We start from the raw sequence: 72,089 nt of genomic DNA, 5'->3' as shown, positions 1-72,089 counted from the left end.
AGTATCGGCTGTTGGCTTATTTGACTTTTATTACATTAAATCGTAATAAATGTCGTCGTAAAATTTTCTCTTACTTATGTACTAAATATATAATATATACAATGCAGACAATAATATTATGTTATGTATTTATATTTAACAACGTAATGCATTTAAAAGAAGAATTTTGAAACTTTTTAGTTTCAATATAATGTATTCATTTCACAACATGAAAACTACGATTTTTAGCTAGAAAAGGAGGGTGTTTTAACCGTAATTATTTTTGAATAAACAGAGTATGAGCAATGAATATTACTTGTATTTAACGCCAATATGCTTCTGTTTTATGCTTCGACGCTCCGCGTCTCCTTGATCGTATTTTCATGAAATTGTCAGTTATAGAATAGAAGATTGGAAAATCCGGGACACAAAAAAGGTTAAAAATAAAAAACAATAATAACAATAAAATGAAATATTAAAATTGCACGACTCATGATACAAAGCATCAGAGAGTGCTTCACGATCGAAAAAAAATATTTTTTTTTATTATTATAGCCCTGTCAGTTCACGGAATGAAGATATTTTGCATACTATTGTTAAGATAATTTAATGGAGATTAATTTGACACTTTTCAAAAATTGATTTAGTGCAATAAAAACGGAAAAAAATATCAAAATAGGTCAAAAAATTTTCCTGTCCGTTACGTACAAAACTCCGAATACAATGTAACTTGCGAAAAAATGCATTAATTCAGTTAAATTTTTAACTTCCCGCTAAGAAAATCGAAGATTTTCAAAAATCGGGAAGTTATTGTTTTCACCCCGTTTTGCAAAAATCGAGTTTTCATCAGATCTTGACGTTTGAAGGTCACAGGAAGCTTCCCTGACTACTCCCACGAGGTTGTCACTGTGTCTGTGTCTGTGTGTGTGTGTGTGTGTGTGTGTGTGTGTGTGTGTGTGTGTGTGTGTGTGTGTGTGTGTGTGTGTGAAAGTGTGTGAACCGCTTATAACTTTTGAACGGCTCATCCGATTTTATCGCGGTTGGTGCCATTTGAAAGGGCTTGGCAAAACTTAGATTTTGAGTATAATTTGGACCGATTCGGATCAGTAGATTTTGCAAAATCTTAAAAAAACTAAGAAAAAAAATTTTTTCAAATGTGGTTTTTTTTTAATAACTTTTAAACGGCTCCACCGATCGATTCCAAAAACTAATTAGCTCTAGATAATAAAAAACCACGTCGATCGCCACCAAGCTGGTCGAAATCAGTATCTTCGTTCGAGAAATATCGTGAACGAAAGAAAAGCGAAAAAAGTGTTTTTTCGAAATTACTCCAAAATTTTCAGTTCGATCAATGAAAACCTGACAATTATTCATAAGGCTGATAAAACTGCGTCGAATGCCGCTAATCGCGTGAAAATCGGTTGATCCATTCAAAAGTTATTGCGGTTTGAAAATTCCAAAAGTAGTGTTCTATGAAACTTCTATCAGACTTTTGAGTTTCTGTATAATTAATAAAATAAAACAAAATCCAGAAGAATGTATATCTATATATTAGGGTGTGCTAAAATGTAACTTCCGTGAAGAACCTTTTAAAATTGGAATTTTGAGTTCCACTTTTAAGAGCAGCTGTGTTTCTTCAAGGTTCTTCACGGAAGTTACATTTTGGCACACCCTACTGTATATATTGTGTATATTTATCCCACTAGATGCGCTTACGCCTGAACTTTTGAATGGCTTGACGAATTAGAACCAAATTAGGGGCGTTTTAAAGAGTTTCATCCAACTTAAATTTCTTTTGAGTTTGAACTGGTTTGGATCAGTAGATTCCGAGAAATACCAAAAAAACTAAAAAAAAAAATTAGGACCACGGTTGACCCTAAAGGCCATCCCTACAACTTCCCGCTCATTTTGTACTTAAGCGCTCAAAATCACACATTACTTTTTTGAGCTCTTCAAGCTCAAAATATGATTTTATGAAATTTTGAGCTTTTTGAGCTCAAAACTCTAATAGTAGTTTAATAAAACACAACTTTTTGAATTTTCAAACCGCAATAACTTTTGAATGAATGAACCGATTTTCACGTGGTTGGCAGCATTCGACGAAGTTTTTGAAGCCTTATGAAGAATCTTTAAATATGAATTGATCAAACTAAGAATTTTGGATTGATTCCGAAAAAAAACTTTTTTCAGTTTTCTTTCGACAACGATAACTCACGAACGAATCAACCGATTTCGACCAGGATGGTGGCGATCGACGTGGTTTTTTGATGTTCAAATCGGTCCAAAGTATATTTAAAATCTAAGTTTAATCAAGCCCTTTCGAATGGCACCGACCGCGAAGAAATCGGTCAAGCCGTTCAAAAGTTATAAGAGGATCACATACATACATACATACACACACACACACACACACACACACACACACACACACACACACACACACGGCATCGATGATCAAGATTGTAGCCCTGGAATACTCAGATATACTACTGAACGCTTACAACGCATGCCTAGCAACCGGCACGTTTCCAACGGCTTGGGAGTGGCAGAGATTGGTTCTGTTAGACAAAGGTAAAAGTAGCCCTGTAACACCTTTGTCGTTCAGACCACTCTGCATCCTCGAAATTGTTGGGAAACTGCTCGAAAATCTCATACAGGGAAGACTACGCAACGACATCGATCGTGCTGGAGGCTTTGCCACAAACCAACATGGCTTTCGGAAAGGACGATCGACAGTCGGCGCGATCTAGAAAGTCGTAGGGACAGCGAGAGAAGCATGGTCTTGTAGCCTCAAAGCCCGTAAGGTGTGTCTTGTCCTCACACTAGACATAAAAAACGCCTTCAACAGCGCGAATTCGGGTGACATCCTAGATGCCTTGGAGCACAAATTCGACGTGAAGCCAGGAAATCTGGCAATAGTTGGACTATCTCGACAAAAGAACGCTGATAGCGGAAACGATAGAAGGCCCACAAGAACATGACATAACGGCTGGCGTGCCGCAAGATTCAATCATGGGGCCCGACCTCTGGAACGCGGACTATGACGAACTCCTGGAAATCCTGCACAGTAAAAAATATTGTGTGAAATCAAAACAATTTCTGTGTTAAATACGGTCAACACAAAATTAGTGTTAAAATTCAACACACTTTGTGTTGTTTTAACACAAAGTTTGAGTCATTTTAACGCAAAGTTTGTGTCTTTTTAACACAAAAGTGTGTTGAATTTTAATTCTAATTTTGTGTTGACCGTATTTCACACAATATTTTTTACTGTGTGCTGCCAAAACAAGTGCAACTCACGGGCTTTGCGGACGACGTCGCAGCTACGATAGTAGTAGACAGTGCTGAGGAGGCAGAACTACTGGTTCGGGAAACCATTGACGCCGTCGAAAATTGGCTTAAGAAGTATCATCTAAAACTAGCCAAGCAGAAAACCGAGATGGTCGTTTTAACACGTCAAAAGTGATTCCCAAAACCCTTCGTCATCGACATGGGCGGGACAACACTGACATCTACAAGGGCACTGCGTTATTTAGGAGTAATGATCGACGAAAAGCTGTCTTTTTGAGAACACCTCGAAAACGCTTGCGCGAAAGCTACCAAGACAGTATCAAACCTGTCGAGACGAATCATGACCAACATGGTAGGACCACGAACCAGGAAAAGAAGGGTGCTTCTAGAAGTAGTTCACTCGATATTACTCTACGGAGCGGAGATATGGGCAGATATCCTTAAACAGAAGACCTACCGGCGCAAAATAGCAGCAGTGCAACGACGAGGAGCGCTCAGAGTCACCTGTGCCTACCACACGGTCTCAGAAGCAGCCGTATTAGTCATAGCAGGAGCCGCGCCAATCGACTTACTAGCGTTCGAGAGAGCGAAAATCTACGACGCCAAATTAAATGGTGACAACTCTAAGGAGACAAGAGCAAAGATAAAGACGGAAACGCTACATGAGTGGCAGGACCGATGGACAACCGGGGAAACAGGCAGATGGACGGCACGCCTGATTCCGAACATAAACGTCTGGCTTTCTCGGAAGCACGGAGAAACGGACTTCTTCCTGACCCACCTATTGACGAGGCATGGGCAGTTCAATGCCTATCTTTTTAAGATGGATTTGCACAGCACACCAACGTGCCAATACTGCCCAGACAAAATTGACAACGCCGAGCACACGTTCTTCGAGTGTGATCGGTGGAAGGACTACAGAAGCAGCACCGGAGAAATGATAGGCACCACACTCTTCCCCGAGAGCTTGATAGCCTGCATGCTTAGAAAAGAAGATAATTGGTCAGCTGTTGCATCCTACGCGCAGCACCTTCTAAAAGCAAAAACCGCAGAAAGGGACCAGTAACCAGGAGTAGGCGTAGTGAGACGCAACATGGGCTGGATTGAAGTAATGCTAACGTGGTTCCGATCCAGTCATCTCCGTACCATCCACGGGGGAAGAGAGAGGAGTTTTTTTTAGTGGGTAAAAGTCCCACACTACCGACCATCATCTTTCAATGATAGCGGTGTCTTTGGAAGATTTTTTTCGCTTCTCTATAAAAAAAACACACACACACACACACACACACACACACACACACACACACACACACACACACATATACACACACACATACACATACATACATACAGACATACGGACATCATCGCGGAAACATTCGGGGAAGCTTCCTAGGACCTCAAAACGTCGAGATATTATGAGAACTCGATTTTCGAAAAACGGGGTAAAACCAACAACATCCCGATTTTTGAAAATTTTCAATTTTATTAGCGGAAAGTTAAAAATTTTTTTTTTCTTTTATAAAAAGATATAAAATAAAAAAAAATCCTATCAACCGATATGATTGTATATGATTTTTGGAAATTTTAATAATTTTGTTGTAAATTTAAAAATTAAAAAAAACAATTTTGGAACGTACTTGGTGTGCATGGTTGCAGAATATTTTACTTTTTATGAAAATCGTGAAATTTATCTCTGAGGACTTGAAAAAATTTGAAGTACACAATGACGCACACCAAGTTGCTATAGTTTATGTTGATAAAGCTGCATATTTATTATCGAAAATTTCATAAAGAATTCGTAATAAAATCAGTTGTTAGCGATTGATTAACAAATAATGAGAGGCCTTAAAATAATGTCGAAAGAAATATAAGAAAAATTATTTTTGAAAATTTTCAATTTTCTTAGCGGGAAGTTAATAAAATATTATATCACTATAGACAAAGTTGAGGATTATAAAGTATAAGTATATACAACTACTACAATTCAAACTTTATCAATTAATTAAAAAATTGAAATATTATTAAACAATTTGTCATCAGCCGAAAAAAAAGTTTACATGTCTAAAGATAAAAAAATCTCAATTTTTCAAAATTTATTAATTGGAATGATTTCAAATTTTAATCATGTCTGAGTTCAATATATTAGAATTTAATTTTAAGAGCATGAAGCATTTTTCCAATTTTTTCGATTTTTTAAGTCGAGTGGTTCAATTGCCCCGTGGTTTAATTGACCCCCTTCTCCCCTATAGTTATATCATTACATCAAAAACGATCCGAAAAGAAATGTCGGGTTATAAAAAGGAAAATTTTCTGCAACCATGCAAATGAAAGGTCTCGATGAAAAAAAAACTCCGGATTCACTTCGAACGCGGAGTTTCGAATTAATTTACTCCGGTAAGAGTGGTGGAAGTGAATGCGGAGTAAAATTTACTCCCGATTTTTACAGTGTATTTAGAAAGATATCAATGATTTTTTTTTTCATTTTTACAAATTATTGAAACAATCGAAACGTTTCAATCAGCCTGCTTCAAAGTAAACAAATTTTTTTTGGAAAAATAAGAAAACAATATATTTTTTTTCATTTCTTTGTTTTTACTTGTAGAATGCGGAAATATAACACACTGATAGAAGGATTTATTTGTACCAAAAAATATTTGTTAATAGTTAACAAATCATTTATTAGAGACCACTTTTAATATTAAACAAATATTTTTTAGTATTTAAAATGATTTGTTTGTATTCAATAAATCTGATATTGATTTATTAAATATTAATAAATCTTTTTAAATACTAAGAAATATTTATTAAGGACTAAAAAGTGGTCTCTAATAAATGATTTGTTAAATATTAACAAATATTTTTAACTATAAACAAATCCTTCTATCAGTGCACCAGCTATTGATAGACTCATGTAAGTATATTTAATTAACGAATTTCGGTTCACAATATTCTTGTTAACACTAAAAGCTTCAACACAAATAGAATGATAGAAATATTTGACTTCACAAATTTTTATGATTATTATTGAAAATCCGTCATGAAATAGAATAATTTGAAAAAAAATTTTTAGACTTTCCATTCTATGCCAAAAAATTCAGGTGAATTTAAAACTAAACAAATGGTGAATTTAAACATTAACCAAAAGCAAGGTAAAAGCCCCAATTATTGGCAGGGCTTCTAATATTGAAATATTTTTAACTTCCCGCTAAGAAAATCGAAGATTTTCGAAAAATCGGGAAGTTATTGGTTTTACCCCGTTTTGCAAAAATCGAGGTTTCAACCGATCTTGACGTTTTTAAGTCCTAAGAAGCTTTCCTGACTATTTTCACGATGATGTCCGTACGTCTGTGTGTGTGTGTGTGTGTGTGTGTGTGTGTGTGTGTGTGTGTGTGTGTGTGTGTGTAAACCTCTTATAACTTTTGAACGGCTTAACCGATTTGATCGCAGTTAGTGTCATTCAAAATGTCTTCGCCAAACTTAGATTTCCCGTAAGTTGGAACCGATTCGGACCAGTAGATTTCGAGAAATTGCAAGAAAAGTGAAAAAAAAAAGTTTTTTTTTCATTTTTTTTAAATATCTCCGAATTGGCTGAACCTATCGACCTCAAAAACTAGTCAGCTTTTAACCTTAAAAACCCGCATCGATCGCCACCTAGAACGTCAGAATCGGTTGATGCGTTCGTGAGATATCGTTGTCGAAAAAAATCGAAAAAAGTGTTTTTTTGTAATAACTTCAAAATTTTTCATCAGATCAATTTTTTCTGTTTCAAATTTTTATAGAGCTCAAAAAATTACATCCATCGCCGTCAACCGCGTAAAAATCGGTTGATTTATTCAAAAGTTACAGCAGTTTGAAAATTAAAAAAATCGTGTTTCATCGAATTTTGATAAGACTTTTGAGCTCAAAGAGCTCTAAATAACACATAAATTGTATTTTTGAGCTCGAAGAGCTCAAAAACGTCATAAGTGAAATTTTAAGCGCCTAGGTATGGAATTAACGGGAAGTTGCAGGGATGGCCTTCTAGGTCAACCGTTTTTCTAATTTTTTTTATCTTATTAATTCTTTCATTAACTGTATAAATAATATATTTTTAATTGAAAAAATAGTTAAATTTTATTTCGGTGTTCACTGTCAAAAAATTTTGTATTTTCGACTTGACCACTTTCTCTAATATGTTTATTTTGGATATTTACTACTTTTATAGGCCTTTTTACGATGTAACATGGTAAATTTTTAAATGTAAAATTATATAAAAGTAAATATAATGAAAGTCTGGTTTTAGATTATGATGTGACACTTGTTATTTTTACCACATTTTTAACTTCCCGCTAAAAAAATTGAAAATTTTCAAAAATCGGGAAGTTATTGGTTTTACCCCGTTTTGCAAAAATCGAGTTTTCATCAGATCTCGACGTTTTAAAGCCACAGAAACTTCCTTGACTATCCCCGCGATGTTGTCACTATGTCTAAATGTATTGTGTGTGTGTGTGTGTGTGTGTTTTTTTTTTTTTTTTTTTTTTTTAAGGGGGGGGGAATCCTTTTGCCGGCGCATCCAGGTGCCCAGTATTTAAAGAGGCACTCCAGAAGATAACAAACAAACAGACATGAAGATATTGCAGCTAAACCTAAACCATTGCGAAGCTGCACATGATCTGCTTATGCAAACAGCAAGAGAACTAGAGTTAGACTTAGTAATGATAGCAGAGCCATACAGATACCTGAATACGCAGCCTTGGGAATCTGACAGCACCACCAAGGCTGTCATCTGGTCTTGTGGTAAGCATCCCTTCCAGAGTGTAGTTAACAATGATAATGCCGGCTTTGTAGCAGCAACAGTTAACGGCATCCGTTTCTACAGCTGTTATGCACCACCTAGCCTATCCATTGTTGAATTCATTGAATTCTTGGACAAACTGACCGAGAACGCCAAGCAGCATTATCCGGTCGCGATTGCCGGTGACTTCAACTCCTGGGCAGTAGACTGGGGCAGCAAGCAGACAAATGCGCGAAGAAAAGCACTCCTAGAAGCTTTCTCTACACTAGATGTAGTCCAGCTCAACAGTGGTGATACGCCAACCTATACTAAAGGAGAAGCAAGCTCTATCGTAGATCTCACTTTCGTCAGCAGCAGCCTCATCAGTGGGAAATACGACTGGAAGGTGATGGATATCTACACAGCCAGTGACCACAAGGCAATTCTCTGGGAAATATCACATGACCGGAATACAAGAAGACCAATCAAGTCATTCAATACCATTGGATGGAAAGTGAAGCCTTTTGACACAAGCAAATTGGTAATAGCCCTTAATAGTGAACCGATTACTACTGGATCCGCAGAAGAAATGACCAAGGACCTGATGAAAAGAGTTGTCCAGGCCTGTGACGCCAGTATGGTCCGGAAACACAGCATAAGCCAACGCCCGGCAGTGCACTGGTGGAACGACCACATCAGTGTTCTTCGGAAAGAGTGTCTAAAGAAAAGAAGAATATTCCAGCGTGGCTATCGACGACCTAACTCTGCGGAGCTGGTCGCAGAATACAAAAAAGCCCGTCGATCATTGAACAAAGCTATCAAGGATAGTAAGAGACAATGCTGGAAAGAGCTCATCAACGAGGTGGATAAAGACATGTGGGGTAGGCCTTATAAGGTGGTTATGACCCACCTAAAAAAACAACAAATGCCATCACCTACGTGTCCTCAACTTCTCCAGAAAATCGTCACTGCACTATTCCCACAGCAACGCAACTTCGATTACCAGTTCGCGCCAGGCGAACTGGATGACACTCCACCTGTCACTGAAGAAGAACTGCTGGAGGCCTGTAACCGTGTAGGGAATAATAAAGCGCCGGGATTGGACGGAATCCCTAATATAGCCTTGAAAACCATCATAAAGGCAGCTCCAACATTATTCCTAGACGTTTATAATTCATGCCTTAAGGAGGGGACTTTCCCGCATAAGTGGAAACAGCAACGATTGGTACTGTTACCTAAAGGGAAGAAACCACCGGATGAACCGTCATCTTACCGCCCACTTTGCATGCTAGATACAGCGGGTAAGATATTTGAACGCATAATTCACCAGAGAATTGAAGCAGTAGTCGACCCACTCCTGGCAGACAATCAGTATGGATTCCGGAAAGGACGATCAACCCTGGACGCAATCAAACTGGTTGTTGATACGGCCAAGGAAGCAATCGCAGGAACCATATGGAAGGGTGGAACGAAAGAGTATTGCCTGGTGGCGACCCTAGACATCAGAAACGCATTCAACTCCGCCAATTGGGAATGCATCATGCAGGCCCTCCAAGAGAAGAATGTACCAGAATACCTTCTTAAGATCGTAACAAGCTACTTTGAAAATAGGGTCTTGAAGTATGACACGAAGAACGGTCCGAGGGAGTATGATATTACTGGAGGTGTACCACAAGGTTCAGTCCTAGGCCCGCTCATGTGGAATATTATGTATGACGGTCTATTAAGACTAACTTTGCCAAGAAACGTCAAACTCGTAGCATATGCAGATGACGTAGCCGTAGTGATTGTTGCCAAACACCTTGACGAGATAAACCATTTGTTCGATCTCACTTTTGAGCGCGTTGACCGGTGGATGGACGCAGTGAACCTGCAACTGGCGCAACACAAGACTGAGGCAGTGCTTATTACCAGCAGAAAAGTGGTAGAGACCATTAAGCTGAAAGTCGGCGAACAAGAAATCACATCACAACCTTATATCCGATATTTGGGAGCGATGCTTGATGCCCGACTCAACTTCAAGCAGCAAGTGGAACATGTCAGTGCCAAAGCGTCAGTAGTGAGGGCTAGTCTCGCACGACTGATGCCGAACGTCGGAGGCCCAAAACAGAGCAGGAGGCTATTATTGTCATCAGTAGTCATATCGGTGCTCACTTACGGAATATCCATTTGGGCCGACGCATTAAAGACGCAAGAATCATGGAGAAAGGCTGGACCAGTATATCGACTGAGTGCCCTACGAGTAGCTAGTGCCTTCCGCACTATATCAGAAGAAGCAGTGTGCGTCATTGCTGGAAACCTACCTCTTAGAGTTCTAGCAGAGGAAAGGCGGGCCCTTTACCAACGAAAAAGGTCAACTGCACTGAGCCTTGAAGAACTTAGAATTGAAGAACGGCAGAAGAGCATAGGCCGATGGCAACTACAATGGGATGCTGCAGAGAAGGGTAGGTGGACGCACCGTCTCATACCTCGGATCGACATTTGGCTTAACCGGAATCACGGTGAGGTCAATTACTATCTTACGCAGATGTTGTCGGGACATGGGTGTTTTCGAGAGTATCTACACCGCTTTAAGCACGATGACTCTTCGGAGTGCCCGTCCTGCCCAGGAGCTGCTGAAGACGCGGAGCACGTCTTCTTTGTATGTCCTCGTTTCGATCCACAGCGTGAAGAACTGGAGAGGATCCTGAACCAGAGAATGCAACCAGATTCACTAGTAGAAGCAATGTTGTCATCAGAAGCTGCCTGGAACGCTACCAACACGTTTGCAACAGAAGTCCTTAAAGACTTGCGTGCCACCGAAAGAAAAAGAGCAAATAGCAGAAGACAGAAGGAAGGTAGTTAACACCTTGGCCACCAGAAGGAAGAGCAGTAGCTAGATCCTCCCTTCACGAAGAAATGCCTGACGGCGGTTTCCATGAGGGATTAGAGGAAAGACACACACACACACACACACACACACACACACACATACAGACATACGGACATCATCACGAAAACATTCAGGGAAGCTTCCTAGGACCTTAAAACGTCAAGATCTGACGAGAACTCGATTTTCGAAAAATGGGGTAAAACCAATAACTTCCCGATTTTTGAAAATTTTCAATTTTCTAAGCGGGAAGTTAAAAATTAAGAAAAAAATTTGTTTGTGTATTTTTTCAAATAATTATTTGTTCAATAATGAATTTATTTATTTAAGAATATCTATCAGAATAAAAAATATTTAATTATTAAAATAAAATTTTTCTCTATAATTAACTTAGTTTCAACCTAAAATCATTGACACATAATAAGATAGATACATTCGTAACAATCACAAGTAAGGTTAGGCTTATAAACATAAGTAATACACTGAAAAAAAAGTATGTCTCACACTTATAAATTTCAGTGATATTACAATACTTGGTATTGCGAATATACTTAAACAATATTTGAGTCTCAACGCAATATTTTTAAGCGCTACACTGAAACTCGTTTAAGTCATACACTTAACCGACTTTGAGCGCCATCGCAAAACTCATAACCACAATACGCTCAAATATGTTAATTGTTTTTTATTTTTTATTAATTTATATATTTAATTTTTGAATTTTTTAAATTTTATTTATTAAAAAATAATGATTAAAACACTAATATTAGGATGTTACAATTATTGTAATAAAAGTCAACCTCGGTTGACAATGTGTTTAAATTTTACAATATTATAAAATGACATATGTGATATTTTATGTTATACCTTACATATATGTAAGGTAATACATTTAAACACTTGATGATAGGTGGATTAATTCCACTCAATTAATTTATTTTTCACCCACGGATCCATAAATAATTATTTTTAATGTCAATTATATGAATATTTTTTTTTATGCTCTTAAAAACGATGTTTAGGTTAAAGGTATAAACACGGTATATAAACACGGAGAAAAAAGAAGCGAAGTACGCGCTGAGTTTTACGCGGAAATTTTTTTTACTTTACTCTCTGAACTTGCAATAGTATCGTACGGAAAATATAAGTCACTCACTTACACAAAGTATTGCTATAATACTTAAACTTTTTTATATTATATTCGCAGTACCAATTAATTAAAAAAGAGTATACCCATAGGACTTAAACTTTTTTTCCCCTCCGGGCGGAAAGCGTCAATTTTCCGCCCGCTGCGCTAAATGAAAATGCCGCTTTCCCCCTCCGTCAAGGAGAAAAATAGTATTCTCACCTCGGGCAGGAAATAAGAAAGCCTCAGATCACATGTTTGTCGACCTCGGCTTCGCCTCGGTCAATAATTACATGTAATCTGAGACATTTCTTATTTTCCTGCCCTAGGTACGAAAAATACTATTTCAGTGTAGAGTGAGCGCGACTACCGACTTTCGGACTTACTGCTGCCTCGTATCTCGTTGTCAGTGCATGAATACTATTTTCGGCTCCCCGTCGTAGAGTGCATGCGCGACTCCATCACGGCATAAAAGTGAGGCTTTCTGCCGTGAAATCGCAGCGGGAACCCCGTACTTTCGACCGGCGTAGTAAGAAAAATTGTTTTTTCGAAATTACTCCGATATCCCTAGCCTAATCAATTCAAACTTAAAGATTCTTTATGAGGCTAAAAAACTGCGTCGAATGCCGCAAACCGCATGAAAATCGGTTCATTCATTCAAAAGTTATTGCGGTTTGAAAATTCAAAAAATAGTGTTTTATCAAACCGCTATCAGACTTTTGAGCTCTTCGAGCTCAAAAGCGTAGAAAAGCCATCTCCTTGAGCTTAAAGAGCTCAAAATAACACATAAATTGTTTTTTTGAGCTCGAAGAGCTCAAAAACGTCATAAGTGCAATTTTAAGCGCCGAGGTATGGAACTAGTGGGAAGTTGCAGGGATGGCCTTCAGGGTCAACCGTTTTCTTTATTTTTTTTCCGTGTCGCGACAGGCCATAATTTAAAGTAACTTAACCTTTTTAACATACACATTAACGAAACTAATTATTTTTTTTCTATCGACATTTGATAAAAAATTGAAAATAGTATTCAAGTCATTGATGAAAACATTTTGGATATTTAAATTTAACTTTAATTAATTTACGTATGACACAAGCGCTTAAGGCATCCACATTTTGATTTACTACCTTTTTTTTTGTAATTATAATAACACAAATAATCGCCTTAATACTATTATAATTAAAAACAAATTATAAAGGTGTAAGCCCCTCGTAAAAAATGATTGCCGTTTAGTAAACAAATAAGTAAAATAAAACAGAAAATAAAATGTGGTTTTCATGTACAGATAGAAGCTGTTATTGTGGTCGTTGATGCAGATCATTTGATTCTGTTCATTGAATTCTAAGGTCGCCGTCGGATGGGTTCGCTCTTTCTCCCTCTTGAACAACAAAATGGCATCATTCTCTCCCTTTCTTTCTCTCGTTCGTGACATTATAGAGACACCACACCGAAATGTATATACGTATAAGACGAGAGAGAGTTATATTACGGGTACGGCAACAAGCATTACGTAGGGTTGCCATCAGGGGGATAGGGTAAATTTAACCCCCGGAGGCCTGTGTACCTAATGGAAACAAGAAATTGCTGCAAACACTATTATTTACAGTTCGTCGCCTCGTAAATATCATGGCGTCCGTCGTTTACTATAAACTCCTGTCTAAACTCTCTAAAGAGTAAAGAGATTGTCAATTCAAAAGCCATTTGCCACCCAGTTTTCTTACTCATTATTATTATTTTAATAATAATTCCTTTTTATTAACAAAAATATTTATTTATCGTTGTGTAAATAAATATTTTTAGTTCTTTTTTTTTTTTTCACTTAGCCGAGTGACTTTCTATACTCCGGTGAAATAAATTAAAAGAAAGCATTGACAAGTGTTTCGATTGTATCATTGTTGGATTAACTCTTCAATAAATAAAACGGGAATTATAACTTCAGCTGATGATTGTTATTTCTTTGAGTCGGTCAGTTACAGAAGTATACTTAAAATAAGTCTTGATGATTCAAGGAAAATATTATTTTATGAATTTTATGATTGTTTAGAGATATTCTATTATAATTAATTTGAAACATTTACTCGAGAAAAAATTTGTTATTTTGAAATTTAAGGAATTCAATAGAGCACTATAATTATTTTCAAACAAGATACAAATGTGTTTTACTCAATAATTTTTAAGAAAAAAAAAAAATATAAGATTTTGGAATAAAAAATGTAACGAATACATAGAAGATACGAAAAATTTATGAGAAACCTTTTTAGTAGATTTCATAAAAATCTAACTATTGCAGCCGTCCTCATGGTGCAACTTTTAAAAAATTTAGTCATTTTCTGATTCAGTTCGTCGAGCTGAGTCAGAAAATGTAGTTCGTTCAAAAGTTTATAGATGCATGTATTTATTTCGAGCTCAAAAATATGATTATTGTGTCATTTTGAGCTCTCCGAGCTCAAAACTCTACACTGAGAAAAAAGTATTTTGATAATCACAATACTTGGTATTTTGATAATCAAAATACCACGTATTGTGATTATCAGAATATAAGTCAGTTCAAGACCTATACTCTGCGCAGTAAACTATAATATATGCGCTGTCACTGCCATCGACGTTTTAACACTAACAGTTAGTTTATTTGATTTATGCACTGGTAAAAATAGAATTCAACTAATATTTATTATATTAGCTTGAAAAAAATTTATTATTACACTTTTAATTTTAATTTTAATTTGTTTTGTTAGCTTTATAAGTCAATTGATTTGTGCCAGTAAAGTGAGGTTATAAACATCTAATAGTCTGTTACATTGGTATACTGATAATCAGTATACCTAGGTATTGTGAAAATCAGTATACTTATTGTGATAATCAAAATACCACGTATTCTTAGTAGCACAATACCAAGTATTATGATTATCAAAAAAAATATCCTTAGTAGCAAAATACTTTTTTCTCAGTGTAATAGCAGTTTAATAAAACACAATTTTTTGAATGTTTAAACCGCAATAACTTTTGAATGAATGAACCGATTTTCACTCGATTGGCGGCATTCGACGCAGTTTTTGAAGCCTCATAAAGAATTTTCGAGTATGAATTGATCGAACTAGGAATTTCGGAGTGATTCCGAAAAAACACTTTTTTCGGTTTTCTTTCGACAACGATAACTCACGAATGAATCAACCGATTTTGACCGGACTGAAAGCGATCGCCGTGGCTTTTTGATGTTAAGAGCTGATTAGTTTTTGGAATCGATCGGTAGAGCCGTTTAAAAGTTATTCCAAAAAAACCACTTTTGAAAAAATTTTTTTTTTTGTTTTTTTGGGATTTCTCAAAATCTACCGGTCCGAATCGTTCCAAAGTATATTCAAAATCTAAGTTTGGTCAAGCCCTTTCGAATGGCGCCAACCGCGAAGAAATCGGTCGAGCCGTTCAAAAGTTGTAAGAAGGTCACATACACTGATAGAAAATTTATGTTGACTCAAGAGATATTTTCTTGATCTAAGAATTTATTTTGGAAGACAAATGATTATTGTGCTTTAAGAATTTCTTGTCTTGATTTAGGTTTTCTTGGCTTAAGAGCTATATTATGTTCAATCGATACATTTAAGTTTTTCAATCAAAATAACATTATGGTTTAAAAAACTTAAAATAATTCATCAAAGTATATTTCAAAAACTAAATAGTCTTTAATTATTATACCAAATAAAAATTATTTCTTGGAAATAAGTAAATTAATGAATGACTCAAAAAAAAAGCCATTCTTAACACAAGTCGGTAACATCTTGAATTCTTGAATCAATGTTATCGCCTATCTTGAACCAAGAGACAAAAATTCTTGAAAGAAATATATCTATATCTAGTTTCAAGAGTTCAAGTTTTGAAGAAAAAAAGTTTCTTGAATCAAGATTTTTTTTCTATCAGTGTACACACACACACACACACACACACACACACACACACACACACACACACACACACACACACACACACATAGACAGACAGACATACGGGCATCATCGCGGAAACATTCGGGGAAGCTTCCTAGGACCTCAAAACGTCGAGATATGATGAAAACTCGATTTTCAAAAAACGGGGTAAAACCAATAACTTCCCGATTTTTGAAAATTTTCAATTTTCTTAGCGGGAATTTAAAAATTCTTAACAATTTTCTAGTATCTCTAATATATAGTTTACTTAAAATTTCGATTTTAATTCTTTCCAAATAATTTTACCGTAGAGCGACGTCAAGTCGATTTTTCTTATCAAGATCCATTGTAAAAATTTGAAATTGTTATTACTAGTAAAATATATTGAAAATAAAAAAGTAGAAAATTAAATTTTTTACAAAAACGTATTTTGACTAAAATTCTTCACAAATAATTTTTTCTTATCTCTCCATACACTGAAAAAAACAAACTTGAAAAAAAACAATAATTTTAAAAACTTTATCGTATTGATTTGGGTAGAAAAATCCTTAAACTAAAAAATTTTTCTTGGTTTAAGTAAATTCCACTTAATTCCAGAAAATGAAACTTTTTAAAATTATTTTTGTGGTTCAATAATTTTTCTCTTGACTCAAGTTAATTTCTTCTGTGTCTTTCCACTTATCTTTAATTTTCCTCTAATTATTAACTTTTCTTTAAGTTAATGAATTCGCAGAAGAAAGCTAAGTTCACATGCATTGATTTAAATGTATTAATATTCGAAAATTTAACAAAGGTTGCGTAGTAACAATTACATATTGTAATTATAGCCTATAGTAATGTGCAAATTCTACTTCACCCTTGAAATTTCTTTCACCAATTACAACTGAAACAACCAAACTACAATTCTCCTCCTCCCCCCCCCACTCCAGTTTTTATTTCTTTTCTACAGTTTCAAACGATTCATAATATCACTACGATAGCTCATAAGTACTAATAGCTCAGTTGAGCTCGATACCTTGAAGTAAACGTACGTTTTGAATTCTCCAAAAGCTTAAGAGTTCGTTCTTCAAAACAACATGATAGTGACTAAAGTAAAGCTCTTGAGCAGCGACGGCCAGATCTTTGAAGTAGATATTGAAACCGTTAAAATGTCCACCTATGTCATGAACAGACTGCAGAAAGTCCGTTACGAAGAAGTTGTGATGGTGCATCCACCTAAGCCCATCGCTGGAGCTATCCTGGAGAAGGTCATCCAGTGGATGGAATATCATAAGAACGATCCAGTTCCTCCAAAAAAAGACGACTTCGAAGCGCCGTCCATGGATGTTCCTGATTGGGACCTTGAGTTCTTCGACGTCGACCCGGTCACCTTCCTTGGCATTATTCGCATCGCCACTTGCCTAGAAATCAAAGCCCTCGAAGATGTCGCCGCTAAAATCATGGCCACAAAGCTTACCGAAAAAACTGGTTTCCAAATGTTCAACGAATTCTTCTTTGATCTAAATGAAAAAAACTCGATAAAACTTGGAATGTCTTAATTTAATATTTTTATTATTTCTTTTTTATTTTTAATTTTTTAGGTGGAGTGTAGAATATTTTCATGCATTTTTTTTTCAATTATAGCTTTTAAAGTTTGTAACTGGTTTAATGTCTGCTGTCTATGAAAACAATTGTAACCTTCATAAGTTTTAATAAATTATAGCTTCCATTTTAATGACATGTTTTTTTTTATTATAAGAATTTAAGTTTTTTTTTTTTTTTTTTTTTTATATAAATCTTATATAGTCTAAAAAATTTATGATTAATTTAGAGAAGAGGAATATTTTTTGTGATCGAGTAGATTAATTTATAGTTAACTAAATTTAATAGTATGCACGTAGGTGATTTTAGATTAAATTTTTTATTTAAGATGATAATTCGGTTAAGTTGATTTTATATTAATTTATTATTTTAATAATTGTAACTACGGTTATTATAAAAATGGTAGATATTTTATCTTAGATTTCGATTTTGGTAGAGATGTTTAGGCACTGATGAAAATGACTTGATTTGAAAGTAAAATTCTTGAATCAAGAATATCATTTTGAAGAATTTGATCATTTTGTATCAAGTAAGATTTATTTAAATCAAAAACAATTTATTGGTTCAAGAATTTTTTCACTTGATTCAAGATGATCAAACTCTTCAAAATGGTATTCTTGGTTCAAGAATTTTGTTCGAGTTAATTTTTTTTTTTATTAGTGCGGTAAAGATTGTTGTAGTATACCTTTTACATGGCTGAGTTTTAAGCGGGTAAAATTATCTTGTGATAGACTTTAATTCGATAAAAACTCTGATTGGTTAATGTTGATGTTGGTTAACAATTTAAATTATGTGAGATTCTCAGCAAAATTGGAAAACCTCATTAAAATATTAGAAAAATCCAAATACTTAATTCAAAGACAATTAACTGACAAACTTATTGCAATGTAATGGTCACTTAGTATATAATAGCAATAGTTTTGAAATCCAGTTACGAAAATAGACATATTGTTTATAAATATCTATTGTTATAATATCTTAAGAAGCTTATCTTCTAAAACGTCTGGGAGACAAAAACGGATTAATTTCGAGTAACCTCGAGCAGGTCAAAAGGACGGGACAACTTTGACTTAGAAATACCGCAGGAGTAACAAATTTACTCTGAAGAAAAATACTTTTTCATATATCCCGCATTGAAACTGTGAGTTTCAATGACTGTTGAGCCACCCGAAACTAGTCAATTTCAGACAGATGCGACTGTTTCTTCCCGTGGGTAGAAACCGATGGTTTTCTGCCCGCATAATGAAGTTGTAACCCTGTTTTCGACCCTGTCAAAGTATCTTTTGTTTATTTCAAACCTGTATTAGCTATTAGTCTGAAATTCTCTAGTTTTGGTTGGCTTTAGACTTTAAAACTCACATTTTTAATGCAGATTATATGAAAAGTATAATGTGTGACGCGGGATAAAACACGATTTCAGATTTTGGGTGGTTGCCAGCCTTCGGTTCGCTCAAGCAGACGACTACACCTTCCGTCTGAAATCCTCTTGTTTCATTTCTAGTCACACAATATACTATTTTATTTCAGTGTGTATATTATTAACATTTCGAGTTATGGTTAGGCTAATTTTTTAACTTTTCTCCTAAAAGTTTCAAAAATATATTTTTCTACTAATTAAACTCAAAAGAACCAAGCTACAATTCCTTACCACCCCACTCCAATTTCTATATCTTCTCTATAGTTTGAAAAAATTTAAAGCATTACTATGTCAATTCATTGAAATTCTTGGCTTAGTTAAGCTCGATACCTTGAAGTGAACGTACGTTTTGAATTCTCCAAAAGCTTAAGAGTTCGTTCTTCAAAACTCAACATGATAGTGACCAAAGTGAAGCTCTTGAGCAGCGATGGCCAGATCTTTGAACTGGATATTGAAACTGTTAAGATGTCAACTTACATCATGAAGAGGCTGCTGAGAGTCCGTTTCGAGGAAGTTGTGATGGTGCCTTTACCTGAGCCCATCGCCGGAGCTATCCTGCAGAAGGTCATCCAGTGGATGGAATATCACAAGAACGATCCAACTCCTCTAAGAAGAAAGTTCAAGGTGCCGTCTATGATGAATGTTTCTGACTGGGACCTTCAGTTTCTCGATGTTGATTTTCACACGTACATTCACATTTTTCGAATCGCCGTTTGTCTGGAGATCAAAGCCCTTGAAGACGTCGCCAAAAAAATCATCAACAAGAAGTACGCCGAAAGTACTAGAAAGGAAGTGATTGATGGAATTCGCCTCAAGTCAGTTAGAAAAAGCTTGGCAGAAGTCGGAGAATATTAATTTACGATTATTAATTATTTTTTAATTTTAATTTATTACGTGGTACTCAAAAGTTTTGTCTTTTTTTGTAAATTATAGTATGTAAGAATTGTAATTTTAAAAAAAAAAATTGTGATGTTTCGTCATTATGTTGACAAGTTTTAATAAATTCTTCCTGTTATTTTATAAACGTTTTTTTTTTTTTTTTCTATTTTAATTAATTTGAGTTTTCTTCTTTTTATGTAAAACCTGAATTATTTATTATTACTCTAGAAAATAAAAATGTTTTTTGTGATTGAATAGATTTATTTAGAGTTAATCGAATATCATAGTATGCATGCAAGTGATTTTAAAATACTTTTATTATGTATGTAAGCTGATAATTAGGATAGTTGTTTTTGTTGATATTTATAAAATTTTACAATTTGTCAATGATTTTTGAATTTTCAGAAATTATTTTTTTTAGAAATTATAAAGATAAAATTTGTAGTATTGTAAATTTAAAATTTTTCAAGGAAAATTCATGACAAGTTATACAAAGTTTAGAAGTAAGTTCATATTATTGTAGTTTAATATTTCAATTAGTTTTAACGATCTCCAATATTTATTCTCAATGAGATTTATGATCATGAGAAATCAAAAATGACTCATCGACTATAAATTTGATATTTACAAAATTTTACATTGCATGAAAATTTTTTATAAAATAATATATTTGATATTACATAAACATGTATTTAATAAAAAAGATTGCATAGAAATATAAGATTGTTATTAATATTCTAAATAATTAAATTTTAAAATAAAATAATATTGATTATATTGTTTGTAATGAGAGGATTATTGATGATAGTAAGAGTATTGCTGATAATTTTGTTGAATTTTTTAGTAATGTTGGAGTTGAGTTAGCTAATAAGATCAATATTAAACTAATTAATGCCGATAATTTTGTCAAACATAACAGCAAGAGTCTCTTTTTATTGCCCACAGACTCATTTGAAATTGAGAAAACTATATTAAACTTGAAAGATAAATCTGGTGGCGTTGATGGTATCAGTAGCAAAATCTTAAAGATTTTAGTCAACGAAATTTCCCTTCCACTAGCAAATATTTTCAATAAAGGTATGTTTGGCTCTATGGCCAGATTTATTAAAAAAAGCTGATATAATTCGTTTACTTAAAAATGGAAATAAACACCTAAAAACTAAATACAGACCAATCTCACTGATATCTAATCTTGCCAAAATCTTTGAAAAAATAATTTACACTAGATTGTATGAATTTTGTACTAGAAATCATTTAATATCGGAAAATCAATTTGGTTTTATGAAGGTTAGGGGTACTAGTGATGCACTTGCTCTAACATCTAATTACATTTATAATAATATTGACTCAAATAAACCTACAGTATTAGCTTTCTTAGATCTTGCTAAAGCTTTTGACACTGTTGATCATGAACTATTGCTTGAAAAACTATGGAGGAAAGGCATTAAAGGTTTACCTCATGAGCTAATTAAAAATTATCTTGCGGATAGACAACAATGTGTCAAAGTAAATGATTTTTCAAGTGATTATAAGTTTGTAAAGATAGGGGTACCTCAGGGTACAATTCTTGGTCCACTTTTCTTTATTTTATATATTGATGATATATTTAATGTAATACCGCACAATAATCTTATTTCATATGCTGATGACACGGCTATTTTATGTAGTGGTACAAACTGGGATGATACTAAATTGATCCTTTCGAATTGGCTTGAAAAGATCGATTTGTGGCTTAGGGGTAATCAGCTTTCTTTGAATGTTGATAAGACTACTTATATAACTTTTGGTAGCTATGCTGATAGTATTCCTTCTAATTATAAATTGTTTATTAATCAAAAAGAGCTAGAAAGAGTTAAATATTGTAAATATCTGGGTCTTTACTTCGACAGCCATATGAAGTGGAATAAATATACTCTTGAACTAGGTAAAAAAATTAAATATTTCACATATCTATATTATAAACTTTGCCACTGTCTTCAGCCTACAACTATGAAAACAATCTATCATGGTCTTTTTGAGAGCTTAATTAATTATGGAATTATATAGCCTGGGGTGGGGCATATGAAAACGCAGTAAAACATATAACTACTATACAATATAAAATAATTAAAAAAATCTTTAGTAATAATCACCTTGCTACGCCTCTAAACTTTAGGGAAACTTGTATTGTATATGCTTTAACTAAATATTATGAACATTGTAAATCTCTGTATGCTGAAAGACCACTAAATACTCGTGCAAAACTTATACCTTTACCTAAAATTAATGTCTATCAGCACAAAAAATGCTCTGTATGTAGCAATTAAATATTACAATTTACTTCCTAATGAAATGAAAATTTTAAATTGCTCTATGTCAACACTACGTAAAAAACTTGGGGCCTGGTTAAAATCTAATAATGTTTAGGAATATAAATAATTGAAAAACCTAAATTATTGAAATTGTTAAAATTTGATATAATAATGTATTTATTACTTTGTACTCAAATAATTTATTATTATATTTAATATGTTGTAATTATGTTTAAATATGTATTCCTTCTGGTTCTATGTACAACTGTGTACCACCTCTATAGAATCACTACCAGAAGTAAAATAATAAATAAATAAGTAAATAAATAAATAAATAAATAGGGAGTCAATAATGAGTGCTTCTGCTTTATATTTTAAACTAGCTGACCCGGTGAACTTCGTATCATCTACAATATATTTTATTACACCTTTCGAACAGCGGTTATCAATCTTTAAGCTCTAATCTACTTCGATAAAGAATAAATACTGGCTGCATGAAGTGCGGTTAGAATTTTGTCAAGTTATTGAATGAAACTCGTTTCTCATTATCGCCTGAAAATCAAGATCCCAAAAAATGAATACTGAATTTATGAAATTCTTTTTAACTTCCCACTAAGAAAATCAAAGATTTTCAAAAATCGGGAAGTTATTGTTTTCACCCCGTTTTGCAAAAATCGAGTTTTCATCAGATCTCGACGTTTGAAGGTCACAGGAAGCTTCCCTGACTATCCCCGCGAGGTTGTCACTATGTGTGTGTGTGTGTGTGTGTGTGTGTGTGTGTGTGTGTGTGTGTGTGTGTGTGTGTGTGTGTGTGTGTGTGTGTGTGTGTGTGTGTGTGACTCGCTTATAACTTTTGAACGACTGAACCGATCGGAACGTACCAAACGGCGTTCTAAAGAGTTCCCTCAAACTTAGATTTCCTGAGAATTTGAACCGATTCGGACTGATAGATTTTGAGAAATTTTGAAAAATTTCAAAAAAAATAAAAAAAAAAATCATTTTTGATGAGGCAAGGCCTCGTGACGTTGTCAAAATTATTTGGCAACGCAGGTAAGCTCAAAGATTTGGGGACTAGACTAGACAGACGAACGAACGAGACTCTTGTAAGGGGGGAGAAGTGTTGTGGCTCAAACAGGTCTTACCGCTGCACCTCCCCGCATGGGCCCCGCTGGTAACTGGTCGGGTTGTCATTATATTACCGATCAGGCTAACGCAGTCGTTGAATGGGTTGATACAGTTAACTGAGTACGAGGACAGATTGACATTAAATTCAACTCAATTCACATCTGTCCTATGATAGCGTAAATGCTTGAGGGCAGGGTTTTTCCTTGCCGGCAAACTTGGCTGTGTATTTCCTATGTGAGGGTAGGATAGATATACGTGCGTGTATAGCTCTTTTGAGCCCAGGAAACGGCCTCTTCGGAGGTAGGCGAAAGCCTCGCCATATATTCTTCGTTCGAGAGATATCGTGAACGAAAGAAAACCGAAAAAAGTGTATTTTTGACATAACTTCGTCATTTCTTCTCGGATCGTTTTTGATGATATAGAATAATTTCAGAGCTTAAAAACCGCGTCGATCGCCGCCAAAAACGTGGAAATCGGTTGATTGGTTCGAAAGATATCCTCGATAAAATATTTGGAAACAAGTGTTTTTTTTTAACATAACTCCGACATTTTTTGGAATAACTTTTAAACGGCTGCACTGATCGATTTTAAAAACTAATCAGTTATTAGCATGAAAAAATTACGTCGATCGTCGTCAAGCCGGTCAAAATTGGTCAATTCGTTCAAGAAATATCATGAACGAAAGAAAACCAAAAAAAGTGTTTTTTTGGAATTTCCAAATTTCCAAATTTCCTAGTTTTATCAATTCAAAATTGAAGATTCTTCATGAAACTAAAAAAATTGCGTCAAATACTGCCAACCACGTGAAAATCGGTTGATTCGTTTAAAAGTTAGTGCGGTTTGAAAATTTAAAAAATATTGTTTTATGATACTTCTATCAGACTTTTGAGCTCAAAGAGCTCAAAATAACACATCAATTGTATTTTTGAGCTTGAAGAGCTCAAAAACGTCATTAGTGCAGTTTTATGCACTTAGGTATGGAATTAGCGGGAAGTTGCACGGATGGCCTTCAGGGTCTACCTTTTTTTTAATTTTTTTTTTCAAATATATTTGAATTGTATATATACATAAGATAGACGATTAACAATTTTAGATCTGTCGATTTCCTTAGCTGAACTTTCGCCTTTTTTAAAAATTTTATTCATCCGAAAACATCCCTGAACTATAGCGAACTAAAACAAAAAGAAAATTGTTGAAATCGATCCAGTCGTTTTTGAGTTTTAGCGAGACTAACGCACAGCTATTCATTTTTATATATATATAGATAGACTTATATAGGTGACAAATGAAATACTGCTGTAAAGCAGGAAACAATTGATGTTACTTGATATTTTTGATTTTTTAATATTTAGGATTTTTTTTTCAACTTTTTTTTTTTTCTAAACCATCCTTGAACTATAACGTACAAAACAAAAAAAAATGATCAAAATCGGTCCAGTCGTTTTTGCCCGACTAGAAATTTCAGTGAGGCAGTGATTTGGCGCAAGTAAGGCATGCCGAATTCCAAACTTGCAGTAAGTGAGGCATCCAAACCAGGCCGAAGTTTGGGATGTAACTCAGTTGCGAGGCTCAGCCTAACTTAGCTTCCTGATTAGGTTGCAGTTTGGAAACCAAATTCGCAACGAAGAATCCAAATCTAATTCTTTCTTGATTTTTAACTTTTTTATTATCAAGCGAAAATTAATAATAACAAATGCTTATTTATTTATCTTCTTTTACTATTTTAAGTATAAATATTAAATTTAGGACTAAATTTTTTAAATATTTCATGAATAAAAAAAAAAAACAAATTCTTTGTTGCTTTTATTTAACATTATTTTTATTATTTAATTTTATTTTTTCTGTAATTTTTTTTTTGTTTTTTGGAGCGTTTTTTAATGTGAAGAGGTTTTTTTGATTGGTAGATTTGACAAGTCAAGGGGGAAGGAGATGATGGAGGAGTTAGATACACTAATCACACATAACACTTAACTTTACTTCACACTCGCCTTAATAGTAATTATAATTAGAAATTATTAATTATTAAAAATCGTACATGTCGAACGCGAGACTCGAACACGGTACCCGACGCACGAGGGCCCTATACCATACCGCGACGCTACGCCGATGATGAGCGACCTCTTACTTCAAGATACTTATAAGCACAACCAATGTTCGGCTTGCCTAATTTAAAACAAATAAGATTCGGATTGGGCTAGCCTAAGTTCGAAAAGCCAAGTTCGCTCCAAACTAGCAAAACTCAGGTTATCGTTACTTGAAACCAGTTCGGCGTTCCCATGATATATCAGACTTAAGGAATCCATGAAACTCCTAGTTACGTTCAAATATGGCAAGCCAAACATTTCGTTCTACCTACCTTAGTTTTTATGAGGTACAACCTAGGCAAGCCTAAGTTAGACAAGCCAAACTTGCCCCGAATTGGTTCTTCGGCATATGCCTCACTGAAATTTCTAGTCGGGTACATGATACACCATGTTTATATGTACAATACACAAATACTCTCATAAATACACACTTTTATATGTATAGAACTAAAAGACATAACCTTGGAAAGACTTGAAGCCAAATATCTTCTCCCACTCCGTTTTAGAGTACTTTGGCAAGAAACGCCGAAGTTCGTCAAACGTTTGGAATGCCTAACTTGCAGGAAATTATAAAATTCAAAGGTCTACGGAAGTTCGGTTTGCCAAACTTAAAAGTAATTGGGGACATTTATGGCAAGCCAAACTTCGGCAAATCTTTGGTTATCGTTACTTCCAGCTAGTCAGGCATTCCAAAGGTTCGCCGAAGTTCGGCTTGCCATAGATGTCCCAAATTACATGCAAATTTGGCATGCCAATCTTCGTTTTGCCTAATGTGGATTTAAGAAGGCGCAAATTAGGCTTGCCTAAGTTGTTAGGCAAGCCAAACTTGCCCCTCACTAATTCTTCGGCATTCCTCACTACAATTTCTAGTCGGGTGAGTTTCAGCGAGACTAACGAAGAAAATTTTACAATTTTTTTTTTCAATTAAATAAAAAAAATATAAAAAAAATCGACCCTGTCCGGGATGAGCGGGAATAGTTCTCAAATTGATTGAACTTTTTTTTGAGAAAAAAAAAAATTAAGAAAAAAGTGACGAACTTCGAAAAAATAACGATTTTGCTCAAAAAAAACCGATTATTTTATAGAATTGATCATATTTAATTTTTTTTGTGTATTTTTTCGAAAAGTTAATTCAAAAACAAAAATTAAAAAAAAAAAGGTACCCAAAGGTCAATGTCTAAAAAAGTTACGGCTATTTGAAAATAAAAAAGCCACTTTTTTTAAAAATTCATAACTTTTTTGGGTTGAATAAAAAAATTTTTAAAAATTCTCAAAAATGTCTTTCAAAGGATGGAAAAGAATAGAAAAGTTTCAGCTAAATCTAAAGGGATCGAGTTCAAAAGTGGTCGATTTAGCATGGAATACCCCATATAGATAGACATAAACAATATGAAAATAAACACGAACAAAACAAAAGTAATGACAAACATTCTTCTCGAGTTTCTTCTTGAGATTGGTGGTTATTTCCTACAAACTGAGTATAGGTAAATAGTATAACTCTGCAGTATACTTGTACGTATCTTCCTACATATTGAACAATTTTGGTACACTCTTGCAACCTTGAGGCTCAAGCGTAACAATAGCGATTCCGATACAAAATTAACAATTTTTGATTTTTTTAGCTGAACTTTCGGGTTTTCCAAAAAAATTTTTTTTCTAAACCATCCCTGAACTATAGCGAACAAAACAAAAAAAAATTTTTGAAAATCGGTCCAGCCGTTTTTGAGTTTTAGCGAGACTAACGCACAGCAATTTATTTTTATATATATAGATTACGCTCGCTTACCACCGCGTCATCTACTTACTTATAAGTAAATGTATACATTTTACATTGATAACATTAAAACATAGAAAAATAGATGATATTATTTTGTATCAAATTATAGCCAAATAATTTTATGAACTAATAAAATGACAAAAAATTAATTATAAATTATAATTTAAATGATATTCACTGTAATTAACATCATTAGTACAACATAAAAATTATTTGAATTCGTCAGTTTGTAATTGTACTAAAAAAAAAGTAAAATACTACGAAAATGTTTTGATTACTGTTCAGTCAATATCAGATGAAGATGAATGATTTTTTTGTTAGGTACCACAACATTAACGAAAATACTAATAAATAATTATAATAAACATGATAGTTATTGGGAAAATTTTTATTAATGTTTAATATTTGAAAATAATATAATTTTGTAATTAAAAACGATTTTATAATTTTTTACCAATAAAAAACTAAATTTAAACGACGAATACAAATATAAACAAAAATTAGTAGACATTCAGCCGAGGAGATGAGTGCGAAGAAAATCATGGGAATATTGTCATGATAAATTGTAAACTCGTTGTGTCAGAAAGCATCTTAAATATCTACTTCATCTTCCCATTCTCTCATTCATCTTCGCCTAGATTCAACCTTCTTGTCCTTGCATAAAAATGGTAAAAAGTAACACCCAAGAATAAGAACACAAATGTTTACATTTATATACGTAAAACGAAACTTATAAAAGTTTGAATTTGTATTTATATATATATACAGCATAACTTGACTCGGTAATAAAATTAACTTTCTCAAGAAACAGTAATCAGAGATAAAAATGCGGGAACTGTTGGTATTTGCTAACTAATCCCTTTCAGCTTAATAACAAACTTTACTTTTTTTTATGAATAATGAATATATTATCATTTATTAAGCAGTCGTGATTTAGATGAGAGGTAAAGTGGACACAAAAAAATTATTTATTTCAAAAATTTTATTTGTTTTTATCAAATTTTAATCTTTTTGATCTTTATTTCAAATGAATAATTAAAATAAACATAAAGTTTGATAAAATGTACAATAAGTTATTATTATTATTATTATTATTATTATTATTATTATTATTATTATTATTATTATTATTATTATTATTATTATTATTATTATTATTATTATTATTATTATTAATTAATACCATTTAAAATTTTTTAATAATTTTATATCAAACGAAAATAAATCCATTACAAGAAATTAATTTTATTTACAATTCAATTTTAAAGCTCGCTTAGATTTTTCTGCGGATAGCATTTGTGCCATACGAATTGAACGCTATCTTTCTTTCCGATGCTTGAATCATAAAAAAACAACCGATTAAAAACTCGCTATTATTTTTGGTCCGCCAATGCAACAATTGAGTATAGTTATCAGCTGTCTTTTAGCTGTATTTAGAAATAAATTTTTATAAATGACTGCTCAAAGGATAGAAAATTTCTTAAGCAGAAAACTGCCAGCGGAAAAAAATTAATTATAATTTAACAACACAATACTAAGCTGCGATTTTTATTCCACAACTTCCCAAAAGTCAGATGAGTCGATTAACACATCAATTGAATTGAAAAATTGACTTTTTCAAAAGTTATTGTGTTTACTCCTCCATAGAGAAAAAATTACTATTGAGAAAAAAAAGCACTCTTGCTAAAAAAGTTTAAGTTATTAGAAAATTTCAACATTTTTCTTTATTACCTGAAGATACACTGAGAGACAATTTTATTCACAGTGAATAAAAACGCGTATTTTGATTCTTTTACTTTAGTACTACTTGTCAATAAATATTAATTACATATAAATATAATTTTTTATGCAGTGAATAAAATTTTATTAGTATTTAATAAAACTTTATTAGATACTAATATGTGTTTATTAAAACCACCGCCAGTCTCGCTTTAACGGCAGCCATCTTTAATCCTAAAGTCAAGGCGTAAAATTCGGAGTTATTGTTTATTAATAGTGAATAAAAATTAAAATAATTATTAAACAATGAAGAGTGTCTATTAAACAATGAATGTTTTGTTAAAAGAAAGGGATTTGGATGCATTGTGGCCAATTTTTTAACGCAAATAAAAATAAAAATTTCTTTAAGTAATTCAATGTATATATGTGTATATTTATAACCTGCTTGTAGTTAGCCTTATTTGATTTTTACTTTTAATGTCATCACAAGTGCGAATGGTACCATTGTTATATCATGTAGTGATTTGCAATAAAAGAAAAGTTAGTTAAATATAATAAATTCTAATTATTTTTTTATAAATATTCATAATCATAACACTGAAGTTAGCCGTCAGCTGTAAATTTAAAAAATTTTTTTTTAACAAAAATCAATCACAATAAAAAAATGCTTCTAAAAATTTTCACTTGTAATTTTTATTAATTTTCACGTGTGGAACTTTTTGATCATATTTTTTTATAATAATTTAATTGCTATAAAATAAAAAAAAAAATTTTTTTTAATTTATCTGTCAACTTCAGTGTCATAAATATTTACCTTTAAAAATTAAAAAAAAGTTTGGAAAATCCAAAAGTGCACGACTCATAATGCTCATTTAATTATGAAATATAAAAAACTTAAGTCGTTCAAAATTAATTGCCGAAAAAACAGCTGTAGTAGGAAGGTACTGCACAAGCGCCCCTGGTGGAATAAAATGTACATAATATCTATAGATATAGATATATCACCATCCATGTTAATTTTACATGGATATATATATAGATATACAGTCTTGTAGTTTTCGTTTTTTATTAATTGTAATTAAACGACACTGAATTAATGAACCATTCGCATTCAGTGACCTACAATCGTCGATTAGAATTAAAAAAAAAAAATTTAACTCAAATAATTGATTTTTTCACAAGTTACAGTGTTTCCGGGGTTTCATACATGACGGACAGGAAAATTTTTTGACCTATTTTGATGTTTTTTTCCGTTTCTATTGCAGTAAATCAATTTTTAGAAAGTATGGAATTAATCTCCATTAAATTATCGCGACAATAGTATGCAAAATATCTTGATTCCGTGAACTAACAAGGCTATAATACTAAAAAAAATAGTTGCTAAAATGAGGCGAAAAAAATTTTTCGATCGTAAAGCACTCTCTGATGCTTCGCATCATGAGTCGTGCAAAAAGTTCTATGTATTTTCATTATAAAATTCAATTTCTTGATTTACATATTTTAATTTGAAACTATGGATAATCGTCAATAGTTTAACATTATTTGGTGATAATAGATAGATTTATTATAAAATTTGTTGACAACCATTTATTAACAAAACAAAACTGATTATGACGTTTTTATCTTATTATTCATTGACTACTAAAAAACTAAGTTATTTTGTGTATAAATAAAAACGTATTATAAACTAATAAACGCGTATTAAATACTAATAAACGTTTATTAAATATTAATAAATACGTATTAAATACCAATAAAATCTCAAAACTGGTCCAAATAAAAATTTTATTTGTATTTAATAAATTTCTTATTTGCGCATGAGCCAAAAACGTGTTTTACTAAATACAAATAAGCGTTTATTAGTATTTAATAAAACTGTCTCTCAGTGTATCACATTTTTCTTGTCGTATTTTTTTTGGAAAATCAAATTTTTTTCAAACAGAAAAAACAATTTTAAAGAAAATTAACAAATATTTCAATTAAATCTTCAGGTTTTTGATAACTGAAATTTATTCCTCTTGTGGTATATTAAATACATCATACTAATAGAATCGTTTAAATATATTAAAACAAACCTAATTTTTTATCTTAAAAATTTTGAAGTCTTGGATAAAATACTTGTTAATTTCCTTTCGAATTGTTTCTGCATAAAAAATAGCTTTATTTAAAAAAGAAAATACTACGAGAAAAATGTGATTTCTTCAGCTGAAAAAAAGTGTTGAAAATTTCCTACAATTTAAATTCTTGTAACAAGAATACTCTTTTTTTTCTTAGTGCATAGACTTCAAAAATCCACACCATAAGATAGTTATTCAACTATTTTTTTTTCTTTTAAATTTAAAAATAGCGGCGATAAATTCGATTTCGACTAGACAAATAAATGCATGTTGTGCCTATAATTCAACTAATTTTCCATATTCACTTGAATAAACGTACACTACAAAACAGCATGTCATCATATCAAAATAGAATACGCTACAATAAGTTATTGGTGAGTGAACAGAAAATGGGGGGGTAGTATTTTATACAGTTCCGTTGGGTTACACACTGTGAATACATCAACAGTCACGAAGTGTGTGCTCGGAATATCATTCTCTCCGATCAAAAAATCTTTTATTTATAATTTTCTTTTTTTTCTTACTCCGTTCCGCTTGTGATACTTTCAATCAGGACACATACCCGTCTAATTACGCTAATTAGATGTGCAACTACAAATTGATTGGGCTTTTTTATTCCATCGATGTCGCGCATTGATAATGAATATACAATAAAAAAAAAACATCGGCATTGGCATACGAAAAAAATAAAAATTTTTTAATTAAAAATTTACCATTTAAAAATTTTGGGGATGTAAGATTTAAGGACTACGAAATTGTATATATTGACTGTTGAGAATAGTAAAGAGTTTATTGAAGTAGTGTTGAGTGGAAGCATTTTGTTACAGAGAACGGGGTGTCGGACGTTTATGACCCGCTCCCCTTTTCGTCTGTTCGTCGATGAATGGTATAATCAGTGGTCGCGTGGCGTCTCATCCCCATGTGATATATACATTCACGCCCCTACTATCATCATATAATTTTCGAGGGTGAAAAACGATAAATAGAAATGATAAAAAAACTCACTCAACAAAATACTTTTTTGTAGTCGAGGATCATGAATACTAATTATTCTAGTTTGGTATATTCATAAAAAAAAAAATCTGAAAAACGGTTGACCCTGTAGGCCATCGCTGGATTTTCCCGCTATGCACAAGTTAAAAATTCTCGAGAAAATGTCTATTTCAAAGTTTTGAGCTCGTCAAGTTCAAAAATACAACTTGTTTACTATTTCGAGCTATTCGAGCTCCATAATCTAGCGGTTGTAAAAACATACTTTTTTGAAATTGCAATATCTGCCGATCAAATCAATTGTTTTTTAAGGGGCTTGCAGCATTCGAAGAAGTTTTTGAGAGATAGAAGGCAAATAATGACATATTCCAATTTTATGAAGTTTTACAACAGCAAAAAAACTTAATTTTATATTAATTATCTTTTTATTAATATTTATTTGTAACGTGGTTGTTATTTTATTAACATTAGGTCCGCTTCGTTATAAACTGCCAGCAGAGAAATAATTACCCGAGTCGAAATTTAGAGCCTATATAGATCCCTCTAACCCAGAATAGATCCGACTGAGTGCCCTCTAGTCCTTTAACTCCGACTTTGAACCCAGGGGTCCAAACATTCACCGAGAGGTCCGATCCGATTTTGAACCCTCAAATCCGACAATATCTGTCTTTTAATATTAATAAAATTCTACTAATTATTTTTAAAATATTTATGATGATAAAAAAAATTAAAGATTAAAAAAATTTTTTTTTGCTAATGTAGGAATGGCCATTCGTTTGTTTGAAAGGGGACACTTGGGGCTATTAAAAAAAAATATTTTGGAAAAAAATTTTGAAAAAAGCCAAATTTGTCAATTTTGGAATTTTTGTAAATCGTCAAAAATGACGGTCGACATTAAAATTTTGGCTCGATTATTTTTGTATAATACCTTGTACTGATCTTAAAAGATCCTGAAATTTTTTAAACTGTGTTTTTTGTTTTTTAAAAAATATGAATTTTCGAATTTAAAAAAAATATTTTTTTGTCTTTTGCAACTTCTAAATAACGTAAAGTTATGCAGATACATAGTATTGTGATTTTGAGCATTAAAAAATTAAATGCACGACGTGGAAATATTCAATAATAAATTAATTTCAACTTTTTTTTTTTTTTCATTATTTGGATGTAAACTTATAATGTAATCTTATTTAAGTCAGACTTAACGCATGATACAATTTCTTATTTTTTTAACGCATGATATATTTTGTTCGTTTATTCACTTCAATTACAGATTTTAACGCCAAATAACTCAAACAGATATTAATTTCCAATAAAAATCAGAAATAATGGGATGAGAATATCTATTTTTTTTCATTCTTTCGAATACTTGTTTACTTACAAATTTCTGCACATTAATGTTGCTCAATCTCGAATTATATCATGTGTTAAGACGATAAGTGGCTTCAACAACTTCAAATTAAGTAATAAAACGAAAAAATAACGAATTATATCATGTGTTAAGACTGACTTTAAGATTACGTCCAAATAATAAAAAAAACTTAAAATTAATTTATTATTTAATATTTCCAGGTCGTGCATTTAATTTTTTAATGCTCAAAATTACAATACTATGTATCTGCATAACTTTACTTTATTTAGAAGTTGCAAAAAACAAAAGAATTTTTTTTTTTGATTGCAGTTTCAATCGGCTTAGCGAAACGAATGGAAATTTTGAAAAAACGTTTTTAGAGATAATAGATAATTTAATAAACTATTTCACCCCAAAGCGTTTTTTTCAAAAATTTCATTCGTTTCGTGAAACCAATCGAAACTGCAATTGCTCTGCTGTTGGGAGTGCGACAGAGATAGTTTCGTTGAACTCTGTGAGAGCAAAGCGAGAAAAAGATGATCTCGCCTGTTAATTCAAAAAATCCCATTTTTGAAGAAACAAAAAACACAGTTCTAAAAATTTCAGGATCGTTGAAGATCAGTACAAGGTATTGTACAAAAAAAATTGAGCCAAAATTTTAATGTCGACCGTCATTTTTGACGATTTTCGAAAATTCAAAATTTGACAAATTTGGTATTTTTCAAAATTTTTTTCCAAAATATTTTTTTTTCAATATCTCAAATAATATACATTTTCATTTGCTTATGATGATTCAATGTAATAATTTGAATATTTGACCATTGAAAACTTTAGATTCATAGCATGTATGAGCCCATAAAGTTCCTAAATTTTTCACTAAGTCAGGTAAATGAATTAACAAGTGATTATTTAATTTATTGTTAAACCAAAACAATTACGTATCGTCAAAATTAAAATGGTCTTAAAAAAATTAAAATATAACGATTTACAGTTGAATTTTTAATATTGATAATTTTAAACATTATAACTTACATAGTAAAATATTAAAAATATACAGAAGTATGTACAAAATCTTCAGTCATAGAAGAATACAATATTAAATAACATAAATTATATAAATAATAAGCCGTCACCTTGTAGATTTAGTTTATAACAATGATGAGATGTGCATCAACTCATCGATCGTACGGTGTAGGGGTTAGTTATCGGTCTGGCAAGCGCGCGGCTCGGGTTCGAATCTTGGTTAAAACGGAAGGCGAATTTCACTTTATTTCTTTAAGTAGCGATAGTTAGGTTCAAATTAAGAGTCAAACGGTTTAAACTTGCATTAGTTCTACATCAAAATTAAAATAAAAAAATGACACTTAAAAAGTTCTTTTTTTATCATTTTTTTTCAAATGGCATGGGCCAGACTTGAAAATTAACTATTATTATTATTATTACTATCATACTGTTATTGTGTTGTTATTATTATTATCATAAAGTAGGGCACAGGGGTTTAATATCAGACCTAATTTTTATTTCTACCAGCTCCGACTTTGGACCTGCTAGTGTCAAAAACGGAAATTTCGGCCACTACAAGGTCTAAAGTCGGAGTTAATTTAACATGCCACTAGAATCTACTTTGAGCCCACAAGTCCGAGTGGAATACTACTTATGGAGGTTCTATGTCGGCGTTAAATTTCGACTCGGGTACACTAGAATTTGATTTATTTCGTTCTAAATTTCATCCGATTGCACAAGGACAGTATGGAAAAAAAGGGGGAAGTAAATTTTGCGGCCTAGGCCGCGGAAAAATGGCAGTATGGTGAGTCACTAGAAATGAGTAGGGGAGAAGGCGGTCAATTGAACCAAAAAAAGTTTAGTAATTTTTTACTATTCGAATTAAAACTAAAAAATAATTTTTTTTTTCTTGGATGGTAGCTTATTCAGTCTACTATTATTATCACGCGTCGAATGGTTCAATTGACCCCCCGCTCGGGGGCAATTGAACCAATAATATTTAAAACTCAAACCCGAACTTTTAATAAATAATATATTAATTGTTACTTGTTAATATTACTGTTGCACATTTTTAATGCACAGATATTATATTAAATAAATTAAAAATCAATTTAAAAATAATTTTCATTATAAATTCTGTTCATCAAATTGTTAGGTTATTTCCCTGAGTATTTTTCACGTAGAGTCAAGATGCGCGCGCATGTCCCATGCTTCTCCGTATGGGTCAATCGTCCCCGGGACTGCTGGTTCAATTGACCCTATATAATTTTATAACAATTAATAGTAAATAATAAATAAATAAACTATTATATCACTATGAACAAAGTTGAGGATTATAAAGTATAAGTATATACAACTACTACAATTCAAATTTTATCAATTAATTCAAAAATTGAAATATTATTAAACAATTTGTCACCAGCCGAAAAAAACAGTTTACATGCCTAAAAATAAGAAAATCTCAATTTTCAAAAATTTATTAATCGCAATGATTTCAAATTTTGATCATATCCGAGTTTAACATATTAGAATCTAATTCTAAGAGCATGAAGCGTTTTTTCAATTTTTTCGATTTTTTAAGTCGAGTGGTTCAATTGACCCCCTTCTCCCCTATCTTATCGGATGCCACCCAGCGCTCAAAAGTTGAACTTTTGGAGCGAGTATAACAAAAACATTTTTTTCCAAAATTTTTAACAATGATTTCTCTTGAACGAATGAACTAATTTCGATGCGGTTTGCGACAATCAATGTCTTTTTTTGAGGTTAAGAGCTGATGAGTTTTTGGAACTGATCGATACACTAGTTTAAAAGTTATTCCAAAAAAACCTTTTTTTTTTTAAATTAATTCAAACTGGTTTTATTCTATTCTATTTATTTTATTCTGGTTTTATCGTATAACAATCTGTTAATGAGTAAAAACATCCAATTTAATCAAATAGAAAATTGGAATTTCCAACTATTTTGAATACATTCATAATTACTTTACTTAGAGCCTCAAAACTTCACAATTAAATTAATATTTGATTTTTTGAGTTCTACCGAACTAACAGCTTTTCGATTTTTGAAAATTAAAATTTTATGAATCAAGAAATTGAAAATTTTGAATTCAGAGGAAAAGTTCTTAATTTGAGAAATAGTTTTCAGTTTAGATCAAATTCATCAAATTTTTGTTTGCATCAAGTTAATTTTTTATTACTAATTTGTATTCTAAAAACAATTTTTAAATCTAATCAAAGTTAATTCCGCGAATCCTTTGAGTTAATCTCAAAATTAAATTTTAATATTAATGCTGTCGAAGATTGAAGAAATAAAATTATTGCTTAACATCTAATACCTTGAATTATTGAATGTTATAAAATAACATAGCTGATGTTTGTTGAACATTGCAATATTGATTGTTTGCATTGTAATAAAATAAACAAAAGATTACACCGTGAAAATATATACACAGTGGAACCTTACAGCTGCGATAAGCGTAGCCATTGTTAATAAGCCTGTAAATACCTCTAACTACCCCTGCTGTTCTTTCACAAAAGCTAATGAAGCGCGAAAAGTATTCAATTTTGAATGACAACATTCCTATCATAGTTTTATTGCTAAAACTTATTTAAAGTAGTCAATTTTTACCTTAACTATATTAAAATCGATCAATTTTTTTTTAAAGTATAGAATTTCAATAAATTCAAGTGAAATTTAGTTTTAATTAAAAAAAAAAATATTTGAGTATTTAAAAAATTCACAAAAAAATCATTCCAGATCAAAATTGAATTATTTATTAATATTTCTTTTTTCTGATGCCTTATCAAATTTCAATTTTATCGTTAAAAATTCGTTTTTAACTAAAAATTTTAAATTTTAAGATCCAAATTTCACTTTTTCTATTAAAAAAAAAAAATTCAAATAATTTATTTCAGATTTTTTTTTTATAAGAAGTTATCAAAAAAAAAAAAATTATCTCCATAGAGAATCTCAACCTCCAAGAACCGAAGAACTAAACCAAAAAAGAGCTTATCAGAACAAACAATCGATTTGCTATTTCTGATCATGGCCATGATCTAAAGACTCCCTCTTTTAATACTTAGCAATAAAGAAACCCTTGAGTGTGGTAGTAGAGAACACTGACAATAGCACACCAGTGAATTGATAAACCCTCACCTGTTGCACAACCTGGTACTTCGCAGCCGTAATATCCCGGCGCCATGTCTTGGTAGCGAACCAATAGTGTCCCAGAACAGGGAATCCCAGGTGGTGGGAAGAAATAGCAAACCCTGATTGGCCTTTTGAACTCACCCTCAACTCCTTTTCCTCAACATTTTCCCCTCACACTTGGATACCAGACATTGAGTGTTGAGTCATGCCAATGTGAGCAGTAACACTCTTGCTTGTCGCTTTGCCAGGACACCTTGGTGCTCCAACATTTCTATTCAATTATCAGTTGGTTTTAATTGGTGCTTTGATGTTGGTTGGTTAAGTGATGATCATTGTTTGATGGCAGATCAAATGGATGCTAATGATGTGATCAAGTGCGTGGATTTAAATAATGTTGATAGTGCTGGTAAGTTGTAATCCTAATTTGCTGTCAGTTGTCATCAATCATGTCTACCAAAACAATAAACAATGAACACATAAAGCGGCCCATGAACGCTTTCATGGTTTGGTCTCGCGGACAAAGAAGAAAAATGGCCCAGGAAAATCCCAAAATGCACAATTCTGAAATATCCAAGCGATTGGGTGCTGAATGGAAGCAACTCAGCGAATCTGAAAAAAGGCCCTTCATTGACGAAGCTAAGAGATTGAGGTAATTATCGTTGATTATTTTAGCTGTTAGAATTGGGTTTCGGTGGATTACGCTGATTTAGATTGAGTCTTAAAAGAATTGCCAGTTAGTTCTTGGGGGTATTAGTGAATTATGAAAAATCAACTTTTATGGGAAGGAAGGTCGTAAAATAAAAAACAGGATGATAAGTCGTTGCCATGAATGTTACAGTTATAGATATATAGATATAAGGGAGTTTAAAACGACGGCGTTCCGTTGAAGCCACGCTGTCACTGGCTTAACGTAATCTGTCCGTTCGTTCACGGCAACTCACAATGTGGCCCTCGAGATAACAAATAAAGCTCTATTGTCGCAATTGTGTGGATTTAAAAGGATTTGCACCCGCTCCCTTCCTATCGCACGCTCTTGTCCGTTCCGATTATTTTCTTTCTCTTTCTTGCTTTACACACGCTCAAGGTATTCATGCTTTTTTTACTAAGATTATTACGCTTTTAATATTGAGTAATTGCTAGTCAGAAAGAGAGTTATCTTGTGGTGCAGTCGCTTTTTTGTGTGAAGTTAGGTTTTTAGGATAGAAAATTTGAAAAAAGTTGGATCCGTATCAATTGAATTGGTTGAAATTATGCTTGAAACAAAGAAGATTTTATGATAAAAATGAAAGGAAATCATGAGTTAATAGTAATTTATTTTCATGTAAATGTCAAAAATATGGTAAAAATTTAATGGAACTTTTGTTTTTAGTTGGAATGCTTTTGGTTGGAGTGACCGCTAATGGACTATTAGTTCAATTACCTTTTGCTAAATTGAATCACATTTTGCAGTTGAATACTAATATTTCTTTATATATCTATATCTTTTGTTTTTCAAAAGAGATTGATTTTACTATTGGTAACGAAATTATTTAATTGATTACTTTTAGGACGGATTATTTTTAACTTCTTGCTGAGATAATTGAAAAAAAAAATTGAAAAGTTTTGATTTCAATCTCATTTTTGAAAATTGAGATTTTATTAATTTTTACGTTTTAAAGTTCTGGGTAGTTGTTTTTACTATTTTTATTTTATATGTCTGTGGAAAGAGGTGGGGGTTAATTCTTTAAATAATAATTTACAAATATAATATGAAGAAATATAGAAAAGTACCATTAATTTCTGCTATAATGTGGTGGTAAAAAATAATAAATGGGAAAAATTTATGATAAATAATTACTTTTTACTACATTAAGATTGAAAATTACAGTAAAATTAATTGTTTTTACTGAAACTACTAAAAATTTTACCGGAGTCACGAATAAATTTCACGTAATACTAATTTTCCTAGCATTTTTATAAATATAAATAATGCTGTGAAGCGGGAAAGAATAGGAGTTACGGTAATTATTACGTGAAACGTTCCACATTCACGTAACAGGATATTGGTAGGAAAGGATTGAGAAAGGAATGTGGAGAGGATCATCTTAATATGAGTTTATAGAATATGCGAGAAAAAATTATTAGATAGCTCGGACTGGGATTCGAACCCAGAACCTTCCGAAGACATGTCGGCTACTCTACCATTTGAGCTAACCGGTCTATACTAAATTTCCTTTCGATTATTCTATATACATAAAGCCACACCGTCCATCTTACGGCAAGCATTTTTACAAATATAAATAATGCTGTGAAGCGGGAAAGAATAGGAGTTACGGTAATTATTACGTGAAGCGTTCCACATTCACGTAACAGGATATTGGTAGGAAAGGATTGAGAAAGGAATGTGGAGAGGATCATCTCAATGTGAGTTTATAGAATATGCGAGAAAAAATTATTAGATAGCTCGGACTGAAATTCGAACCCAGAACCTTCCGAAGACATGTCGGCTACTCTACCATTTGAGCTATCCGGTCTATACTAAATTTCCTTTCGATTATTCTATATACATTAAGCCACACCGTCCATCTTACGGCAAGTATTTTTTACAAATATAAATAATGCTGTGAAGTGGGAAAGAATAGGAGTTACGGTAATTATTACGTGAAGCGTTCCACATTCACGTAACAGGATATTGGTAGGAAAGGATTGAGAAAGGAATGTGGAGAGGATCATCTTAATGTGAGTTTATATAATATGCGAGAAAAAATTATTAGATAGCTCGGACTGGGATTCGAACCCAGAACCTTCCGAAGACATGTCGGCTATTCTACCATTTGAGCTATCCGGTCTATACTAAATTTCCTTTCGCTTATTCTATATACATTAAGCCACACCGTCCATCTTACGGTAAGCATTTTTATAAATATAAATAATGCTGTGAAGCGGGAAAGAAGGGCACTATAAATACTAATTTAAGTAAAAGTACTGTCCACCGGCTTTGAGGCGGCACTGCATCACTCTTGACTTATCAGTTATTTAAATTAAAAAATTACACATGTCAGTGATCAGTTGTTGCTCAATTATAGCTAATTTTAATAAAATTTTATACTATTATCATTCTAATTAAATTTTTTACAGTTAAGAATTAGTCAAATAATCGTCCTAAAATGTACTTTAGTATTATTTATAATTTTTTATTACCATTAGTTATTATTCGACATTTACTAACTTCCTGCGAAGAAAATTGAAAATTTTCAAAAGTTGGGAAGTTATTGGTTCTACCCCGTTTTTCGAAAATCGAGTTTTCAATGGATGTTGACGTTTTGCAGTCCTAGGAAACTTCCTCGAATGTTTCCGCGATGATATCCGTATGTCTGTATGTATGTATGTGTGTGTGGGCGTATATAAAATGCTTCCCGACTAGAAATTGTAGTGAGGAATGCCGAAGAATTAGTGAGGGGCAAGTTTGGCTTGCCTAACTTAGGCAAGCCTAATTTGCGCCTTCTTAAATCCACGTTAGGCAAAACGAAGATTGGCATGCCAAATTTGCATGTAATTTGGGACATCTATGGCAAGCCGAACTTCGGCGAACCTTTGGAATGCCTGACTAGCTGGAAGTAACGATAACCAAAGATTTGCCGAAGTTTGGCTTGCCATAAATGTCCCTAATTACCTTTAAGTTTGGTAAACCGAACTTTCGTAAGCCTTTGGATTTTATAATTTCCTGCAAGTTAGGTATTCCAAACATTCACCAAACTTTGTCTTACCATAGATGGCCCTAATTACTTTTAATTTTGGCAAACCGAACTTCCGTAGACCTTTGGATTTTATAATTTCCTGCAAGTTAGGCATTCCAAACATTCGCCAAACTTCGTCTTACCATAGATGGCCCCAATTACTTTTAAGTTTGGCAAACCGAACTTCCGTAGACCTTTGGATTTTATAATTTCCTGCAAGTTAGGCATTCCAAACGTTTGACGAACTTCGGCATTTCTTGCCAAATTACTCTAAAACGGAGTGGGAGAAGATATTTGGCTTTAAGTCTTTCCAAGGTTAAGCCTTTTAGTTCTATACATATAAAAGTGTGTATTTATGAGAGTATTTGTGTATTGTACATATAAACATGGTGTCTCATGTACCCGACTAGAAATTTCAGTGAGGCATATGCCGAAGAACCAATTCGGGACAAGTTTGGCTTCCCTAACTTAGGCTTGCCTAAGTTGTACCTCATAAAAACGAAGGTAGGCAGAACGAAATGTTTGGCTTGCCATATTTGAACGTAACTAGAAAAGTTTCCGACTAGAAATTGTAGTGAGGAATGCCGAAGAATTAGTGAGGGGCAAGTTTGGCTTGCCTAACTTAGGCAAGCCTAATTTGCGTCTTCTTAAATCCACGTTAGGCAAAACGAAGATTGGCATGCCAAATTTGCATGTAATTTGGGACATCTATGGCAAGCCGAACTTCGGCGAACCTTTGGAATGCCTGACTAGCTGGAAGTAACGATAACCAAAGATTTGCCGAAGTTTGGCTTGCCATAAATGTCCTTAATTACCTTTAAGTTTGGTAAACCGAACTTTTGTAAGTCTTTGGATTTTATAATTTCCTGCAAGTTAGGTATTCCAAAAATTCGCCAAACTTCGTCTTACCATAGATGGCCCCAATTACTTTTAAGTTTGGCAAACCGAACTTCCGTAGACCTTTGGATTTTATAATTTCCTGCAAGTTAGCCATTCCAAACATTCGCCAAACTTCGTCTTACCATAGATGGCCCCAATTACTTTTAAGTTCGGTAAACCGAACTTCCGTAGACCTTTGGATTTTATAATTTCCTGCAAGTTAGGCATTCCAAACGTTTGACGAACTTCGGCGTTTCTTGCCAAATTACTCTAAAACGGAGTGGGAGAAGATATTTGGCTTCAAGTCTTTCCAAGGTTAAGCCTTTTAGTTCTATACATATAAAAGTGTGTATTTATGAGAGTATTTGTGTATTGTACATATAAACATGGTGTCTCATGTACCCGACTAGAAATTTCATTGAGGCATATGCCGATGAACCAATTCGGGGCAAGTTTGGCTTGCCTAACTTAGGCTTGCCTAGGTTGTACCTCATAAAAACCAAGGTAGGCAGAACGAAATGTTTGGCTTGCCATATTTGAACGTAACTAGGAAAGTTTCATGGATTCCTTAAGTCTGATATATCATGGGAACGCCGAACTGGTTTCAAGTAACGATAACCTGAGTTTTGCTAGTTTGGAGCGAACTTGGCTTTCCGAACTTAGGCTAGCCCAATTCGAATCTTATTTGTTTTAAATTAGGCAAGCCGAACATTGGTTGTGCTTATAAGTATCTTGAAGTAAGAGGTCGCTCATCATCGGCGTAGCGTCGCGGTATGGTATAGGGCCCTTGTGCGTCGGGTACCGTGTTCGAGTCTCGCGTTCGACATGTACGATTTTTAATAATTAAAAATTACTAATTATAATTACTATTAAGGCGAGTGTAAAGTAAAGTTAAGTGTTATGTGTGATTAGTGTATCTAACTCCTCCATCATCTCCTTCCCCCTTGACTTATCAAATCTACAAATCAAAAAAACCTCTTCACATTAAAAAACGCTCCAAAAAACAAAAAAAAAAAATTACAGAAAAAATAAAATTAAATAATAAAAATAATATTAAATAAAAGCAACAAAGAATTTGTTTTTTTTTTTTATTCATGAAATATTTAAAAAATTTAGTCCTAAATTTAATATTTATACTTAAAATAGTAAAAGAAGATAAAAAAATAAGCACTTGTTATTATTAATTTTCGCTTGATGATAATAAAACAGCTAAAAATCAAGAAAGAATTAGATTTGGATTCTTCGTTGCGAATGTGGTTTCCAAACTGCAACCTAATCAAGAATCCAAGTTAGGCTGAGCCTCGCAACTGCGTTACATCCCAAACTTCGGCCTGGTTTGGATGCCTCACTTACTGCAAGTTTGGAATTCGGCATGCCTTACTTGCGCCAAATCACTGCCTCACTGAAATTTCTAGTCGGGTTATACCGGTTTAAACGGGTTGATTCCGAGAAATCCGAAAAAAGCTGAAAAAAAATTTTTTTTCAAATGTGGTTTTTTTTAAATAACTTTTAAACGGCTTTACGGACCGATTCCAAAAAGGAATTAGCTCTTAACATAAAAAAAACCACGTCGATCGTCGCCAGTCCGGTCAAAATCGGTTGTTTCGTTCGTGAGATATCGTTATCGAAAAAAATTAAAAAAAATGTTTATCTCAGAATTTCTGTGAAATTTTTAGTCTGACTAGTTTGTGCTCTAAGATCCTTCAAAGAGCTCAAAAAACTGCGTTGAATGCTGTAAACCGCAAGAAAATCGGTTCATCCATTCGAAAGTTATTGCGGTTTGAAAATTCAAAAAATAGTGCTCTATGAAACTTCTGTCAGACTTTAGAGCTCAAACAGCTCAAAATCATAGAATAGCTTTCTTTTTGAACTCGGAGAGCTCAAAAGTAAAATAAGTGTAATGTTGAGCGCTTAGGTATGGAATTAGCGGGAAGCTGTAGGGATGGTCTTAAGGGTCAACCGTTTTCCTCATATTTGTAAAATGAAATAAGCTAAAAAAATAATTTAATTAAAAAATATTGTTTAAACATTTTATCTTATTAAATTACAATCAAGTTTTTTAAAAATATAAAACCTATAAAATTTATAATAAGAACATTTTGTTGATGATAAAATATTCCATCGATAAACAGTACACTGACAAAAAATGAATTTGATTCAAGAGGGAAAGTCTTGAACCAAAAAAATTATTTTGAAGAGTTTCACATTGAATTAAGACGAAAAATTTTTGAGTTAAGGATTACCCTCTTTGGATGAAGTTCAATTCTTTTTTCTGTGTAGATTTTAAAGAAAATTTCTGTCCATATATATAAAAAAATATTTTTTCAGTAGTTATAAGAAGTTAACTAATAGGATTGTAAATTTTCTTTTGCGATCAACATTTCATAGAATTCCCAAAGCATTGATCGTGACCCATTAAAAAAAGTTTACTACGCAATAGCTTCAGCACAAATCTTTCCGTATAAAGAAAGAAAAAAAATTTCGAATAAAAACACTTTAAAAAAATTTCCTTGATTCCAGAACTCTGCACATGAAAGAGCACCCTGACTACAAATATCGACCGAGAAGGAAGCCCAAATCCCTGATGAAGAAAGAAAACAAATTCGGGTTCACATTGTCGCCACTAATATCATCAAGCGACATCAACGGACTGTCTCGGGGTCTTTTGCCGCCATTATCAGCCGGACTACCAAGTTCCCATCACCAACATCACCACCACTCACTTCTGAACCACGACGATTTGAAAATTCCCCGGTTCTTCCCTTCATTTCCGTACTCCTTGTACCCAATCCAGCCGTCTGCGAAATTAAGCGATAGCATCAACAACGGGAACAAACTGGCTGCCGATCTGACATTCCAAGCTATTTATCACAGCGGAACTCTATACGCGAGTCACCACGCGGTGAATTCATGGCCCAACTTGCCAGGATCTCCAACAACGCCTACAACCACGTGCTTGCAGGCGAATTGCAATTGTTCTTCACCCAATGCTGATCATCAGGTAGCCAAAGACAGCAAACGGGTGTACTTGCCGACTTTCAACGACAACAACAAGAGCAACGAGGATTCCATTGATCTGATCAACAGTCCAATGAAAATTGATGACGACGTAAATGTAGATGGAAATGAAGGGTTTGCAAAAACAGACGAAAAAGTGAAGGATTGCAATGATGCCGGGGTGATAGCTGATAGCAAGAATGAATTCGACCACAAACCTTTTTCCACGAGCAGCAGCAGCAGCACCAGCAGTGTAAATAACGCGTCTGATAGCAATAATTTGTTTTCAGTTAAAAATTTAACCTCTAATTCGAACTCTACAATCCAGCGCAATCATGTTATTTGAAGACCGCTTCCGGTTCTCCCAGATTTAAATTTCCGGGGGAACCTGGTGTCCAATTGGACACCCCCTGATTGGTGGAGAATTGATCCTCTAATTACACCAATTAACCGTACATCTGTTGCTACCGCCCCTTCTCCGTCATCTATTGCGTCACCGGGGAATTTTTCGTCAACGATGCCGGGCAATGTTTTTAGAAACGATGTCGATGATGAACGATAAGTATCATTTGTGTTGTGCTATTTGGTTTTTAATGAAAAGACTGCACAATAAAGCAAAGATGGGATGTTTAATGAATTTGGATGTAAATAAAATTGGTTGGTTTTGTTTTTGTTGTTAGAATTTTGGTAATTTGTTTTTAGATAAAGGCTTTTGTAGCATTAACAGAGGTGCTGCGTTGTATGTGTAACTATCATGCGAGAATTTATGTAATTAGTGAGATAAGTCTTTGGTACAGAAGGGGTGTTGCGATTGAGGAAAGATTTAATTACGGTTTGGTCATTACATGCTTCTTTGGATTTTTTAAATTGATTTATGTGATTATGGGATTTCGTTATTTTAAAAATAAATAAAAGAAATCATGTTTTTCTGTTTATGGTATCATGAATGATTATATGGAGTCAAATATTATCATAAATGATGATGTTTAGTTATATATGGTCGCACATATTACTATAATCAATGATTACACATAATAAATGAATATGACTGTATGATTTTGGTAAAAATTCATAAATAACTCGCCATGATCATACAGAATAATTATGATCATATGTGACCATGATCATATAGAAAAATTATGATCATATGTGATCATGATAATATGTAACGTATACGGTTATATGTAATTATGATCGTATAGAATATGTATGATTATGATTATTTAAAACATGTAAGTTCATATGTGAACATGATCATATTGAACATGTATGATCTGTAGAACACATAGACCATATTTGATCACAAATTGTTTATGTTTTAAATTGAATTTAAAACTTCCTCACGCAAGTTCAAAAATTGCAACATTTCTTCCCTAATTTTTGTAACGCTCAAAAAAAGAAAAATCTAATGAGGTATCCAATAAAAATATTTTCAGAAGATGGCGTCACTTACCAAAATCTAATATATTAAAATGTCTGTGACATCATCGTCGAAGCATGTTGTATAATTTGAGCATATATTACAAAAATCTACTTTTAAAAATTAAATGTATATACATAATATATAACGAAAATAATTAAAAAAAAGTGTATAATTTTTTCACAAACTATACGCACTGATATATAAACTATAAATTGCACAAAAATTAAAACCGCTAGAACAAAAAGAGTATTATATGAAAATAAGAATTTTGTTGAAAAAAAAAAATTGATTTAATTACAAATAATTTATTGTTACATCAAAAGTGTATTAAAAACAATGTACATAATAAAATTTTTTTTTTAACCAAAAAAATGGATTTATGAGTTTCGGTAAATTTAAATTAAAATTATAAATACAATGTTTTTCTTTCTTTTTTGTTCATTTGATCTTTGAGAACATCTTGGAACCCGCAACCGCAACGAGAGTGAGTTTTATTTCTGATAAGCAGAGCCAAAAGAGTCATGACGGAGGTATGGTTAGAGGCTGGCATAGTGTGGCACACCGCACAAGGACATTATCGCACCAGCAAAAAGACCCTTTCTTCCCCTATAAAGGCAATCACGCCTTCGTCGTACTAAGATAACAGCAGGATGGAAAATCGAGCAAAAAATATAAAATAAAGAAAGAGATTCCGAAGTGAGAGAATGAACGAAAGAAAGAAAGGGAAAATGATAAAAATAAAAAGGAATATGAATGAATGAATGAAAGGAAGTTTTACTTCTATATTCTATTTTTCTCACTTTTTTCTCTCTTATCTTATATATATCAGCCAAAGAATATACTATTATATTTAAATATTATGATATCATTCTTGCAATAAAATTTTTATTTTTGCTATCAACCCTTGATTAAATTTTTATATTATGTTAATGTATTTCTTAAAATATCTTTCAATAAATAGTCACTAATACGGTTTTTTTCAATCTTAACATTCTTTTATGTTTTTCTATAAGTTCGGATTTTTCTTCTTAGAAAAAAATATTTTCATGAAATTTTACCAATCCGAGAAAAAATTGTTGGATTTAATTATTATTATATATTAAACAAATTTTGATAATTTATTATTTTTCACATCTTACGTGAAAATTTATCGAAAAGACTCAAAAATAAAATACTTTCCATGAAATTTTGTTCAATGTTTCAAGTCAAATTTTTCGAAAAATGTAATTAGAATTTACAATCGCAAACTTGACATAAATTGTTTGGAGTAGCAATTTGGCATATCAATGTTCAAATTAGCGAATTGTCTATTTTTATTTAAAAAAAATCCTTCATTTATTTATTTATATGACAAATAAGTAAATTTAAAATTTTTTTTATATCCTAAAATATATTCAATATCCAAATAAATTTAAAATAATATCCAAATAAAGGTCACTCAAATAAATTTTTTTTAGAACTTACCATCTGAAAATTTCAAAAAATCACCTCCTAAAATATACAGAATTAGACAACTCGCTAATTTGAACGTCGATGTAAAACTTGTTTCAGCTAATTGATATTTATTTTAGTCTAAAAATTCCATACTCGGCTGTTTTTATAATTATAATTCATATTCACTCCGGAATCACTCCATTGCGAAAAAAAAAAAAATTTACTGCACACGTGAGTTTTATTTCTTCACTCCGTTGTTCTGCGTTAAGTAAGTCAAAATTCACTCCTAATTAACCACCGATTTTTTACAGTGTATTATTATAATCAAATGATATTATTTATCATCACAATTACATAATATTATTGATTATGATTATATATAATAAAATATATATGGTCGATTCTGCTAATATTTGGATCTAAATCATCTATGATCAAATCTAATAATTCTTTCTTGAAATCATTTAATCTTTTATTTTTGTTTTTCGGCTTAATTTGACAAATTGCAATGTAGCTAAAACACTTGATGCTTGGTACAATAATCATCGCATCACCAGAGTGGCGAATATAATAGAATAGAGAAAGGGAGGAAGAGAGCGTTAGTCAAGCACTGGCGTCGCTATTGTCCACCTCTGTTGATTTCCGGCATACGCGGGGAAGACGAACAAGGTGATTGTTGCATTGTTTTATATCCCACAGTCGTCTAAACTTTAACGACTCCCTGCATTATACCTATTGTAGGCTTTTGTACCAGCGATTTAACCGAAATTTACACTTTCAAATAAGACATTTTTTAATTTTTTAAGCATTCAAAGTTTGATTTTTTCTTCCAAATTTTTTAACAAAGATAATTCTTAAAAATTAAACATTAACAAATTGATAAAAATATGTATATATTTTTTATTTTTTTATTTTGGAGATTACGATAGGTACAATTGATCCCACATCAAATAATATCGTGGATGATATATATTTATGATTGATAGATATAAAAGGTGTACATGTAGCAAATGCGATTCGAAAAATGTAGACAAGAAATTGAACAAAGAGAAATATTGTTTATTCAGTATGAATTGCCGTGTTTATTTGATAGCATCATCATATTTCCTGTCGAAACTCGTATATAACGGGAACTTATATGTGAGATGTCCTGAATTTCGACAGTTTTTTTAAGTTATCTTATCAGCAGGTCAGTTTGCTACCTCCAGACAACTATTGGATATTACGTGGAATTGAAAAATCTACTGACCCTCCATTTACAACTCGTATTATTTTTTATATGTACGCTGAAAAAAATCGGGCAGAAAAACTTTTTCTGAAAATCCTATCAACATTTTTTTGTCTGTTCAATATTTTGGATATAAATTAGGATATTTAAATATTGATGAAAAAAAAGACCATTCGGTAACCGAAATGGAAGTAGATTTCATGGTGAAGCCAGTGACTACGAGAATCGTAAACACATCTGTAAAAACACCAAATTAACAAGTGTACATCTAAAGTAATTAGTAATCAATAAAAACCACGATTTTAATCGCTGTATATTTCAATATGACTAAAATAATCATTTCCAATACAAATGCAAGAGTAAAATTCTATTAAATAGACGAAGATAGTAGGTAATTTTTGGCCCAGACCAATGGTTAGATATGCAAATTACAGCTTATTTATTAAGCTTTCAGAAATAATTTAAAAAAATTTTGTAATTTATAGCTTTTAATAGTTATTTTGCAAAGAAATAGTAAAAGTACCAATTTTTGAGAATTCTGAATTATAATTTTTGGTATCCTAAACTATTTGATTTAGAAAAAAAAAATAAGCATGCAAATTAAAGCTTAATAATTATCAAGCTTTCAGGGTGAAATTTATAGAAATGTAATAGGATATCGCGTTCAATCGTTACCGCGCGGGAAAACAGTTGAAATGAAAATTTTTACAATTTTTGAATTGCTATCATTTCTAAGCTAATCGACCGATTTGGCTCAATTCGATCTTAACCTTGGAAATCTTCCAGAGAATAAGTATGTTAAGTTTTATTGAGGTCCGTATAGAATTGCGGAAATTAGAGAAGAGACATAGCCGGTCATATCATATATATATGAACTTTTGAATCATATGTATTTTCTGAATCCGCTTGACGAGCGGAGTCGAAATATAGCAAAATTTTTTCAAAGTTCCGTCATGAGGACCAACGCAATATTTAGATTTCTATTAAATCTACTAGTAAAGTGCTGTCGTTTAAATATTATTAATCTTCTAACATATAGTTGGGTCATTCCATGTCAAATCGACCAATAGTTGGAATCGACCCCTTTCGATTTGGATGAATTTTGGTCAGAAGTTTTCCTTTATCATAAAATGAAGTTCTGCCAAAGGAAAAGAAATAAAAAAAAATTTTTTCAAAAGATATGCAAATTCAAAATTTCGCGATTTTTCCAGTTTTTCAATTTTGTTTTTTCAATATCTCGAATGCTATTATAGATACAAAAATGGTCTTTTTTTTGTTTGAAAGGGGACACTTAGGGCTATTGAAAAACAACTATTTTGGAAAAAAATGCCAAGTTTTGAATTTTTGAAAATCCTAAAAAATGTAGACCGCGATTAAAATTTTGGCTCAATTTTTTTTGCATGATACCTTGTACTGATCTTAAAAGATCCTGAAATTTTTGGATAGGGGGTTTTTTTTTCAAAAATATGAATTTTTGAATTTGAAAAAAAAAATTTTGAATTTCAAAAAAAAATTTTTTTTTGTTTTTTGCAACTTTTATATAAGGTAAAGTTATGCAGATACATAATATTGTAATTTTGAGTATTTAAAAATCAAATGCATGACGTGAAAATATTAAATAACAAATTAATTTAAACTTTTTTTTATTTTTTGGACATAATCTTGCATCCTTAGAATAAGTCATCCTTAACGCTTGATAGAATTTGTTAATTGTCCTTTTTTTACTTCATTTGGAGTTGTTGACGCCACTTGTCGTCTTATTAACATGGGAATAATTTGTAATTTGAGATTGAGAACTATTAATGTGCAGAAATTCGTAAGTAAATAAGTATTCGAAAGAACGAAAAAAAAATGACATTCTCATGAAATTATTTCTAATTTTTATAGAAAATTAATATCTGTTTGAGTTATTTGAGGTTAAAAACTGTAATTGAAGTGAAGAAACGTACAAAATATATCATGCCTTAAAAAAATAAAAAATTATATCATGCGTTAAGCCTGACTTTAAGATTATGTCCAAAAAATAAAAAAAAGTTGAAATTAATTTATTATTTAAGATTTCCACGTCGTGAATTTGATTTTTAAATGCTTAAAATAACAATATTATGTATCTGAATAACTTTACCTTATATAGAAGTTGCAAAAAACAAAAAAAAAATTTTTTTGAAATTCAAAAATTTTTTTTTTAAATTCAAAAATTCATATTTTTGAAAAAAAAACCCCTATCTAAAAATTTCAGGATCTTTTAAGATCAGTACAAGGTACCATAAAAAAAAAATTGAGCCAAAATTTTAATGGCGGTCTTCATTTTTGACGATTTTCAAAAATTCAAAATTTGACAAATTTAGCATTTTTCAAAATTTTTTTCCAAAATATTTTTTTTTCAATAGCCCTAAGTGTCCCCTTTCAAACAAAAAAAAAGACCATTTCTGTATCTATAATAGCATTCGAGATATTGCAAAAACTAAATTGAAAAACTGGAAAAATCGCGAAATTTTGAATTTGCATATCTTTTGAAAAAAATTTTTTGATTTTTTTTCCTTTGGCAGAACTTCATTTTATGATGAAAGAAAACTTCTGACCAAAATGTATCCAAATCGAAAGGGGTCGATTCCAACTATTGGTCAATTTAACATGGAATGACCCAGTTGGATCAAACCATTTCTTCTTATATATCTGCTCATATATATTTATAAAATAAAATGCTGCGTACGAAGTTTTTAGACTAAAGTAAATTTATATTCCGCAAAAACAATTTTTATATGTCAACATACAAACAAATACCTCGAACAATTTGTCTCAAATATAATTTTGTAAATATTAATTATATTTTTCAAAAAATTTGACTCTGGAACGTTGAATTAAATTTTGATACAGATTTTGTTATTTTTAAGCCTCGTTAACAAATCATTATGTAAAAAATATTACTACATTTAATTAAATAATAGCTATTACTCAAATTTTCCTAAAATTGTCTAAATTATGACAATTTTCACTTCGGACAGATTAAATCATCATTTAAAAAACGTTCACTCAATGGCTCAAATTTTTTACCGTGTAATTATAAAATATAATTACAACTATGGTAAAAGACCCCATCAGTGGCAGGGATCCCATTATTGACACTTTCTTTGATTTTGGTATTCATTCAATTAATGAAATCATTAATTTCTATTATGAATATATTATTTCTAATCTTTAAGACCTTGAGATCAAAAAAATTTTTAATTTTTATTCCAAGTAGAAAATTTTTTAATTGAAAGAAAAATTGCCACTAATAGGGACTTAAAGGTGCCACTAATGGGGTCTTTTATCTTAATTAAGCTTGCATAGCTTATTATTAAGCTAACTTCCCGATCAAAACCAGTTAAATGATTGTGACAAAAAAAGTCTGATTTTGGTCTTGAAACAATAGAAAACAATTTTATTATAACATTAAAAATTTTTATTAATCATAAAACAGACTAAATTTTTTGACCCGGGTTAGAAAATCGTATTTTTTTATCTAGCTAATTTTTTGACATGTTTTTGTACCATGTATTGAAAAAAGCTTACCTGTAAAATTTTTGTCCTTAATTTTTAAAAGTTACCATTAGTGATGAGAAAATTCAAATATCTTCGATTTTCAATTCCTGTTTCTAGAAATTGATTTTTTTCTAAAAATTAATAATTTTTCAACAAAAATTATTTAGATATATTGGATCCAATTATTTTTTGTTTAATATTAATAAAAATTATAAATTAATTTTAATTAGTTCAAAATCGAATTTTAGCTACTTTTGGTGTTTTCTCAAAATCAAAATTTATAGGCTTGTAATCAAAAGTTATTAAATGTGATAAAATTAAACAGACTAAAAGTTCAAATTTCAAAGTATAAAAAAGTTTGATGATCATCGGTGTGGTAGTTTCGTTTTTAACAACACTTTTTATTGCCCTCATAATCGGATTTAGGGGGAGTGATAATAGCGTCAGTGATTTCAGGTTTGTCTACGATAACGCAGTTTTGTCCCCTTCACAATACGAGTCTGAATGCTTCATTGTTCGTATGAAGGACCCAATAATGCCCAACCAGTTTATATTCAACATTTTTTAATTTTTATTTCTATGGAAGTAGTGACAACACTTGAAAAAAGTTACTATTACAAAATTATAATAATCTTCCCGTTTTGTGATTTATACTGTTACACTGTAAAAAATTTGCGGAGTGAACGCGGAGTGAATGAAGAGTGAATGATTTTTAAATGATTCACTCTCAGCGGGAGTGATATTTACTCCGAGAAGGAGTTAATTTTTATTAATAATAAAATTCACTCCGCATTCACTCCCAAAATAAATGAATTTAGAAATAAATAAATTTTTGTAAAGAAAATATTTTTATAAACCCTTTTTATATTTAATTATTAAAAATTTAATTTATTATTTTTAATAATATTTCATTTTAATTATTATTATAATGTTTTTATTTATTTTTTTTTATAAATTAATTATAATTAAAAATTGTCAAAAAAAAATATGTAGATATATATATATATATATATATATATATATATATATATATATATATATATATATATATATAATATATATATATATACTAGCGGACCCGACAGACGTTGTCATGCACACACGTCTTAAATTTAGAAATTTTAGGAATGAGCTTGTATAGTTAAAAACATCATTAGTTAACAATATGCAATGGGCATTCTTCAATAATTTACATTTTCGTAAATATAAGCCCATTCTGATTTTATACTCATCAAGAGCTTTCATTTGAGTACTCACATGCATTTTTGATTTATTTTATGTATTTATATATTTCACGAATAACATATATATAAAATATATAAAAAATTTTATGTGGGTACTCAAATGAAATAACTCGATGAGTGTAACATCGGGATGAGCTTATATCTTTCAGAACTTCAATAATTAAGAAATGATATTGTATCTTGTCAACTAATGATATTTTTTAAGATATAAGCTCATCCCGATGTTACACTCATCAAGACCTTTCATTTGAGTACCCACATCAATTTTTTCATATATCTTATATATATGATATTTATAAAATATATGAAAAGTCTATGTGGGTAGTCAAGATCAACAACAATTTATAAATAAAAAATCTATTAAATAAACATTTTCTCGTGGACTGAATTGTAAATCTAAACCATTCTGGAATCCACCGGAAGACACAAAAACAATTTCATTAAAATCGGTCTAGCCGTTTAGGAGGAGTTCAGTGACAAACACACGCACAGAAGAAATATATATATAAAGATTAATTTTGAGATTTTTTTTGTAGAACGAAAATTCATCCTTATTTTATTTATTTTAAAAACTCCGAACGCGGATATTTTTCGGAGTGAAATTCGAAATCACTCCGAAATCACTCTGAAATCACTCCGCAAATAAAAACTCCGGATTCACTTCCTACGCGGAGTGATTAATTACTTCACTCTGGAACTCCGAGTGATGGGAGTGAAATTCACTCCCGATTCACTCTGGGTTTTTTACAGTGTAATTCATAAGAGTTAATATTATTAAATTATATTAAACTATATATATTGTTGCAAGCATTTTTTCCGAGCATTAGATTGATAAAAAATGTGGTAGAGGATCAAAATGAAGAAAAAATGAAGAAAAAAAAAAAAAAAAATTTTGCGGGTAAAAAAGGAAAGTCGATTGATGCTTTTTCATTAGTATGCAGCGGTTGAATCCACGCGATTGTTGAATCTATTGTACTCAGAAAATAATATTCTCATTGTTGGTTATAACAAATGTTATTCACTGCCGTTTGAATTTATACGTGTTCATTTTTGAAATGTTAAATATAACAATCGAAAAGTGAATTCTCAGCTATTAAATAAATAATAACTTTATTATTGACAGTAATATTGCTACTTCGAAACGTAAATTGTAAAAAAGTGTTTTTAAAAGTTAAGCTTTTGAAATTTGATCCTTGAATGATTATTCTTTAATTATTTGTAATTATTAAATACCTTAAGCACGAATGCTTTAACTAACAATGCCTAACGTTTTGTCACATTAAATCGTATTTGACAGTCTTATTGTACATGTTATTTATACAAAAAGCACTGCTAGAAAGAAAAATGATTGCTGAACTTATCATAATTTTTTTTTTAAACAGATTGATTTTCCAAGTCTTTATGGAGGGTTAAACACGATAACTTCTGAAAAAATCAATTTTTTAACGCAATTTATTTTCGAATCTCCTCATCTCCCTTATTTTTTAATATTTTAAGATATTGAGTTACTTAAACTGAAGAATGGTTATCTTCGTCAGAAATATTTAAGTCATTTGGATAAATATCCCACCTATCTTCGCTGGATAAAAACACTGGACAATACCATTTACGACCTAAAAGAGGTCAGCCTATTTCTGGATGACGTCTTCAAACGCCGGCTTCTTAACTTTAGCACCAGCGTAATCATTATGTAATCTATTTATACTATAAAATGTGTAATTTACTTGTAAAGCAATAAATGAAATGAAAATAAACGTTGCACGACTCATGATGTGGATGGAAGGACGTTGATATTGGAACTCAATTATTACGAACTAAAATTACCAAGGATTCACGAATGAAAGATTGTTACACAGGAGTTGATTGCTGGCTTCGTTTTTGCCACTTTATGAAAACTTATAATATACTCAAGGCAGTTCCAGAAACACATGCACCACACCCACGATGTTATGTGGACTAAATTTTTTGTCATTTACAACCACGAAGAGTGGGTCAAAGAAAAAAACCAATAAGTAATTTTTATGATTCGTTGATTTTTGTTACACTCATATTACATTGTAAAAAATTTTGCGTCATTGCGTCAAAAAACTTAGTGTTAGAAATTTTTATGTTAAATATTTAACACTTATTTGTGTTGATTGAACAGAATAAATGTTAAATTTACACATAAAAGTGTTAAATACTTAACACAAAAATTTCTAACACTAAGTTTTTTGACGCAATGACGCAAAATTTTTTACTGTGTAAGAGAATAATTGAGTGACGTATTAAATGAGTCGTTTTTAATAGAACATTACAATGTAAAAGATCCTTGTAAATAGATTGTCTGGGGTATTTTACACAGGCGTATAATAGGGCATGTCACCCTATCGATGTACACTATCGATAAAGTCAACCTACCGTGATAATTGTGGCAAAGAATCGCCAGAGTAGTAAACGCTAGGTTGTAACTGAAAATAACGATTGCTTACACGCAATTTGAGTGATAAAAAGAACTACGCGTGGATAAATATAAACAAATAACGATTAATATGATTGTGATTATTTAATTGATTTATTGACTTTTGGAAAATGGATACACCGTAAAGGATGTAGAGTGTTATGTTTCCGCTTATTATTTAATTAGTTAATTTCAAAAATTATTTATTTTATTTATGAACTTTAACTGTTTTGTTGGTGATAAATAAAATACATCATCAGCGAAGTAACAAAAATCGCTTTGATAAGAGAGTCGCCGGACTCCAGTCTAAATATAGTGAGAGCTGGACTTCGACGACTTCTCTAGGATAATCCGATATGCAACATTGTTCATTTTATTAATTATTATAATTCTTATTGTACTCTAGATGAAAATTGGACTGACTTCACCCAAAATTGTTAAGTTTTGACAATTTATTTAATTTATAGGAACTTGATGAGTACACGGAAAAAATGAAACCCGACTGGTTCGTTTTCTGCACCAGACTCAGTCGTGTACAAGAAAAAATGGAAGAAAAATTAGTTTAAACCAGACTGAGTCGTGTGCGCACCCGAATGAGTCTAGTGCAGCACATGACTGAGTCGGGTTTCATTTTTTCCGTGTATTATTTTACTAAAACCCTTCATTAAACAAAGTTTTGAGAAAGAGAGTTAAGCAACAGGCCCACCCAATGATCTAGGTGATCTATAGATTACCAAGCGCGGCCAAACCTGGAGTTATAAATTAAATCAAAACATTTTCTAGAAATTATGAAATTTCCAGAATGTCACAGAGAAATTTAAATGATCATTTTTCGGTTTTAAATTTATTAGAAACTTAAAAATTTTATATGAGCTAGAAAAATTTATTTTAACATAATAGTTTATTCATTTACACTTTTTATTGTTTTTGTTAGTTAAAGTTTGTTCTTAAGAATCTAAAAATTACAATGAAATTTTTTTTGTGCATTTCAATAACAATAACTCATTAAATCCTGAATTTTCCGATCACTTCCAGAGTTAAAATTTGAATCGTAGATTCAACGTATTGGACGTTCAAATCGTAAGTTCAGCGTATTAAAAGTTGAAAACGTAAGTTTAACGTATTGGACGTTAAAATCGTTATTTGAACGTATTAAACGTTAAAAATGTTATTTGAACCGATTCAAATCGATAAGAGTGAAAATAAGTAATATCGAAACTATTTAGATAATTACATGCTTTTAAACGGAAGTACGATAAAATAGATATTTATGTCATAAGGCCGTGAAGTGGCGGTTTTCTGACAGCGACGATATTTCGATATGAGCTTAAGGTTTGTGGCGGGAAGGTCCGAAACGGGCGCAATTTTAACGTCTGAGGCGTAGCCGAGGACGGAAATTTACACTCGTTTTCGAACATTCGCGTCACAAACATTAAAGCAAATATCGAAAAAAAGTCGTTGTCAAAATCGCCACTAAACGGCCGAATGACATACAATATTTTTTGTTATTATCGCTCCATAAGTTGAAATTTTGAGGTATATGAGGCAAATAATGGCATATTTAAATTTTATGAAGTTTCACGAGGGCAAAAAAAATTAATTTTAGATTAATTATTTTTTTATTAATCTTAAAATCTTGCTCACGTCCAGAAAATGTAAATAACTTTTTATTAGTATTTGTTTATGGCGTTGTTGTTATTTTATTAACATTAGGTCCGTTTCGTTATAAACTGCCAGCAGAGAAATAATTAGCGCCACTCAATAGTAACTAAGTTTAACATATTGACTAAAAATTATCGGTCGGTATACTAGAATGTGACTTTTTTTTTACAATCTCTCTCAATTTCGTCTGGATGTACACGAAAAGTTCGTAAAAAAAAGGAGGGGGTAAAACTTCACGGCTTAGGCCGTGAAAAAAAGACGGTATGGTAGAGTCTCTAGAAAAGAGTCCCTTTAAGGACGCCACCCAGCGCTTAAAAGTTAAACTTCTGGAGCGAGTATAACAAAAAATGTTTTTTCAATTCTGTTATGCAGAATTTCAGTTTTTTGGTTGAAATTCTACCATCTGTTCGATAAAAATACTTAGTCCGAATTTTTTACTTGTGGAATGGTTTCCAAAATTTTTTTTTTTCGAGGGTATATGGCTGTTTAAGAAGACTACCAAGTGTTCAATTAAGAACCAGTGGTACTTGGAGTATCTTTGGATACTTTCAAAGCTAGAAAATTTGGCCCTAGAAGCTATCAAGCTCATTTTTCTTTTAAAAAGAGTCTATCAGACGCCAAATTATCAACTAGAAAGATAATTTTGAGTATGTGAATAACGATCTTTGTAACTTTTGATTTTTATTATGGATCATATATTTTTTTTAAAACAGTTGAATTTATTCTTTATTGAAAATTTTGAATCGTTCAAAACGTTGAGTTTATTATTTGAACGTTTATTACGTTGAATCTACGACTTAAATTTCGACTTGGGATTTTTTAAAGATTTTAAAAATTTTTTTCTTACAGTATACTGCCAAAAATTTTGAGAGTAATTTACGAAATGCATGATTTTTTTCTTATAGTGGTTTTAAATGGGTATTTTTTTATTAATTAAATTGATATTTAAAAAAATTTAATATTAAATCTCTATAATAATTTATTTTTAGAGGAACCCTTAAAATTGACCTATAAAAGTTAATTTTAGTAGCATAGTAACAATTAATTTTATTGAATTAAACGTAATAACGTAAATAATTAATTATTTTCAACTTTTTACGTCAAGATTTATCAACAAGACTTAAAAACAAAATAATCTTTACCGAAATTTGGTTGAATGTTCCAAAATTCCAAAGTCAATTTTTTGGAAAAATAAAGTGAATATTTACAAACTTAAACTTCAAATAAACTGTTTAAACTATTTATTAGTAATTTCGTAAGTCCTGATTTCTTGCAGTAATTTTAAAAAAACTGCTGATCATTCAAATTTCTGAACAGCTCGTCGATAAGTATAAAATTCCAAGATATTCTTGCAAAAGTAATAGATAAAATAAGCAAACATAGACTCATCATAAATAGATATCATATACATCTGAAAAGAGTATTTTAATACTCGTAAAAAATAAAGAAAAAAAATCCTAGTATCTAGTAGGAAATGGAATCGATACTCTTTGTCCCGGTGGTTAAATCCCACAAAGAGCTTCAGGGGACTCTTTTGTATATACATTTGGTCATGATATAATCGAGTAGAATAGCACCGATCGGGTAGATCGACAGACGAAAAGATTAATGCAGAAGGCCATTGGCGTCCAATTTTGATGAGATAACTTAACTAAAACCCTTCTCGTTTTGTAACATATTACATAGGACACACGCGAAACCGTTCTCCGACTGGTTTAGTTCCATTGGTTTAGTCCTCGCGGTATCTGTACGTCTGAAATAAATAAAAGAAACGGATAAATAAAATAAATAAATAAAGAAAGATGCATACGTATATACGCAGGAGCGAGAAGAAAAAATTTTTTTTCGTCTCCCAACGGAGGCAAATCTCTTCTTTCGAACGCGACCATGCGAAATAAGCCAACCGTTGTATGAATACTAACGTGAATAGCATGTGAAGCTGTCATACATTTACGTTTCTATTGCAACATGGGATTTAATACGTAACCAAAGAGTCATATATACATATATATATATATATATATATACAGACATATTACTGGAGGTGGGGTGGCTGACGGTGGGTGGAGTGTAAGTCCGTTTGTAGACCTGGGTAGCTGAATTTCCGTTTGGCTTTCATGTATAACATTTATCATTCATCGAAATGCCGGTCCTTATATTTTAGGGTATAAATGTCAATAACTGAGTTAAAAGATGAATTTATGGATGTACATGCGATTTGTTAAGTTTAAGTTAATTGTAACGTTCTCCAATAACCACTTGGCAAATTGACATCTATCTGATGACGCAGTTTGGTGTCAATCTAAGGAGCAGATTGGTGGCAGACTGACTGCAAAAGTTGGAACGCAACAATATCCTTTATTTGATTGCAAACTGCATGCAGATTAACAGAAACTATGGAGTTTTCTGTTTTATCAATAAAAAATGGGTCAAAAGCTAAGCCAGAATGCCAAACACTGATAGCTATTTGGATGCAGACTGAAAGCAGATTCTGGCTTTCCAACTTTTGCAGTTACTTGAAATCTGTGCTTTTCACTGATTCCAAATTGTGTTAGCAGGTTGGCGTAAATCTAACAGCAATATTTGAAAAAGTTCGACTTTGTGGTTAACTTGAATTCCAATTTACACCATTCATTAAAAAGCAACTTTTGCATCTTTGATTATTAGGGTTATTTCTCTTATAATATCTTAATTTTTCAATTTTTCATCAAATACACTTACAATTCACTTTTTTTTTACTCTGCACATTAAGAAATTTCGAATTTATAGATGTCGGAAGAAATAATGAAATTGACATCAATTTATTCGACGATTTGATATCATATCTTAGTAGCAATTTGATATCTCTACTTCACCAAAAAATGACGTCAAAATTTTGTCACTTATGATCAGTTAATAATGCGAAAAACTTCTTATACAGCCCTAGAATGTATCAACGGAAAGCGATCTTGCCTACTGAGAAAATCATCTTGCGCCGGTAAGAAAGATTGTACGTAGAAATTCATGAGGTGCATTTTTTACAAACTAATCAAAATCTGTAATTGACCTATTGAAGATATGGATACAATATACGTTTCAAGAATTGTTGATATAGGATAAAAGAGATAACAATAAAAAGTGTGCAGAGAAAATGATTAATTAGCTTGTTAAGGGTGAGAAGTGAAGCTTTTAGCTGGGCTAAAATGGATTGTAAGTATTCAAGTGGGAATCTCTACACTTACGAGTATACATGCTAGCTTAGGGACTTGGATCTATTGTGTGTGGTGTTTACAAAAAGGTCGAGGGGAAGATCTTGAGTAATAAATCTTAACTCTAATATCAGTTATAAGCTTATAACTCACCTGAATTTTTTGTCTGCTAGATAGGGATATAAATCCTCAAGAGCACGATAGGTACATTCAAAATATTTATATTACGATTATTACTTTACGGTGCTTTTATTAATAATTCATTAGCAAATACAACACCCTCGTTTGCTTACAGGTTTTTTTTTGTTGATCGTTCGATGGTTGAGCTGCCGGTATTTGTTTATTCGAATATTCAATAAAAGTCTTTTGTAACTTTAATGTGTTTGATAAATAATTAATTTCTTAACTCTTCCGTTTATGGTTCAATGTGTATGATAATTGAGGATTGTAAATATCTAACTGAATAAATCGTTTGGTAAATTTTATATTGTGCTAAATGGTAAACTTTGTCAACTGTAACTTGATCAATTCAAGTGCTTCACTCAACACCCAAGTTTGTCTCTATTAATCGAGGGTGTTTTATAAATATATTTGCCGTATGTTTTAGTTTTAGTTATTTCTGGTGGATTAGTCTGCTTTTAGTTTATAGGAGAATAATTATTGTTTCCAAAGGTTCACGGCTGGCATGTCTTGAAACGATGCATTGACATGGAGGATGGACAAGTTTTATTTAAATGAGAATGCACTCGAAATGAAATTGAGTTTAAGAAATGAAAAGTGCAACAAAATTTTTTTACTTTTTATTTTAAACCCTGTAAACTGTTACTTTAATAATTCGAATTTACTAATTAAGCTTCACTCAAAATTTAAGTTTTAAAATAGTTTTTATAAGTATTAAAATAATTATAATATTGAATAAATCTAGGACATGTTTTTTATAAGACTTTCAAATGTTATATTTCCACAAAGCCCGCTTCATTTTAGTGAAGTCACATGCTACTGTCTCCATCTCTCGAATTTATTCAAAAACACGCATTACTGCATGTATTAACTTGCTATAAAAGTGTATAGTTTTAAAAAAATTACACACAGCTGACTGAAAAGTAGAAATTTTAGAGAAAGTGCTGATCTAAAAAAATAAATTACAATAAAGCAGAGATTCAATAACCATTTTTAAATGATCCTTTTTAATAATTGAACAAAATAAATAAAAAAAATAAACTTAACAGTTTGATATTCCGAAAGTTATTGTGCTTTTGATTTCGGGTGTTGGAAAAATTTACTAAAAAATTAAAAAACTGTTTTGTATATTAAATAATAACGTTCGATAATTGGTTCGGGAATAATTACTTAATCTGAAACTTCTATTGTCGATACGCTATACCGAATGCAAAGTATCTAAAGTCAAGCTGACCGTTCGAAACAAGTGAACTGTCAATACAAACTATGACACTAGTTAAATTATAACCAAATTGTTCGTCGAGTTATTAATAAACAGGCGATATTGAAAATTGAAACAAGAAGCAAGCGTTGCGTGACGGCTATTGCAAAGTGGTGTCACCTGTGCCAGTCACTGCATTATTGCAGAAGACAATAACCTCTGCAATTAAAACCGATGAATAAATTTCGACGTTGATAGTCAAAAAACGTCCACGTATTCATTGCTTATTTATTACCATCTGAATGCGATGTGCTCAACTACTTTTTCTAAATCTAAACTCAAATTACATTTCAATATTAAGACTACTATAAAAATTTTAGCCTATCATATCTTTAATTATCTCTATTTTTTCAACCTCAACTCGATAATTCAACAATTGTGGCACAGTTATCAATATGTCTCCTATTATATCAAGTCAATTGTTTAAACAATCGAACAATACACGTGTTCAGTTTATCTGCATACATACAACTCAATTTATATCTGAAATGTATTTTTTTAAGTTTCTATTTGTATAAAACTGAGTACACACTTAATTGACCTAAATAATAAAAAATGTAATATACATATATGTGTGTGGATATAATGATTATGACTAACTTTGAATAAAAATGTTTTCATTTGAATTCTATTTCTAGGTAGAGAATATTTATAATTTTCATCTGACAAAAGAAATCAATAGAGCTACTGTACAAATTTATCGACATGATTATATTAATTTTTTTTTAAACTTAAGAGTTTCGATAAATTAGTAAATTTTTTTTCCTAACTTACAATCACTTTTAAATATGTTTAAATATTTTTTTCGACACTTAAAAAAAAATTAATTTTATTTGATTAAATTAAGATTCTTATTATTAATGAAAATTTGAAGAAAAATCTTAAAATTATTTGTAAGAATACGAAAATTAGAAAAATTGACAATTTTCATCCTATTAATTGCACAGCGAAGTCCAGCGCGTCGGTCAAGAGCGAGGGTCGTGGGTTCGAACCCAGTATAGGGCTTCGTAGCAATTTTTCGAAAGATAAAAATTAAAAGTGTCTCAAAAATGGCAAATTATTACTCACTGGTGTCAGAATATCAATTAAATAAAAAAAAAATTAAATTAAAAAAAATTTTTTTTCTTTAAGTAAATATATATTTTTGTGCAACAATTATATTCCAACTATTAGAAAAAAATTTTTCTATATAATAAATTTCTTGATAAAAAGCAAATAACATTGACATCTAAAATTTTAGAGGTCATATTATTAAATTGTTAACATCTAACTTAATTTATAATTACAATTTATAATTCAAGGTTAATTGAAGTAAATTTGCTGTTATAAAATTTGAATATATATGTGATAAGAGAGATAAAACTAAGGCGCGTTATTTTATTTAAAGTTAATACTTATAAATTCAAACACGTGTTGTCAATATTTAGTGATTTAATGCCGAAAGCTGGCATTGAAAAACATATTATAATTTATAATAAATCAAATAATACTTATCACTGAATTTACAAGATTAGTAGGTTAAACATACTTTAAGATAAATAATAATTATCATACTTTGTTTTTTTTAACGTGTTAAAAACTTCTAATTGCAATTATAAATTAGTATGGAAAAATTTATGAACACGATCGCGCATTAATATTTCATGTTATTCAAGAATCTTTTATTCAGGTGTACGAAAAATATTTGCTTAACTGGTTTTTATTGTCCGACAATAGAAAGCATGTACAAAATAATGTAATCGTTATTTCAAAAGAAATATTGTGTTTTTTTAACTCAGAAAAGTTTAAATTTTGAAGATATACAGAAAAAACTGTCAATATAGATGAGTTGTGCAGTATAACTATAGGTCATAGGACGTGATGTAGTTGACGATGTATAACTGACGTAGTTTTTGATTGTCGTTGTGTTGTCGTATAGCCGTCATCCACGTATGTTCCATTAAAAGCTTTGCCAACCACAGGATTCTCGCGCCTTTAATGCTTCTTAAGGTTCTTTCGTCTGTACTGACATCGACAGCGGATTATTTGCTGGAGGCTATTCATACTACACTTGAATTGCGATTTACATTTTACAATTTTTTATTTTTCATTCTTCACATTTTTTTATTTCTCTTTGTTGATTTTATTAGGGTAAGTGTCAGGTACAATCGACGCTAGATTGATTAATTATATTTATACTTCTTCTGAAAATCCATGATTGAGTTGACAACAAAGATTTTATATCAATTTATCGAACATCATGACTGTTTAAAAAAGATAATTCAATCTCTCTTTGTTTTGTTGAAATTTATTTTTTTAGATCAGCAATTACTCTAAAATTTCTACCTTTCAGCCAGCCATGTGTAATTTTTTTACAACTATACACTTTTGTACCAAGTTAATACAGGCAGTAATGCGTGTTTTTGAAGAAATTCAATTTCATTTCGAGTACTTTCTCATTGAGATAAAACTTGTCCATCCTGCATATCAATGCATTGCTTCAAGACATGCGAACCGTGAATTTTTCGAAGCAATAATTATTCTTCTATAAACCAAAAGCAGACTAATCCACCAGAAATAACTAAAACTAAAATACTCGGCTAATATATTTATAAAACACACTCGATAAATAAACGTTTGTTTACTTAAGTGTAAAAAGTATCATTTTTTCATAGACTTCTAAAATATAATTTTTTTGTTTAATAAATAGACACTGTGCACACATATATTGTGGCTGATACCTCATACCTTAGATATTTAATTAGTGATGGTAATATGTTTGATACATTTGTATTGTATATTTGTATGATATCAGTATTTGTTCAGCCGTTATAGAGCACTTCGTACGCAGAGTAGTGTATTATGACAAAAGACTTTATATACTAGGGAGAAATGCATTTATATCTCTTTTTTACTTGTATTATATATATGCGTTCATAAAGGGTATAATATTTATCATTTAGAATTTTTTCATTTGCGCTGGTGATGGTAATGCTTTTTAAAAAAAGAAACATGCTCGCGCTGATAAACAATAGACACATAAAGATAAAAAAATATATATGGATAAATATAGATGGATGGATATAAAACAAAAAACAAGAAAATTAAAAGTATCGTAGACAAAGGTATGGAACAAGACGCGGGAGCTCATTTGGTGTCTCCCGATGAATAGGCATTCATTATGATGCCTCCCAGCATAACAATCGGGTTCATTTTGTCTTTCTGCTTGTGGCAACAATAGCCCCTATAGTCAGTTGCTGCCTCGCAATCCGCCATCTTGACTCCGCCACGATGTTCTTTTGTCGCCTTATAAAGCCAGTGTGCTTCGCTCGTCGGTGAGACTCCAAGTATATACTTATGCAGAAGGTAGTACTTTCCACTGAGTGTATAGTAGTTGTAGCTGTAGCTCAAGAAGAAGACGAAGAAGAAAAAGGAGAAGAAGAACCGAGTGGAAAATAAAAAATCTTAGCTGCACCGACGAAAAAGCAATAGCTTTGCAAAAAAATATAACAATGATTGTAATAAAAATAGTTTAAGAAATAGAAAAAAATAAATAAAAGGAAAATGGATAAAAAGAATCTAAAAAGGAAACGACGGTAACAGCCCGCGTCAAGGACTCGCAATGACAAAATGAAGAAATGGAAAAATTGTTAAGAGTATAAGGCTCATTCTATATAAGTGGACCATTCAATGAGCTTGCTATTATAAAATAATAATAAAATTTTGTGTATTTATACTTCAGCGCAGGAAAAAATGGGAATAATAGAATTTTTTTGGTAATGTCACGATTTTTATGACAATATATATGAATCTGAACAATGAAAAAAAAAACTAGTTGATTCATGAAAAATATTTTTTCCTAAAAAATTATTTTGTAACCAGCTATCTTGATTCAAGAATTCCTTTTCTCAATAAAGTAAATAAGTAGTTTGGTAAATCCAAAAAAAAAAAAAAAAAAAAAAAAACAAATTAATAACAAGAAATTAATTTTATTTACAATTTTGAAGTTCATTATAATTTTTTTCTGAATAGTATTTTTAAGTTCCCGCTGAGAAAATTAAAAATTTTCAAAAATCGGGAAGTTATTGGTTTTACCCGGTTTTTCGAAAATCGAGTTCTCATCATATCTCGACGTTTTGAGGTCCTAGGAAGCTTCCCCGAATGTTTCCGGTAGATTTTGAGAAATCTCAAAAAAACTACAAAAAAAAATTTTTTGAAATGTTTTTTTTTTTTTCAATAACTTTTAAACGGTTTTACTGATCGATTCTTAAAACTAATCAGTTCTTAACATCAAAAAACTACGTCGATCACCGCTAGCCCGGTCGAAATCGGTTGATTCGTTCGTGAGTTATCGTTGTCGAAAGAAAACCGAAAAAAGTGTTTTTTCGGAATCACTCCAAAATTCCTGGTTCGATCAATTCATAATTAAAGATTCTTAATGAGGCTTTGAAAACTGCGTTGAATGCTGCCAACCGCGTGAAAATTGGTTCATTCATTCAAAAGTTATTGCGATTAAAAAATTCAAAAAGTTGTGTTTTATTAAACTGCTAGTAGAGATTTGAGCTCAAAGAGCTTAAAATGACACAAAAATCATATTTTGAGCTTGAAGAGCTCAAAAACGTAATAATTTTGAGCGCTTAAGAACAAAATGAGCGGGAAGTTGCAGGGATGGCCTTTAGGGTCAACCGTCGTCCTAATTTTTTCAAACTAATTGAACGTCCTCTTTCGTTCTGATGCGTGAATTATAAAAAAAGAACCATTAAAAGACGGCATTACCGGCGATCAGCCAGCGAAACAATTGAGTACACGGAAAAAAAAAAAATCATGTTAAAATGACTATCCAACGTATTCTCAAATGACGTTTCCTCAAAATAACAATTCGGTTTTCTGATTTATGGATTTATTTATTTCACTCAAGCATACAGAGAATGGCTCTTGTAAATATATGTAGTTTCGTCAAAACAGGCAACTGTTTTGACAACGTGAGGCTCTGTATAGTTGAGTCAACTCTAGTTACATTTATAAATATAACGCCTAAAATAATGATAATACGGATCGTCATTTTGACTATCCATTGCATAGCTGAATTGGCTATGTAGAATATCTCGAAGAAAAAAAAAATGAGTGTATGGCATATAGTCAGAATAATGATACACGGAAAGAAATTTTCTTTAAAAATTACCGTTAAAATCACTGTAATCGTGAATTTAATGCGGCTCTTTTATTTATTACCGTTTTTTTTATGAAATTTACGGAAAAATTAATTTATTTTACAGTAGACTTCATAAAATTTATCGAAAACCTAATAAAATTTACGGTAGACTATACGGTAAAATTTGTTGAAAATAAGTTAAAAATTATCTTACTTACCGACAAATGATTAGGTCGTGCCATCTGTCTCACGCCCTGATAGCCACCTCATACTATAACTTTCAGATAACCTAGTGCCGCGAATTATAGATAATTTGACGAAAAGTAGGTTAGCAATAAGTGTTAATCTACAACTTATCGTAAAGTTATGGTCAACTTTACTTCAACGAATTGTACTGAAACAATTGCCGTTAAGTTGACCGAAATTTTCTATTCAAGTTTATTATAAGCTTATAGATAATTTGTTTTTAAATTTCGGCACTATCTTATTGTCAACTTGCATATAAGAATGGGCATTTGTAGACTTGACGTTAACTTAACGATAATTTGTCGCTAACTTATCTACAAGATCTTAACTAAAAGAACTTATAGTATGAGGCTATCAGGGCGATTACCGCTAAGAAGCTGACGTTTGAAGACGTCATCTAGAAATAGGCTGACCTCTTTAAGGTCGTAAATGGTATCAAAGTCCAGTATTTTTATCCAGTAAAGATAGATGGAATATGTATCCAAATGGTTTGAATGTTTTTGACAAAGAGAATCATTTGTCACTTTAAATAACTCAATATCTCTAAAAAATAGTCAAATTTTGAAAATATAGTATTTTTCTTGAATCAATTAGTTTTTTTCAATGCACTTGGAAAATTAATTGCAAAATTTTAATCTAAATTGTAGACCATCAATTTCTGACGCACATAAAAAATCATAAAGAATCAGAAAGGGGACTTTATAATAAATAATAATGAAGCGCTTTAAACTTTGAACTCTTCATTATTACGATTTAATATCCTTTATCACAATTACAGCACTCTGATTCTCCTGAGCTCCGTTTAGCTTGCCTCTTAACGTTGTTCTAACTTTAACTACCTTTCAACCCCGATAAACCCTTTTTGTATCCATGTTCTCGAGCACATTTTATGAAAGCAACTTTTGTTCGAGTATTCATTAATGGACTATCAATTACACGAAATGTTTTTAATTAAAGTAAACTTTTTTTAATTACTTTTCGCGGTACGCTGTGATTCAGAAATAACATCGATTTTTTATAAAAATTGGTATTTTGATTAGGTTTTTTTGATAAAATATCACCGGAATAGAAAGCTAACCTAAGAGCAGAAGAAGTTGGTAGAAATCACCCTAGTATACTGCGGATTAGCTCAAGGAGCCCTATTGTGGCGTATGTTAATTTCAATAAGATTTATGTAACCAGACTTATGTTTGCAGATAAGCTCACTTATCTCTACATGACACATGTGTATTCAATTTTTTTGATAATAACAAAAACACGATGATGATTTTGTGACTTATCTATTGTATTGTTATTGCACGCTTCAGAATGTGAATTTTGTTTTTACCAGCTCAATGGAGGAAAAACAATGAACTTATTTATAAAACAAATCTGAAGATTGTCGTTATTTTTCAAACAAAGTAATATCTTTAATCAACGGTACCGAGTGTCTTAATCCTTGAAATAAAATAATTTGTACCAAGAAAATTAAATTTTCTACAAAAAAAGATATTTTATAAATTTTCCATAACTCCTATGTTTTATCCATGATTTAAACTTGAAATTTTCCAAGCTTTTTTCCCCAAAATTTTCATATAAAATCTGTTATTTTTTTAAAAATACTAAAATACTTCAGTAAATTCCTAAAATTTATAGATTATAGATTAAACTTTTCAGTCTCTGAGTTTCCTTAAAATTTCACTCCCAACTACACCCTACGATATTACTATCCAAATTGTCACTAATGATCTCCAAACTCTCCCTGAAACCTTAATTTAAATAAAAATCCCAAAATTTTCTCCAGATTCTCACAAAACAAATCCGATCCGCTTGAAGCCTGAAAAGTTCTTTTTCTTGTGGATCCGATTTACGGGGTTGGGACCTTTATTGTCCCTCAAAGAATAAAGCTTTATTCAAAAATTCAATAATCCTTCTGCTAATTCAATTAACATATCCAATCATACTTTTTCAAAAACAACAACAACAAATAAGACTCTGGATAATGAGATGGTAATTTGACGACTATAGCAAACTAAATCCATTGCAATATGATTGGATTATTACAACCCTAACATATGTGTGTTTATGTACATGTCTATAATAAAAGCAGTGGATGAAGACACGAGTGTGTGGATTTGAATTGATACAATTGTATATGTACAAACACTCAGGTCAAACACGTGAAATCGATTTTGAGCAAATAATCGGATACTCAAGCAATACGAGTAGTGTAGGGAATATGGGAAGGAGTTATATAAATACATATATATGTATATATACATACATCCATACGGGAGTTGGTGGCCGCTACGTGGGGAGGAGCGTAGTCGCATAATTCAGAATCGACAAAGCGGCAGATTATGGAAATAGAGTCCCTGAGTTAAAGCCGAGTTGCCTTGCCCACCTCCACAGCATCTCTATATCTGTCTCCTTTGGTCGTCTATCTCTACCTCGATTTACCTCTATTTCCATCTCCGGCTCTCTTCCTCTTTCCGAGGTTGTACCTCGTTTCCTCCTTCCTTTTATGCACCCACACAAATTCAGTATCGTCGCACCAAGCCGTCTGCTGTTGCCATGCCGACTATTGTCGTACGGCTGCTCTACCTTTCTCTCTGTTACTCTCTCTCTGGAGAGTCTTCTGCGCGTTACTCCGCTCCACGTCAACGACTCTACTCTGTTCTCCTCCTCTGTCAGGCGTGTGTGTAAATGTAAGAGTAAATGTGTGCTGGAATCCCGAAGCATTCTGCATCCACAGCCACCCCCTCTCCACACTCCAGCCCTTTAATACCCCCCCCCACCCTCTCGGCATATTTACCTCATGATCACTGTAACTGTATTTACATTTGCCATTACCATATTATCGCCCAGGATTATTGATTACTTTATTTTTAAACTACTGAGCTTTTTTTATATAACTATTTCTTTTATTATTATTTTTTTTATACAGAAAGATTAGGCGGTCTTTAGGCAGCTGGTTGATTTTGGATGAAGGTTAATCATTTTCTGATTTGGAGATAAGGATCAATTGGTCAAAGGACGTGTCATTAATGGCACTCCTGAGAAGTTCGGAAATTGGGTCAAGCTTGATTTGTTCCAAACACTGGAAAAAAACTACTTGATTCAGGAACAATATTCCCTTGAAAATTTTATTATTGTTGTTGTATTTAGTTTGAATTAATTCAACAAATTCACGGATAGAATCAAGACAATGACAAAAAGAGGATAGAGAGAAAAAGTTTGGTATTTAAGAATTTTAGGAATTCAATCTATTGTTTCAAGCTCTAGCGTTATATTATGTTAGAAAAAGATATTTTAGATTTTACATAAAATTTTGGGATTTAAATTTTGAATAAAACATAGAAAATACAAAAAATTTGTATAGTGCCTTTTTTGGTAGAAAATTTAATTTTCTATTAAAAAGGTTTTTGTGCAGTTTATTGTATCTCTGATCGTTTATTCACAATTTGAATTTTACTTTTTTAGAAATAATTTTTTTGTTCAACTTTATACAAAATATTTACATTAGGATCCATGGCGAAGAATTGAAATCAAAATTATGAATGAAATATTGAAGATATGAACAATTTATAAGAAACTTTTTTTTATAAAAATTTAGTTTCCAACAAAAAAGATCTCTATCAATTTTTCACCTATAATTTTGATTTTAATCTACAAATAATTCTTTCCTATAAAGAAAAAAAATTAAAATCATCAAGATTACAGTCGAAATATTAAAGATAGAAAAACATGATAAAATATTTTTTTTATAAAAATTTCAATTTTCTACAAAAAAGGTCATTATCAATTTTCTCATATCTTCAACAGTGTACTTACAATTTTGACAATCTTCTTTTATTTTAAGATATTTTATTCTATTTTAAAATTATAATTAATCAAGGAAAAATTGGCTATTGTTATTCTCAATTTAGAATAACTTTTAACATCAGAAGTTGTAGTTACAGATCGAATATCGAGGTAATGGTAACTAACCTCAAAGTACAGTTTACTTTTACCGGATCCGAATCTGTCACAAAAAGAATATATCAAGCATCATCAATTGTTTCTAAGTTTTGAAGGAAAGAATGAAGAAAATAAAATTCTAGTAACAAATTATAATGATATGTTCTGGTGATGATAAATCAA

General features: G+C 31.5%; 2 protein-coding genes and 1 long non-coding RNA gene across 3 annotated transcripts in view; 2 read left to right on the top strand and 1 right to left on the bottom strand.

Moving 5' to 3' along the window:
* The first annotated feature begins 16,986 nt into the window (after positions 1–16,986).
* On the top strand, positions 16,987–17,647 carry LOC123266587 (S-phase kinase-associated protein 1-like). Its single transcript, XM_044730893.1, has one exon. It carries the CDS (start codon positions 17,010–17,012, stop codon positions 17,469–17,471), a length of 462 nt encoding a protein of 153 aa, XP_044586828.1. The 5' UTR covers positions 16,987–17,009; the 3' UTR covers positions 17,472–17,647.
* A 19,834-nt stretch (positions 17,648–37,481) lies between these two features.
* Positions 37,482–46,414, top strand: LOC123266583 (transcription factor SOX-14-like). Its single transcript, XM_044730890.1, has 2 exons — positions 37,482–38,062; positions 44,529–46,414. The coding sequence occupies exons 1-2, from the start codon at positions 37,860–37,862 to the stop codon at positions 45,349–45,351; spliced, it is 1,026 nt and encodes a 341-aa protein (XP_044586825.1). The 5' UTR covers positions 37,482–37,859; the 3' UTR covers positions 45,352–46,414.
* A 21,743-nt stretch (positions 46,415–68,157) lies between these two features.
* LOC123266596 overlaps positions 68,158–72,089 on the bottom strand; it is a 24,874-nt gene continuing 20,942 nt past the window's right edge. Inside the window, exon 4 of the long non-coding RNA XR_006509815.1 lies at positions 68,158–68,169. This is a non-coding gene — a long non-coding RNA (uncharacterized LOC123266596). The remainder of the gene's footprint in view (positions 68,170–72,089) is intronic.

This window comes from Cotesia glomerata, linkage group LG6, assembly GCF_020080835.1.
Source record: "Cotesia glomerata isolate CgM1 linkage group LG6, MPM_Cglom_v2.3, whole genome shotgun sequence".
NCBI classification, from domain to species: Eukaryota; Metazoa; Arthropoda; class Insecta; order Hymenoptera; family Braconidae; genus Cotesia; species Cotesia glomerata.
Note: the sequence above shows the minus strand (reverse complement) of the source record. Positions and strands in the feature narration are given on the sequence as shown.

What these genes read in the sequence shown, in the direction of transcription:
- LOC123266587 (XM_044730893.1), top strand. Translation starts at nt 17,010, where the DNA reads ATGATAGTGACTAAAGTAAAGCTCTTGAGCAGCGACGGCCAGATCTTT.
- LOC123266583 (XM_044730890.1), top strand. Translation starts at nt 37,860, where the DNA reads ATGTCTACCAAAACAATAAACAATGAACACATAAAGCGGCCCATGAAC. An exon ending in GACGAAGCTAAGAGATTGAG is followed by an intron (nt 38,063 to 44,528) that starts GTAATTATCGTT and finishes CCTTGATTCCAG; the next exon opens with AACTCTGCACATGAAAGAGC.